The sequence below is a fragment of the Nicotiana tabacum genome, chromosome 7, assembly GCF_000715075.1.
Source record: "Nicotiana tabacum cultivar K326 chromosome 7, ASM71507v2, whole genome shotgun sequence".
NCBI lineage: Eukaryota > Viridiplantae > Streptophyta > Magnoliopsida > Solanales > Solanaceae > Nicotiana > Nicotiana tabacum.
In genome coordinates, this window is record NC_134086.1 from 174,046,119 (window position 1) to 174,118,207 (window position 72,089).

Genomic DNA, 72,089 nt, shown 5'->3' on the forward strand with positions numbered 1-72,089 from the left:
TTCAACATAGAAACACCTTCCATTGCATTGACTTGGCGCGGGTTTTGGACTTGTTGCAATTGCGCCTTTGCCAATTGATTCATAGTTGTTGTAAGCTCGGCGATGGCTTGGCCATAATCATGCAATTCCTTGTGCAAATGGATGACCGTGGGGTCACCTTGGGGCACATTTTCTCGGCTTTGCCATGCCGAAGAGGTGTCGGCCATTTCATCAAGTACATCACATGCCTCTTGGTAAGAAAGTTTCATAAAGTTCCCTCCGGCCAATTGGTTCACAATGCATTGATTCGTGGTGTTGATGCCCCGATAAAAGGTTTGTTGAATCATAGCCTCGGTCATGTCGTTATTAGGGCACTCTTTCACCATTATTCTATATCTTTCCCATATCTCGTGCAAAGGTTCTGTTGGCTCTTGCTTGAAAGCTAGAATTTCATCCCGTAGAGCTGCCATATGACTTGGAGAAAAGAACTTGGAAATAAATTTGTCCACCAATTCATCCCATGTTGTAATAGAATGACTGGGGAGCCTTTCTAACCAATCCAATGCTTCACCCTGAAGAGAGAAAGGGAAAAGCCTCAATCTCAACGCATCCTCGGACACATTTGTCTGCTTGCTACCCCAGTATGTATCCACAAACCCCTTCAAGTGCTTGTAGGCGTTTTGATCGGAGGCACCCATGAAATACCCTCTTTGCTCGAGCAAGGTCAACATAACATTTGTGATTTGAAAGTTCCCCGTCCGGATTCGGGGAGGAATAATAGCACTGGCGTATCCTGGATTTGGTAAAACTCTGGGAGCCACTCTCGGCGGTGCCGGAGGAGGGTCTGGAATATTGTTGTTCTCATTTGCATTTACATTGGCATTTCTGCCTCTCCGTGGAACTTGAGGTAAGACCTCATCTTGTTCTAGATCCTCTACCTCCTCCCCCGCTATCACATTGCCGAGAGGGTCATTTTCATTAAGAGCCATTGTACCTAATAGTGATCGACACAAACAAAATTAGTAAACAAGAAGGAAAGAGAAGTAAAACACAAAACTAACTAAACACATAGTCAACACCGTAAGCTCCCCGGAAACGATGCCAAAAAGTGATCGCTACCGACTCGACACTACACTATGATAGGAAGAGCGGGTCGCAATAGTATTTACCCGAATAGAGGTCCGGGATCAAATTTCCACAGGGAGCTAGTAGTGGAGTTGTATTTTTTGTCTAGCCTACAGTTGAGGTTGTGCTTCTAATGTCACTTCAAACATTTTTTGAGTTTTTGTATTTATAACCACTATTATAAAACTAAGGATTAAAGCTAAATTATGCTAGAAGAATATTGCTAAGTTGTAATTAATGGGAAGAAGAGCACTAGGGTCGTAACATCACCTAGGTGGCTAATTGACGAGTAGATGTTACTAAGGATAGATTGACATATTTGGGGATTATGCTGAAACCATTTCACAATTGCACCCACTCTCACACCTCTCAGTAGAGGGAGTGGTTTTGCCCAATTGACTCTGTCGAGACCAATTGGATAGGCCAATGAGACCAAGCAACTAGGGTTCAAGTAGGGTGATTACTCTCTCGAGATTTAACCCGTTAATTGGGACTACCATTTCTCATGGGTCCATCACAATTTCTTGTTGAGTCAATTTTGGGGACATAGACTCTCTTTCTCAAGAAGAGTTAAACCCACTAAGCTTGAATCAGCGTTTGCAACCACCAATTCTTGAATAAAAACATAAAATCAATCCAAATAGAAAATACCCAATATCAATCTAACCCTAGATAGTAACTCCCATCACTCACACTAGGGTTGAGCCACAACCTTAACTAATGGGTTTAGCTACATATAAATTAAAGAAGAAACTGAAGAAATGGATGAAGAACTAAACATATTAATTAATTACTAAGAAAAAAACTACAATAATCTATTGTTAATGGAAAGCAAAATATGCCAAAAATGGCTACAACACCAAGCGCAGCTTTCGTCTCAAGTTCCCAGATAAAAACCGATACCTAATAATAGTAAAATATTCTATTTATACTAGGCTAGAAATACTGGACAAAAAATACCCCTGTAGGGTCAGTGCGGGCCGCACAAAACGTACCACGGCTGCACTGGCTCTTGGACTTCAACTGTTTGATAACTTGAACCGGGGGACGCAGACAGCTTGGAAGTGTACCGCGGCCGTGATGGCAACTGGCGCGGTCCGCGCAGTCGTGACCGCGGACCGCATGATCAAAAGTGCCCTTCTATGAACCTTATGAATGCGGACCGCACAAAGCAGGAGTACGGCCGCGAAGCTTCACCATGGACCGCAAAAATCCTACCGCGGCCGCGTGACTTTAAGCCTGAATATGTCATGTCTCTGAAACTCCTAGTGCGGTCGCGGTCACTGTTACACGGTTCGCACTAGGCCCTTTCTTCTTCAATTCTCTTGGTCTTTGATACTTGAGCAGGTTTCACTCCTTTTTGAGCTGATCATTGACATTTTGTCACTTTGTCGATCAAACCTGCAATCAAGCACAACTTGTGAGCATTTTGGGACTATTTTGTATCAATTTATACTCAAAGCATAGGCGAGTAGGGCATAAACACGTAAAAATCCTAAGTTATCACCAACTATGCCTGAATCTGCACACAGGGTGCAAGGAGTAAAGTGAGTACTTCAACTCAGTGAGTAACAAATGTAAATAATGACTGAAAGTAAGAAAATACGTAGAGTACAAGGCATTCTATAATGTAGTCAAATCATTTAAAAGTAGTAAACCAGTGAAAAGTAGAGAAAAATCTTTTTTCAACAACTAAACAGGTAATTGACAAACAATTAAGATAAAGTAAACAATTAGAAGTTCGCCCCTCGGGCACAATATCAATAATTTTTGCCCCTCGGGCTCAATCTCATATCACAATGGGTACCCGCGCTCACTGGGGGTGTGCAGACTCCTGGAGGGGCCCCTTATGGCCCAAGCGCAATAACAAGCCATCTCGTGGAATCAAATCTAGGTCCTCGGCTTCATATCAATCAAGCCAACTCGTGGCGTACATACCTTAGGCCCTCGGCCTCAAATCAGTATTTGTTCCCTCGGCCTTACTCAATCAAAATAATCATCACAAGCCCATCGGGCAGCAGTAAAATAGTGTTTCTCAGCCCAAACATCATTTAAAATATCATTTAAGTCTCAAAACTGAGTAAAAATGGCTGAGTAGTAAAACAGTGGAAAATAACATGACTGAGTTCAAGTAATAAGTCAAAAACAGTGAGGAAATATCAATAAATAGCCCCGAAAGGTTCAAATAGTTGGCACTAGGCCCAAATATGGCATTCAGCCCAAATAATGATGATAGCAAATAGTTATCAATCAAATACATGGTAAAATCCTCAATCGGGATGGACCAAGTCACAATCCCCAATAGTGCACGACCCCACGCTCGTCATCAAGCATGTGCCTCACCTCAATATAGCACTACGATGTGCAATCCGGGGTTTCAAACCCTCAGAACATCATTTACAATCATTACTCACCTCGAACCGGCTAAATCTCTAGCTCACGACGGCTTTTCCCCTCGAATCGGCCTCCACGAGCGTCGAATCTATCCAAAATCAGAACGAGGACGTGAAAATATGCTAAGGGAACGAAGCTCAAGCGAAAACAACCAAAATGCTACACAAATCCTGAAATTACCAAAACCCGACCCCCAATCCCACTTCTCGAAACTCAGAAATTTTTACATCAATAGATTCCTTATCTCCCCACGAGTTCATACATATCAAAAGTTCTCAAATCCGACCTTAAATGGTCCTTCAAATCCCACATCAAAATTCCAATATCTCAAGCCCTAGTTCTTCAATTTTAGGCTTAGCTTTCATGATTTTCTATGTGGAATTCACATAATAATCCAAGAATCTTACCTCCCAACAATTTCCCTTGAATCCCTCTTCAATCTATGCGAATGCAGCATGACCATCGCGAACGCGATGCTTACTCAACCTTAACCTTTGCGAACGCGCTCACTATTCTGCGAATGCGATAAACACTAGACCTCGAACGTATCTGACCCAAATTCCTCTACGCGACCGCGAAGGCCTTCTCGCAAACGCGATGCACCACTTCCCAGCCCTCCGCGAACGCGAAGCCCTTCTCGCGAACGCGAAGGAATAATTCCTTTCCTTCTTCAACTAACTCTTCGGGAACGCGAGGCTCCACTCGCGAACACGAAGGGTAAAATCCCTGCAACAGCTGAACAAAATTTCTGCAATTTTCTAAACTCCAAAATGATCCGAATGACCACCCAAAACTCACCCGAGGCCTCCAGGACCTCAACAAAAGGCACCAACATATCGTAAAACCTTATTCAAACTTGTTCCAATCATCAAAACACCTCAAACAACATCAAATCACCCAAAACATATCAGATTCAAGCCTAAGTTTCTAAAATTTTCCGAAATACACTTTTGATAAAAAACCCAACCAAACCACGCCCGAATGACCTAAAATTTTACACACACATCCCAAATGACACAATAAAGCTATTGCAACTCTCGGAATTCCATTCCAAACCCTCTCGCCTATCAACCGGAAATTGCCAAAATATCAACTTCGCCAATTCAAGCCTAATTCTACTCTGAACCTCCAAAACCCATTCTGATCACGCTCCTAAGTCATAAATCACCTCTCGAAGCTAACCAAACCATCGGAACTCCTATTCGAGCTCTCTAACCCACAAGTCAACATCTAGTTGACTTTTCTAACTTAAGCATTCTTAAAAGAGACTAAGTGTCTTAAACTTCACCAAACTCATTTCGGACTCGATCCGACCAACGCGATACCACAAAACATGGGTAACGAAGAATAAAGAATTAGAAATGGGGGAAATGGAGCGGTAACTCATGAGATGACTGGCCGGGTTGTCACATCCTCCCCAACTTAAACAGACATTCGCCCTCGAACGAGTCAAGAAACTTACCTGAAGCCTCAAACAGGTAAGGATATCTACTCCGCATCTCCTGCTCGGTCTCCCAGGTAGCCTCCTCCATGGGCCAACCTATCCACTGCACTTTCACTGAAGTTATATCCTTTGACCCCAACTTCTGAACCTGACGACCCAAAATAGCTACTGGCTCCACATCATAGGTCAAATCATCATCCAACTGAATCGTGCTGAAATACAGAACATGGGATGGATCCCCAATATACTTTCAGAGCATGGAAACATGAAATACCGGATGCACACTCGACAAGCTGGGTGGCAAATCAAGCTCATAAGCCACCTTCCCAATCCTCCGAAGCACCTCAAAAGGACCAATGAACTGATGACTCAATTTCCCTTTCTTTCCAAATCTCATAAAACCCTTCATGGGTGAAACCTTCAATAGAAACTTCTCGCCAACCATGTAGGACACATCTCGAACCTTCCTATCAGCATAACTCTTTTGCCTCGACTGCACTATACGAAGCCTCTCCTGAATCACCTTCACCTTCTCCAAAGCATCTTGCACCAAATCAGTCCCCAATAGCCTAGCCTCGTCGGGTTTGAACCAACCAACTAGAGATCTACACCACCTCCCATACAAAGCCTTATATGGAGCCATCTGAATACTCGACTGGTAGCTGTTATTATAAGAAAACTCTATAAGTAGTAGAAACTCATCCCATGATCCTCCGAAATCAATGACACAAGCACGCAACATGTCCTCCAATATCTAAATAGTACGCTCGGACTGCCCGTCCATATGAGGATGAAAAGCTGTGCTCAACTCGACCTGAGTACCCAACTCTCTCTGCATGACCCTCCAAAATTGCAAAGTAAACTGAGTACCTCTATCCGAAATGATGGAAATCGGAACACCATGCAAATGAACAATCTCTCGAATATAAATCCCTGCCAACTGCTCTGAAGAATAGGTAGTACACACAGGAATGAAGTGCGCGGACTTGGTCAACCGATCCACAATCAACCAAATAGCATCAAACTTCTTCAAAGTCCGTGGAAGTCCAACAACAAAGTCCATAGTGATCCTCTCCCACTTCCACTCAGGAATATCCATCTGCTGAAGCAAGCCACTCGGTCTCTAAAGCTCATATTTCACCTGCTGACAATTGAGACACCGGGCTACAAATCCCACAATATCTTTCTTCACTCTTGTCCACCAATAGCGTTGCCTCAAATCCCGTTACATCTTCACGACACCTGGATAAATGGAATACTGCTATCTATGGGCCTCCTCCAGAATCAACTCCCGAAGCCCATCCATATTGGGCACACAAATTCGGCCCTACATCCTCAACACCCAATCATCACCAATGGTCATATCTATGGCATCATCATGCTGAACTTTTTCCTTAAGGACTAGCAAATGTAGATCATCATACTGGCGCTCTCTGATGCGATTATATAGGAAGACCGAGAAACCACACAAGATAATACCCGACTGGGCTCCGAAATATCCAACCTCACAAACCGATTGGCCAAGGCCTGAACATCAACTGTAAGAGGTCTCTCCCCAACTGGAATATATGCCAAACTCCCCATACTCACTGCCTTTCAGCTCAAAGCATCAACCACCACATTGTCCTTTCCTGAATGATACAATATAGTGATATCATAATCCTTAAGCAACTCCAACCATCTTCGCTGCCTCAAATTAAGATCCTTTTGCTTGAACAAATGCTGAAGACTACGATGATCTGTGAACACCTCACAAGATACGCCATACAAGTAATACCTCCAAATCTTCAATGCATGAACTATGGCAGCCAACTCCAAATCATGAGCGGGGTAGTTCTTCTTATGGGGCTTCAACTGACGAGAAGCATAAGCAATAACTCTACCCTCCTACATCAACACACAACCAATCCCAACTCTCGAAGCATCACAATACACAGTATATAAACTTGAAGCTGATGACAAAACCAACACTGGAGCTATGGTCAAAGCTGTCTTGAGCTTCTAAAAGCTTTCCTCACACTCGTCCGAACATATAAATGAAGCACCCTTCTGAGTCAACTTGGTCAAGGGCGATGCGATAGACGAGAATCCTTGAACAAACCGGCGATAATAGCCTGCCAAACCAAGAAAGTTACGAATCTCTATGGCTGAGGACGGTCTAGGCCAACTCTGAACCGCCTCTATCTTCTTTAGATCAACCTGAATACCCTCGCTGGACACCACGTGCCCCAACAAAGCCATTGAACTGAGCCAAAACTCACACTTGGAGAATTTTGCATAAAGCTTATCCTTCCTCAATCTCTGCAATACAAGTCTCAAATGCTCTGTGTGCTCCTCCTGACTACACAAATACACCAGGATATCATCAATGAATACTATGACAAACGAATCGAGTTAAGGCTAGAACACACTGTTCATCAAATGCATGAATGCTGTCAGGGCATTGGTCAGCCCAAAAGACATCACCAAGAACTCATAATGACCATATCAGGTCCTGAAAGCCGTCTTAAGGATATTCGAATCCCTGATCTTTAACTAGTGATAACCTAAACGGAGATCAATCTTGGAGAACACCCTCGCTCCCTGAAGCTGGTCGAATAGATCATCAATGTGAGGCAAGTGATACTTGTTCTTAATTTTTACCTTATTCAATTGCCTATAATCAATGCAAATTCTCATTGTGCCATCCTTCTTCTTCACAAACAGAACCGGCGCACCCCAAGGTGACACACTAGGCCGAATGAACCCCTTATCTATGAGTTTCTGAAGCTGCTCCTTTAACTTCTTCAACTCTGTTGGTGCCATACGATATGGCGGAATAGAAATGGGCTGAGTGCCCGGCACCAGGTCAATACCAAAATCAATATCCCTTTCCGGTGACATGCCCGGCAGGTCTGCAGGAAACATATCAGGAAAATACCTCACAATTGGAACAAAATCAATACCGGGAGTCTCAGCTCCGACATCCCTCACAAACGCTAGATATGAAAGACAACCCTTCCCAACCATACGTTGGGCTTTCAAGAAAGAGATCTCTACTAGGAACATAATCAGTCATACCTCGCCACTCGATCCGTGGCACACCCGTCATAGCCAATATGATTGTCTTAGTATGACAGTCCAGAATAGCACGATACGGAGATAACCAATCCATGCCCAAAATAACATCAAACTCCACCATGCTTAATAATAACAGGTCCACTCGGGTCTCCAGACCCCCCAATAGTCACCATACACGACCGGTACACACGGTCTACAATAACATTATCACCCACCGGGGTAGATACATGAACATGTAAAGCAAGAAACTCACAAGGCATACCTAAATAACGAGCAAAGTATGATGAAACATAAGAAAAGGTGAACCGGGATCAAATAATACAGAAGCATCTCTGTGGAAGACTGAAACAATACCTGTGATAACAGCATCTGAAGCAATAACATCGGGTCTGCTTAGGAGTGCATAGAAACGGGCCTGACTACCGCCTGATCGACCTCCCTCTCTGGGGCGACCCCTGGCTAACTAACCTCCACCTCTAGCTAGCTAAACGGGTGGTGGTGAAGAAACTGGCGCTGAAGCCGATGACTGACCCCTCTGCTGGGACGAACTAGCAACACGACGAGGACACTGCCTCCACATGTGGCCAATATCACCACACTCATAACAACTCCCAGGTGCTGGAGAAGGGGACTGAAGGGAACCCCTCGCATTAGAGTGACTAGTAGATGCACTCGGCATAGAAGTGCCCTGAGCTGATAGAGCACGGGATGAACTCTGAGCTGGAAGGGCGCTGAGTGATGACTAGCCCTGCTGAGATCCCTGATAACCATGACTTGAAGATGCCCCACGATAACCTGGGCAAGCTGGCTGAGCAGACCTGAATGAACAGCCTCTGTAGTGCTGAAACTAGCCCCTCGAAGGAGCACCACTATAGTTGCCAAATCCTCGAGACCTCTTGGCCTCCATCTCCTCTCACTCCTGACAGCGAACCGGCTCAATCTCACGGGCGATATCAACCACCTCCTCGAACGTAGCACTAGATACCCTCTCCCTAGATATAAGAATACAGAGTTGATAAGTAAGACCACCAACAAATCTCCTGATCCTCTCTCGATCTATTAGAACCAACCAGATGGCATGACGAGCCAACTCAGAAAACCTCAACTCATACAATGACACGGTCATCTCCCCCTGACGCAACCACTCAAACTATTTACGCAGCTCCTCTCTGCGAGACTATGACACATACTTCTCCAAGAAGAGAACGGAGAACTGTTGCCAGGAAAGGGATACTCCACCAACAATCCTACACCTCTCAAAATCCTCCCACAAGTGAAAGCAGCTCCTAAAAACTGATAGGTGGTAAAAGCGACCCCGCTGGTCTCCAGAATACCAGCAGTATGAATCATCCTCTAACACTTATCCAAAAAGCCTTGGGCATCCTCACCCTTTGCACCATTGAAGGCCGAAGGTTGCAATCTACTAAATCTTTCCAACCTACGCTGCTCATCCTCTGGTATGATAGGAACCACATAGTCCCGAGCAGCTGCAACCGGCTGGGCTGGATGTACCCCCGGTGTCTAAAGTCCCTGCACGACCTGCTCAGGTGTGCGAGCGGCGGGAGTCTGATTGCCTCCCCTGGCCTGTGAAGTAGCTGCAGCTGTAGTGGCTGACACTATCTGAGCCAAGATAGTGCAAACTGATAAGATCTGTGCCAAGGCCTCCTGAAGACCCGGAATCACGATGGACACAGATAGTGCCTAAACTGGTGCTGTTGGAGCATCCATAGCTGGAGCCTGATCCTGAGCTGGGGAAATTGGTGGATCTATAGGTGCTGCCCTCGCTGCTCTACCTCTGCCATGACCACGACCGCGTCCTCTGCCTCTGGTGGCCTCAGATGGTGGCACTGGTGGTCATCCACCCCGTCCGGTAGCGCGTGTCCTCACCATCTGTGAGAGAATAGGGTATCAGAAGTTTAGTACTCGGATCAACAAGTTTGCACGATAAGAATTTCAAGAATATGAAGTTTTTCTTAAAGGTTCTACAACCTCTCGAGGATAAATATAAATGTCTCTGTACCGATCCACGAGACTCTACTAAACCTGCTCATGACTCACGAGACCTATGTAACCTAGGCTCTAATACCAACTTGTCACGACCCTAACCCCAAACCCGATCGTGATGGCACCTCTCGTGAAGACAAGTACAACTAGTTAAACTGAATTCACTTTTTAAAATAGACAATCAACATGAAAGTAGTCTAAGCATGAGTTAATAACACTAAATAGCGGAAAATATGGATAAAGGTGCGGAAAATACAACCCGATACAACCCTAACCGGGGTGTCACAAGTCATGAGCGTCTATAGACCATAATACAAATCTGCTAAATCCATAAACTAGTACAAATGTTTGAAGGGAAATAGAAAGGATAAAAGAGTAGAGACACGGGGCTGCGGACGTCAACAACTACCTCCTAGTCTCTGAATGCTCGTCTGAACTGGAGAGATCAACACTCGGGAGCGGTACCAGCTACGCCTGAATCTGCACACAGGGTGCAGGGAGTAAAAAAAGTACTCCAACACAGTGAGTAACAAATATAAATAATGACTAAAAGTAATAAAACACGTAGAGTACAAGGCATTCTATAATGAAGGAGTCAAATCATTTAAAAGCAGTAAACCAGTGAAAAGTAGAGAAAAATCATTTTTCAACAAATAAACAGGTAATTGACAGACAATTAAGATAAAGTAAATAATTAGAAGTTCGCCCCTCGGGCACAGTATCAATAATTTCCGCCCCTCGGGCTCAATCTCACATCACAATGGGTACCCGCGCTCACTAGGGGTGTGCAGACTCCTGGAGGGGCCCCCTACGGCCCAAGCGCAATAACAAGTCATCTCGTGGCATCAAATCTAGGCCCTCGGCCTCATATCAATCAAGCCACCTCGTGGCGTACATACCTCAGGCCCTCAGCCTCAAATCAGAATCTGTGTTTCCTCACAATATAGGTCCTCGGCCTAACTCAATCAAAATAATCATCACAAGCCCCTCGGGCAGCAATAAAATAATGTTTCTCACCCCAAACATCATTTAAAATATCATTTAAGTCTCAAAACTGAGTAAAAATGGCTGAGTGGTAAAACAATGGAAAATAACATGACTGAGTTCAAGTAATAAGTCAAAAACAGTGAAAAAATATCAATAAATAGCCCCGAAGGGTTCAAATAGTTGGCACTAGGCCCAAATATGGCATTCAACCCAAATAATGATGCAAATAGTTTTCAATCAAATACGTGGTAAAATCCTCAATCAGGATGAACCAAGTCACAATCCCCAATAGTGCACGACCCCACGCTCGTCATCAAACGTGTGTCTCACCTCAATATAGCACTACGATGTGCAATCGGGGGTTTCAAACCCTCAGAACATAATTTACAATCATTATTCACCTCGAACCGACTAAATCTCTAGCTCGCGATGCCTTTGCCCCTTAAATCGGACTCCACACGCATCGAATCTATCCAAAATCAGAACGAAGACGTGAAAATATGCTAAGGGAACAAAGCCCAAGTGAAAACAATCAAAATGCTACACAAATCCCAAAATTACCAAAACCCGACCCCCGAGCCCATTTCTCGAAACTCAGAAATTTTTACATCAATAGATTCCTTATCTCCCCATGAGTTCATACATATTAAAAGTTCTTAAATCCGACCCCAAATGGTCCTTCAAATCCCAAATCAAAAGTCCAATTTCTCAAGCCCTAGTTCTTCAATTTTAGGCTTAGCTTTCATGATTTTCTGTGTGGAATTCACATAATAATCGAGTTTTTAGTCCAAGAATCTTCCCTCCCAAATATTCCCCTTGAATCCCTCTTCAATCTCCTTAAAAAATCTACCAAAATGGCCAACTATAGAGGAAATGAGCTCCAAAATCACGGACAAGACGAGTTAAAAATATTCTGCCCAGGCCTTAATTTCCTTCTTCGCGAATGCGGTCAAACCCTCGCGTTCGCGAAGCACAAACTCACTTTGACCAACTTTTCCTCTATGCGAACGCGACATGACCATCGCGAATGCGATGCTTCCTCAACCTTAACCTTCGCAAACGCGCTCACTATTTCGCGAACGCGATGAACACTTGACCTCGAACCCATCTGACCCAAATTCCTCTACGCGATCGCGAAGGCCTTCTCCTGAACGCGATGCACCACTTCCCAGCCCTCCGAGAACGCGAAGCCCTTCTCGCGAACGCGAAGGCTTAATTCCTTAACTTCGTCAACTGCCCCTTCGTGAACGCAAGGCTCCACTCGCAAATGAGAAGGGTAAAATCCCTGCAACCGCTAAACAGATTTTCTACAATTTTCTAAACTCCAAAATGATCCGAATGACCACCCGAAACTCACCCGAGGCCCTTGGGACCTCAACCAAAGACACCAACATATCCTAAAACATTATTCAAACTTGTTCCAATCATCAAAACACCTCATACAACTTCAAATCACCCAAAACACATCAGATTCAAGCCTAAGTTTCTAAAATCTTCCTAAATACGCTTTTGATCAAAACCCCAACCAAACCACATCTGAATGACCTAAAATTTTACACACACATCAAAAATTACACAATGAAGCTATTGCAACTCTCAGAATTCCATTCTGACCCCTATATCAAAATCTCGCCTATCAATCGGAAATCGCCAAAATATCAACTTCGCCAATTCAAGCCTAATTCTACTTCGAACCTCCAAAACACATTCCGATCATGCTCCTAAGTCATAAATCACCTCCCGAAGCTAATTGAACTATCAAAACTCCTATCCGAGCCCTCTAACCCATAAGTCAACATCCAATTGACTTTTTCAATTTAAGCCTTCTTAAAAGAGACTAAGTGTCTCAAACTTCACCAAACTCATTCCGGACTAGATCCGACCAACCCGATACCACAAAAATACGGATAATAAAGTATAAAGAAGAAGAAATAGTGGAAACAGAGCGGTAACTCATGAGATGACTGGCCGGATCATCACAATCTCCTCAAAATAGCTCCCTAAATTCAGCCATCCCAAGTGAAAAATGAAAGAAAATCCTGTCTTAAATCCAAATTTGCCTAGAAAATCTCGCTTATGCGGTTCCATGGTCGCTTCTGCCACAGCCACTTCTGGGGTATAAAGCTCGTACCTACGATAACCCAACCCAAGTCACCAACCGCATCTGCGGTCCCTGTAGCGCTTCTGCGCTCACGCTTTGGCATTGCCTCATCCGTAGGTGCGGTTCTGCTTCTGCGGCAAAATGACTGCTTATATGGTCCCAGCACTACCCAACCAAAATCCGCTTCTGGGCTTGCCTGGCCTCTTCTGCGGCCCTTTTTCCATAGATGCGATTGCATGAGTACTCAGGCCCTTCAACAATACAACAAGGTTCCAAAATGATCCACGCCTCGTCTGAAACACATCTGGGGCCCCATTCGAACTTACCAACAAGTTCCAAAATATGATACGAACGTAGTTGAATCCTTAAATCACGTCAAATAACATCAAAATTACCAATCGACGATCGAAACCTTTCTTTAAGCTTTCAAACTTTTAAACTTCGTCGAACGCGTCCGAATTATTTAAACATCCTGGAATGACACCAAACTTTACGTGCAAGTCATAAATCATAGTATGAACATATTCCAAAGGCTCAGAATCCCAAACGAAAATCAATAACACCAAAGTCCACTTCAAGTCAAACTATGGAATTTCTAAAACTTTCAAAATGTAACCTTTCTACAATAAGCGCCGAAATGCTTACGGGCGACCCGATACTCAACCCAAACATACGCCCAAGTCCGAAATCATCATATGAACCTGTTAGAACCTTCAAATCCAATTCTGAGATCGTTTACTCAAAAGTTAAACCTTAGTCAACTCCTCCAACTTAAAGTTTTCGAATCGAAAATTTTCATCCGAACCAACCCGAACTTCCCAAAATTCAATTCTAACAACACGTACAAGTCATGATACATGAAGTGAAGTTACTCAAGGACTCAAACCGCTGAACGACATGCTAGATCCTATAAGAAATTTAAAATCCCTCTCAACCAAATGATTTCACTCATTCTGTCCTCCATTGACGTATATTCTGCTTCAGTAGATGACCATGAAACCTTGGTTTGTTTCTTGGATTTCCATGCTACGTACAGGTGATGTCCCTAACATTAGAAACTATCCTGAAACAGAATGACAAGTCATTGGACAGCTTGCCCAATTTGTGTTGCAATATGCCTTTAACTGCAAACTATTATTGCTTGGCAACAATACTCCTTGTCCAGGATTGGCCTTTAAATATCTAAGCATCCGAATAACATGTACCTAATGACTTTATTTTGGATTCTACATGAATTGGCTCAAAATATGGACAATGTAAGTAATTTCCCGCCTGGTAATGGTTAGGTATAATAATCTCCCAACTAACCTCCTATATTGAGATTGATCGAGGAGGGGTTAACTTCCTTCTTCTGATAGTTGGTGATGTTGCTCCATGGGAGTAGGACTTGGCCTAGCCTCTGATAATCTAGCTTCTTTAAGTATGTCATACTTTCTTTGATTTAGAAACAATCCTTTTGGTGACCTTGCAACCTCAATTTCCAAGAAATATTTTAGCTTCTCAAGATGTCGGTCGACCCTCGACAGTGTACACACCACTCTGGATCGGGTCGTACGACCTCGGCATAATCGTGTGTGTTAATACTAAGAGTTTCATTATATATTTTATATTATTTCATTGAGACCTGGTATTTATGAGGTATTACTTATCCGTTTGAGACTACATTTGATATTTCTGATCTGATGGGATAACATATGACCTTCGAAAGATTTATATTGCCAAAAGAAATGTTGGAGGATTATGTTAGTTACTGTGTTACCTCATTATTACTGTTGTGCTTTATATCTATTTATGATTTATCATCCTGATTTATTGGACCACTAGTAAGTGTCGATGTCGACCCCTCGTCATTACTTCTCCGGGGTTAGAATAGATACTTATTAGGTATGCGTTGATTTACATCCTCATGTTGCACTTCTACACTAAATGTGTAGGATTTTACAATTTGGTGGTCATCTCGGCGCGTAGGGTCAGCTGCTGAGTAGACTTTATGGTGACCTGCATTCCAGGCTACATATCGCAGCCCATAGAGTCTCCATCATACTATTTATTTTATCTTGTCTTATTTACATTCCAGACAGATGTTGTATTATTATTATACTCTTTCGTAAATGCCCATGAACTTGTGACACGTGGTCTTGGGATATTCTAGTTGATACTTACGGATTTTTCTATTATTATCACCTTTTATTTTTATGCATTACTAATTATATATGTACCCATGATTTCAAAAGTGTAAATTTCCTTACTTAATAAAGTTTATGATTTTGAAAGTAATAAAATAAATAATTAATATGTTAGTTCATTGTTGGCTTGCCTAATGGCAATGTTGGGTGCCATCACGGCCTATAGTGAGTTTTAAATCGTGACAATCTACATCAAAGGATAGAGCTCCTCAAGACCTACCTATTGATGTCAATTCCACCCCGAAACTCCGGCGACCGCCCCGAACGCTCGTTTAATATACCCCTATTCTTGTTTCCTTTGTCTTTTTTTTTCTAATTGTATTGTAGTTATTTTAGGTCCAGAATAATTTTTGATTTTATTATTATTATTATTATTATTATTATTATTAGTTGTGTTTAATCTGTGTTAGCTTAGTCGTTCGTAGTTACTAATTACTGATATTTAGTTATTCATTAACCTTGAAATAGCTATTCGCTTAGACATGATAGTTGATAGTAAAAGTTTCTAAGTTCTTAATGAACTTATTTATATTGTATTTGAGTATTTGACTTTTGTGTTGATAAAAGCTGAAATTAAAGAAGGAATAGTACAAGTTTGGTTGTTTTTACTGTTCAAAGACTTTTGGAGTACAAAACTCCAAAAAGTCTGTCATTGTTTGGTGAAAATACTATCTTTTGGACAGATTTTGAACCAAAAGTCTGTCTTTTGAATAGTTAGAGAAGACTTTAGTGAAAATACTATCTTTTGGACAGATTTTGAACCAAAAATCTATCTTTTGAACAGTTAGGCAGACTTTTGGTGAATGAATGTCTTGCTTCTTCTCCTATAAAAGACACACACTCTATCACACTTTAAAAAAATCAAGGAAAAAAGAGATTCTATACATCTTTTACACTCTTAAATAAAACACATACCATTAAGAAAAATCAACAGTTGAATACTAATAGAAAGCTGAAAATTATGTGATTGGTTAGTGTTTCTTAGCGTGCAAAACCTTCGAGAAAAATAGAAAGACCCCTTTGGCAATTTGTGAAGTTGTGTAGCTACTAGTTTTAAGCATCCTTGTTGGTTTTTTTGGGTTGTTTCTGGTGACGTTTCTGTTCATTTCACTGTTGTATTTTGTTTTTACAATTATACGTTAACCTTGTATTCTTCATATTAATGATGATGTGAACTCTTTTCTGAACTATTGGAGCATGACTACATTTGAAGTTGCCTAAAAATGAATGTTGCATTTGTTTAAGGATGTAAATCTGTTAAAGTTAGTTGAAATATCATGCTTTCCATTACATTTATAGTTGAGGGTATTTTCCAGTGTATCTGGTTGAGGATTTATGTGATGACCCGACCAGTCGTCACATGAGTTACAGTTCTGTTTTCTCTATTTTTGCTTCTTTATGCTTCGTTATCTGTGTTTTGTAGTATTGAGTTGGTCGGATCGAGTCCGAAAGGAGTTTGGTGAAGTTTGAGACACTTAGTCTCTTTTAAGGAAGTTTGAGTTGGAAAAAGTCAACCGAATGTTGACTTATGTGTTAGAGGGATCAGATGTGAGTTTTGATGGTTCGGTTAGCTTTGGTAGGTGATTTATGATTTAGGAGTGTGATCGGAATGGGTTTTGGAGGTTCAGAATAGAATTAGGCTTGAATTGGCGAAGTTGATATTTTGGCGATATCCGGTTGTTAGGCGAGATTTTGATATAGGGGTCAGAATAGAATTTCGAGAGTTGTAGTAGCTTCGTTGTGTCGTTTGGGATGTGTGTGAACAATTTTAGGTCATTCGGCCGTGGTTTTGTTGGGTTTTTGATCAAAAGCGGATTTTGGAAGATTTTAGAAACTTAGGCTTGAATCTGATATGTTTTGGGTGATTTGATGTTGTTTGAAGTGTTTTGAGGATTAGAACAAGTTTGAATAAGGTATTGGGTTATGTTTGTGCTTTTGGTTGAGGTCCCGGGGGTCTCGAGATGATTTCAGGTGGTTAACGGAGAAGTTGAAAGGTTATTGCAACTGCTAAGAATTTGCTGCTTCTGGTATTTTCACACCTGCGGTTGGGGGACCACAAGTGCGGTGCCGCACGTGCGGAAGGGGAGGCGTAGATGCAGATGGAGAGTTAGAGTGAGGAACCACAGATGCGGTAGAGGGACCGCACCTGCGGAGTCGCAGATGCGGCGAGTGGACCGTAGATGCGACCTTTGGTCCGTTAAGTGATTTTCGCAGAAGCGGAGGGTAGACCACAAATGCGGTACTGAAGAAGTGGATTTTTGACCATAGATGCGGGTATCCCTGGGCAGAATGTATATAAGTCTTCCTTCGCGATATTTGAAGGTTTTCACCATTTTTGACTTCGACTTGAGAGCTTTTGGACGATTTGGAAGAGGGTTTTCAAGGGAACTTCATTAAGGTAAGGATTTCGGACCTAAAACACATTTCTATGGTAGTATTTAATGGATTAAGGCTGAAATTTAAGAAATTAAAGGGCTAAAAATGGAGGTTTAAGGCTTGAGTTTAAGAAGCCTTTAAATGAGGATTTGAGGGGTGATTTGGACTCCGATTTTTATATTCTTGATATGTATGAACTCGTAGGAGACGAGGAATCTAGTGATGTAAAAATTTCTGAATTCCGAGACGTGGGCTCGGGAGTCAGGTTTTGGTAATTTCGGGATTTGTGCCATTTATTGATTGTTTTTGCTTGGACTTTGTTCCCTTAGCATATTTTGACGTCTTCATTCTGATTTTGGATAGATTCGACGCGCCTGGAGGCCTATTCAAGGGGCAAAGGCGTCGCGAGCTAGAGATTTAGCCGGTTCGAGGTGAGTAATGATTGGAAATGATGTTCTGAGGGTTTGAAACCCCGGATTGCACATTGTAGTGCTATATTGAGGTGAGTCACACGCTTGATGACGAGCGTGGAGTCATGCATAATTGGGGATTGTGACTTGGTCCGTCCCGATTGATAATTTTACCGCGTATTTAATTGAAAACTATTTTCTATCATCATTATTTGGGTTGAATGCCATACTTGGGCTCAGTGCCAACTATTTGAACCCTTCGGGGCTATTTATTGATTTTTTCTCACTGTTTTGACTTATTACTTGAACTCAGTCATGTTAATTTCTACTATTTTACTACTCAACCATGTTTACTCAGTTTTAAGACTTAAATGATAATTTAAATGATGTTTGGGCTGAGAAACACTGTTTTACTATTGTCCAAGGGGCTTGTGAGTATTTTTGACTGAGTAAGGCTGAGGGCCTATGTTGTGAGGAAACACTGATACTGATTGGATGCTGAGGGCCTGAGATATGTACACCACAAGGTGGCTTGATTGATATGAGGCCGAGGGCCTAGTTTGATGCCACGAGATGGCTTGTTATTGCACTTGGGCCGTAAGGGGCCCTCCAGGAGTCTGCACACCCTCAGTGAGCGCGGGTACCCATTGTGATGTTAGATTGAGCCCGAGGGGCGAAAATTATTGATATTGCGCCCGTGGGGCGAACGTCTAATTGTTTACTTTATCTTAATTATCTGTTTATTACCTGTTTATCTGTTGAAAAAGGATTTTTCTCTACTTTTCACTGGTTTACTGCTTTTAAATGATTTGACTGCTTCATTATTGAATGCCTTGTACTCTACGTGTTTTCTTACTTTCAGTCATTATTTACCTTTGTTACTCACTGAGTTGGAGTACTCACTTTACTCTCTACACCCTGTGTGCAGATTCAGACGTAGCTGGTTCCACTCTTGAGTGTTGATTCCTCCAGTTCCAAGCGGGTTTTTCGGAGATTACAAGGTAGCTGTTGACGTCCACAACCCCGTGTCTCTACTACTCTATCATTTCTGTTCCTTTTCAAATATTTGTAGCAGTTTATGACTTTAGCAGACTTGTATTATGGCTTATAGATGCTCGTGAATTGTGACACCCCGTTTAGGGCTGTGTCGGGTGGCATTCCACATTATAATCGACATTTTATTCTATTTAGTATTATTAAATCATGTTTAGACTATTTTTATGTTGATTAACTACTTTTAAAAATGAATTGGATTTAACTGGCTGGCCTTGTCTTCATGAGAGGCGCCATCACGACCGGGTTCGGGGTTAGGGTCGTGACAAGTTGGTATTAGAGCCTAGGTTACATAGGTCTCACGAGTCATGAGCAGCTTTAGTAGAGTCTCGCGGATCGGTACGGAGATGTATATATTTATCCTCGAGAGGCTACATAACCTTTAGGAAAAACTTCATATTCTTGAAATTCTTGTCGTGCGGACTTGTTGATGCGAGTACTAAAGTTCTGTTACTCTATTCGCTCACAAATGGTGAGGACACGCGCTATTGGACAGGATGGACAACCACCAGTGCTACCAGCTGAGGCCACCAGAGGCCGAGGACGTGGTCGTGGCAGAGGTAGAGCAGCGAGGGAAGCACTTGTAGATCCACCAGCTACCCTAGCTCAAGATCAGGCTCTACCTATGGATGCTCCAGCAGCACCAGTTCAGGCACCAGCTATGCCCATCGTGATTTCGCGTCTTCAGGAGGCCTTGGCACAGATCTTATCAGTTTGCACTGGTCTGGCTCAGCCGGTGTTAGCCACTATAGTCGCAGCTACTTCACATGCCAGAGGAGGCAACCAAACTCCCGCCGCTCGCACACCTGAGCAGGTAGTGCAGGGACTTCAAACGTCGGGGGCGCATCCAGCCCAGCCGCTTGCAGCTGCTCATGACTATGTGGTTCCTGTCATACCGGAGGATGAGCAACATAGGGTAGAGAGATTTGGTAGATTGCAGCCTCCGACCTTCAGTGGCGCAGAGGGCGAGGATGCCCAGGGCTTTTTGGATAAATGTTAGAGAATGCTTTGTACTGCCGGTATTCTTGAGACCATCAGGGTCTCTTTTACCACCTATCAGTTTTTAGGAGCTGCTTTCACTTGTGAGAGGATTTTGAGAGGCGTAGGCCTGTTGGTGCGGTACCCCTTTCCTAGCAGCAGATCTCCGTTCTCTTCCTAGAGAAATATGTGTCGCAGTCCCGCAGAGAGGAGCTGCGTAGGAAGTTTGAGTGGTTGCGATAGGGGGATATGACTGTGTCACAGTATGAGTTGAGGTTTTCTGACTTGGCTCGTCATGCCATCTGGTTGGTTCCAACAGATCAAGAGAGGATCAAGAGATTTGTTGATCGTCTTACTTATCAGCTCCGTATTCTTATGACAAGGGAGAAGGTATCTAGTGCTACGTTCGAGGAGGTGGTCCTGTGAGATTAAGTCGGTTCGTCGTTAGGAGCAAGAGAAGAGGGAGGCCAAAAGGCCTCGAGGATCTGGCAGCTATAGTGGTGCTCCTTTGAGGGGCCAATTTCAGCAAGGCAGAGGCCGTCCATTCAGGTCTGCGCAGCCAACTTGCTCCGGTTATCATGGGGCATCTTCGAGTCATAGTTATCAGGGATCTCAGCAGGGCCAGTCATCACTCAGCGCCTTTCCAGCTCAGAGTTCATCCCGTGCTCCATCGGTCCAGGGTTCTTCTATGCCGAGTGCATCTTCCAGTCACTCCGGTGCGAGGGGTTCCCTTTAGTCCCCTTCTCTAGCACTTGGGAGTTGTTATGAGTGTGGCGAGATGGGCCACATATGGAGACAATGTCCTCATCGTATTGCTAGTTCATCCCAGCAGAGGGGCCAGTCATCGGCTTTATCGCTAGTATCTTCATCACCACCCGCTCAGCCAGCTAGGGGTGGAAGTCAGTCAGCCAGGAGTCTCCCGATAGGGGAGGTCGATCAGGGGGTAGTCAGGCCCGTTTCTATGCACTCCGAGCCCAGTGCTATGGCTTCAGATGTTGTTATTACAGGTATTGTTTCAGTCTACCACAGAGATGCCTGTGTATTATTTGATCCCGGTTCCACCTTTTCTTATTTGTTATCATACTTTGCTCGTTATTTGGGTATGCCCCCGTGAGTTTTTTGCTTTACCTGTTCATGTATCTACCACGGTGGGCGATACTGTTGCTGTAGACCATGTGTACCGGTCGTGTGTGGTGACTATTGGGGGTCTGGAGACCCGAGTGAATCTGTTTCTATTGAGCATGGTGGATTTTGATGTCATTTTGGGCATGAATTGGTTATCTCTGTGTCGTTCTATTCTGGACTGTCATGCTAAGATAGTCATATTGGCTATGTCGGGTGTACCATAGATCGAGTGGCGAGGTGTGACTGATTATGTTCCTAGTAGAGTGATCTCTTTCTTGAAGGCCCAATGTATGGTTGGGAAGAGTTATCTTTCATATCTAGCGTTTGTGATGGATGTCAGAGCTGAGACTCCCAGTATTGATTCTGTTCCAGTTGTGAGGGATTTTCCCGATGTGTTTCCTGCAGGCCTGCGGGGCATGCCACCGGACATGGACATTGATTTTGGTATTGACTTGGTGCCGGGCACTCAACCCATTTCTATTTTGCCGTATCGTATGGCACCAACGTAGTTGAAGGAATTGAAGGAGCAACTTTAGGAACTCCTAGATAAGGGGTTCATTCAGCCTAGTGTGTCACCTTGGGGTGTGCCAGTTCTGTTTGTAAAGAAGAAGGATGGCACAATGAGGATGTGCATTGATTATAGGCAATTGAACAAGGTAACAATTAAGAACAAGTATCCTTTTCCTCGCATTGATGATTTATTCGACTAACTTCAGGGAGCGAGAGTGTTCTCCAAGATTGATCTCCGTTTGGGTTATCACCAGTTAAAAATCAGGGATTCGGATATTCTTAAGATGGCTTTTAGGACCCGATATGGTCATTATGAGTTCTTGGTGATGTCTTTTGGGCTGACCAATACCCTAACAGCATTCACGCATTTAATGAACATCGTGTTCTGGACTTATCTAGATTCATTTGTCATAGTCTTCATTGATGATATTCTGGTGTATTCGCATAGTCAGGAGGAGCACGCAGAACATTTGAGAGTTGTGTTGCAGAGATTGAGGGAGGAGAAGCTATATGCAAAATTCTCCAAGTGTGGGTTTTGGCTTAGTTCAGTGGCTTTCTTGGGGCATGTGGTGTCCAGCGAGGGTATTCAGGTTGATCCGAAGAAGATAAAGGCGGTTCAGAGTTGGCCCAAACCGTCCTCAGCCACAGAGATTCGCAGCTTTCTTGGTTTGACAAGCTATTATCGCCGGTTTGTTTAGGGATTCTCGTCTATCGCATCGACCTCAACCAAGTTGACTCAGAAGGGTGTTTCATTTGTATGGTCGAACGAGTGTGAGGAGAGCTTTCAGAAGCTCAAGACAACTTTGACCACAGCTCCAGTATTGGTTTTGTCATCTACTTCAGGTTCCTATACAGTGTATTGTGATGCTTCAAGAGTTGGGATTGGTTGTGTGTTGATGTATGAGAGTAGAGTTATTGCTTATGCTTCTCGTCAGTTGAAGCCCCATGAGAAGAATTACCCCGTTCATGATTTGGAGTTGGCTGCCATAGTTCACACATTGAAGATTTGAAGGCATTACTTGTATGGCGTATCTTGTGAGGTGTTCACTGATCATCGCAGTCTTCAGCATTTGTTCAAGCAAAAGGATCTTAATTTGAGGCAGCGGAGATGGATAGAGTTGCTTAAGGAGTATGACATCAATATATTATACCATCCGGGAAAGGCCAATGTGGTGGCCCATGCTTTGAGCCGAAAGGCAGTGAATATGGGGAGTTTGGCATATATTCCAGTTGGGGAGAGACCTCTTGCAGTTGATGTTCAGGCCTTGGCCAATCGGTTCATGAGGTTGGACAGTTTGGAGCCCATTCGGGTATTGGCTTGTGTGGTTTCTCGGTCTTCCTTATATAATCGCATCAGAGAATGCCAGTTTGATGATCCGCATTTGCTTGTCCTTAGGGACAGAGTTTAGCATGATGATGCTAGAGATGTGACCATTGGTGATGATGGAGTGTTGAAGATCCAGTGTCGAATTTGTGTGCCCAACGTGGATGGGCTTCGGGAGTTGATTCTGGAGGAGGCCCATATCTCATGATATTCCATTCATCCGGGTGTCGCAAAGATGTATCAGGACTTGAGGCAGCACTATTGGTGGAGAAGAATGAAGAAAGATATTGTGGGATTTGTAGCTCGGTGTCTCAACTGTCAAGTGTGCATCCGGTATTTCATGTTTCTATGCTCAGAAAGTATATTGGGGATCTGTCTCATGTTTTGGATTTCAGCACGGTTCAGTTGGATGATGATTTGACCTTTGATATGGAGCCAGTAGCTATTTTGGGTCGTCAGGTTCAGAAGTTGAGGTCAAAGGATATAGATTCAGTGAAGGTGTAGTATAGAGGTTGGTCCGTGGAGGAGTCTACCTGGGAGACCGAGCGGGAGATGCAGAGCAGATATTCTCACCTGTTTGAGGCTTCAGGTATGTTTCTTGATTCATTCAAGGACGAACGTTTGTTTAAGTTGGGGAGGATGTGACGACCCAGCCAGTCATCTCATGAGTTACCGCTCTGTTTCCCTCATTTTTGCTTCTTTATGTTTCATTGTCCGTGTTTTGTGGTATCGGGTTGATCGGATCGAGTCCGAAAGAAGTTTGGTGAAGTTTGAGACACTTAGTCTCTTTTAAGGAAGTTTGAGTTGGAAAAAGTCAACTGAATGTTGACTTATATGTTAGAGGGCTCGGATGTGAGTTTCGATGGTTCAGTTAGATTTGGGAGGTAATTTATGACTTAGGAGTGTAATCGGAATGGGTTTTGGAGGTTCGGAATAGAATTAGGCTTGAATTGGCAAAGTTGATATTTTGGCGATTTCCGGTTGTTAGGTGAAATTTTGATATAGCGGTCAGAATAGAATTCCGAGAGTTGTAGTAGCTTTGTTGTGTCGTTTGGGATGTGTGTGCACAATTTTAGGTCATTCGGGCGTGGTTTTGTTGGGTTTTTGATCAAAAGCGGATTTTGGAAGATTTTAGAAACTTAGGCTTGAATCTGATATGTTTTGGGTGATTTGATGTTGTTTGAAGTGTTTTGAGGATTAGAACAAGTTTCAATAAGGTATTGGGTTATGTTTGTGCTTTTGGTTGAGGTCCCGGGGGTCTCGGGATGATTTCAGGTGGTTAACGGAGAAGTTGAAAGGTTATTGCAACTGCTAAGAATTTGCTGCTTCTGGTATTTTCGCACCTGCGGTTGGGGGACCACAGGTGCGGCGCCGCACGTGCGGAAGGGGAGGCGCAGATGCGGATGGAGAGGTAGAGTCAGGAACTGCAGATTCGGTAGAGGGACCACACCTGCGGAGTCGCATATGCGGTGAGTGGACCGCAGATGCGGCCTTTGGTCCGTTAAGTGATTTCCGCAGAAGCGGAGGGTAGACCACAAATGCGGTACTGCAGAATCACCTTTTTGACCGCAGATGCGGGTATCCCTTGGCAGAATGTATATAAGTCTTCCTTCGCGATTTTTGAAGGTTTTCACCATTTTTGACTTCGGCTTGAGAGCTTTTGGACGGTTTGGAAGAGGGTTTTCAAGGGAACTTCGTTAAGGTAAGGATTTCGGATCTAAAACACATTTCTATGGTAGTATTTCATGGATTAAGGCTAAAATGTAAGAAATTAAAAGGGCTAAAAATGGAGGTTTAGGGCTTGAGTTTAAGAGACCTTTAAATAAGGATTTGAGGGGTGATATGGACTCCGATTTTTTATATTCTTGATATATATGCACTCGTGGGGAGACGAGGAATCTAGTGATGTAAAATTTTCCGAATTCCGAGACGTGGGCCCAGGGGTCGGATTTTGGTAATTTCGGGATTTGTGCCCTTTATTGATTGTTTTCGCTTGGGCTTTGATCCCTTATCGTATTTTGATGTCCTCATTCTGATTTTGGATATATTCGACGTGCGTGGAGGCCGATTCGAGGGGCAAAGGTGTCGCGAGCTAGAGATTTAGCCGGTTCGAGGTGAGTAATGATTGTAAATGATGTTTTGAAGGTTTGAAACCCCGGATTGCACATCGTAGTACTATATTGAGGTGAGGCACATGCTTGATGATGAGCGTGGAGTCGTGCACAATTGGGGATTGTGAATTGATCCGTCCCGATTAATGATTTTACCGCGTATTTGATTGAAAACTATTTGTTATCATCATTATTTGGGCTGAATGCCATATTTGGGCCCAGTGCCAACTATTTGAACCCTTCGGGGCTATTTATTGATTTTTCCTCACTGTTTTGACTTATTACTTGAACTCAGTCATGTTAATTTCCACTGTTTTACTACTCAGCCATGTTTACTTAGTTTTAAGACTTAAATGATATTTTAAATGATGTTTAGGCTGAGAAACACTGTCTTACTATTGCCCGAAGGGCTTGTGAGTAGTTTTGACTGAGTAAGGCCGAGGGCCTATGTTGTGAGGAAATACTGATACTGATTGAAGGCTGAGGGCCTGAGATATGTATGCCACGAGGTGGCTTAATTGATATGAGGTCGAGGGCCTAGTTTGATGCCACTAGATGGCTTGTTATTGCGCTTGGGTCGTAAGGGGCCCCTCCAGGAGCCTGTACACTCCCAGTGAGCACGAGTACCCATTGTGATGTGAGATTGAGCTCGAGGGGCGGAAATTATTGATATTGTGCCCGAGGGGTGAACGTCTATTTGTTTACTTTATCTTAACTGTTTGTTTATTACCTGTTTATCTGTTGAACTTCATTATAGAATGCCGTGTACTCTACATGTTTTCTTACTTTCAGTCATTATTTACCTTTATTACTCACTGAGTTGGAGTACTCACTTTACTCCCTGCACCCTATGTGCAGATTCAGGCGTAGCTGGTTCCGCTCCTGAATGCTGATTCCTCCAGTTCCAGGCAGGCTTTTTCGGAGATTATGAGGTAGTTGTTGACGTCCGCTGCCCCGTGTCTCTACTCCTCTATCATTTATGTTCCTTTTCAAACATTTGTAGTAGTTTATGACTTTAGCAGACTTGTATTATGGCTTATAGATGCTCGTGACTTGTGACACCCCGGTTAGGGCTGTGTCGGGTGGCATTCCGCATTATTATCGATATTTTCCGCTGTTTAGTATTACTAAATCATGTTTAGACTATTTTTATGTTGATTAACTGCTTTAAAAATGAATTGGATTTAACTGGCTGACCTTGTTTTCATGAGAGGCGCCAACCGGGTTCGGGGTTAGGGTCGTGACAATTTGAAGTTACAAATATTTCATGTTTAGTCCGATAAAGATTTTTTTTATAATTATTAATAAGGCATGGATTCGAAATATATAAACTTAAGATTTTTGCTTCTTGTATGTGACGTTGAGTTGACGGAAGAGGAGTTACTATTTGCAAAAAAAAGGGGGGTTTAGTTGATGCATGTGAGAGGTTTTAAAGGTTTGGTTTACCAAATGCAACTCATTTTTATTTAAGTTATTAACTTGAGTTTAAAGTGGCTATTTTGTAAAGTGGCTGCACCTGTCATTATGCTATGTTAAAAAGAGGGCTATGGCTGTAAATAAAGAGGCCAGATCTTCAGCATAGTAACAGGTTGTTACTGCAGATATGGGGTTTAAATAGGTTGTTGGGTCTTTGAACCTTTGCCTCAAAATGAGCCCAATGGTGGGCTAAATGATTTCTCTTCCTGATCAAGCCCAATGCTATAATAAATTCCAGTAGCCCAATAACTATAAAATCCATAAGCCGGCCTATTTCTCCTTTAATAAGAAGTTGGCCCACTTCTTTAAAATAGATAGAGTTGGTCCAATATTTATTTGCATAATTTTCTCAACAATGAGGATAGAAAATAATAATAATAATAAGATTTTTGTTATTACTAATTAATTAACTTGTTTCCTTAGTAAATAATTTAAATGTTAGGTAATTAATAGGCGCGCTTTAACTTCACGAACTCACTTGCGTAGCGTGATATTTAACATAAATTAATTCAATAATCTCACACATTATCTACTAGCTTTAATTTATTTTTAATTTAATCAATACCTTATTATAATCGCAGATTCGCTTGCATTGCGCCGTAGTTGACTTTTTTTTTTAAATTTCAAAAATTAATTTCCTCGAATGTAGTGATTTTCTCCAAAAGTAATAGTGCGCTAATAATCCTTAGTCATGACTATGGATTCGCCTCCGTAGCGCTGTTATGACAAAAATTAATAAATTTCGTCTCGATCACGCATTTGCTTGCGTAGTATGGTTACGACTTCTTATTATTCTAAAATATCCTTTAATAATTCCAAATAATCAAGCAATAAAAGAGGATATATAAAACATGAAAATCAATAAATCACAGTTTGTCCAAAATTAATTCAAGCCAAGTTGTATTAAATAAAGCGATCATGCTAGAACTACCGGACTCGGAAAATGCCTTACACACCTTCTCCCCGGTCAATAGAATTTCTTACTCGAATTTTATTTTTGCGGACCAATAATAATAGAGTTAAACCTTCCTTTGACTAGGGATTCAAAAAAAGGTGACTTGGAACACCAAAAAATCAATCCCAGGTGGCGATTCTGTAAATAAAATAATTCCCACTCAAATTTGTCACTTCAAATGAAAAAAGTCTTTTAACCCACAACAATCTATAACATACATATCTTTTGGGGATAAAAAAGGGATGTGAGAACCACTACGTTAGCTAACCAGTACGGGTACTTAACTTCCCGGATGGATTCTAGTTTCAGAAGTTTGGATACTTTATCCTTGATGAATGCATGTTTGATCTCAGAGTGTGGGATCCTCTTCTACTTAACCGGGTGGAACATTGGGTCCAAACTCAACTTATAAGTGGATACCTCCATTGGAATTCCTGCCATGTCAAGATGCGACCAAGCGAAACAATTTATGTCAGCTTTAAGAAAATCAATAAGTTTTTTCCTGACCTCGGGGGTTAACCTCGTGCCCAGGTATACCTTTTGATACGGCATGTGTTGGATTAATATGACTTGCTCCAACTCTTCGATCATCGATTTGGTGGTGTCAGTGTTATCAAGAGCTATGAACGATATCAGAACTCCGTAATCATCCTCATCGTCTACTCCTTATTCCTCCGATTCGGCCAAGGCCGGTATCAATGATTGCTATTTAATTTCTTCCTCTTCGAACGGATCCGCGTTCCTTGATGTGGAAACTACGGGCACCGGGATTAACTCGTCGACTGCGAACATCTCCTTTATGCCGGCTACTCTCCGGAGACAACCTTGACTCCTCATGGTATAGGGAATTTCAATGCCTGGTGCAAGGTCGAGGGTACTGCCCTCATGTTGTGAACCCACGACCTTCTGAATAAAGTGTTATACCTCATGTCCCCTTCGATCACGTAGAATTTTGTCTCTTGGATTGTCCTGGCGGTGTTTACTGGCAGGGTTATCTCCCCTTTAGTGGTTTCGCATGCCATGTTAAATTCGTTCAACACCCAGACTACAGGCACTATTTGGTCCTGTAACTCTTATTGCTCTACGGCCCTCGATTTGATGATGTTGGCCGAGATATCTGGATAAATCAACACATGTTTAACTCGAGATTTATTGATAAGTACGGATATTACCAATGCATCATTGTGAGGTTGCACAATGCCCTCGGCATCCTCGTCACTGAATGAAATGGTTCCGTCAGGGACATAATCTCAGGTGCATTTTTCCCTTGTGATAGATACTTTAGTGCGCTCTATCATTGGACTTTAGGGGACATCGACCCCCATGATGATCATGTTGATGACGTGATGAGGCTCTTCTTGTTCGTCCTGTTTGTTGTCGTCCTTGTTCCTAGAGTGGTTTTTTGGCTCGATCACTCAAAAATTTGGAGGTGCCCGTTGTTGAACAACCGGGCAAATTCTTCTCTCAATTATCGACAATCCTCGGTCCTGTGACCATTAGTGTCGTGATACTTACACATCAAGTTAGGATCTCTTTGGGTAGGGTCGGACTACAATGGTCTGGGCCACTTGGTCTCTTTGATGCACCCGATGGCTGACACGATGCTGGTAGCATCAATGTTGAAGTTATACTCTGATAATCTTTGTGCTTCCCAATCCTCGAACGGCCTGTCGAAAGCATTTTTACTCATCAGACCTTGTCTACTAGGTCCTCGATCGCTTATCTTCTTGTTTCTTATAGGGTGACGCCCGGACCTATTTCCCCCTTCAGTCCGCATTGTATGGTTGGTATCAATCCCGGACTGGTCTTGGCTCATGATCAACGACTCTCTTAGACCTTTCATCGACCATGATGGGGTAAACAGACCCATAAGGAGCTCCGAGTTGGTCGTCCTCGATCCTGATCTTTAACTGGTATCTGTTGTGGGTGTCGGCCTAGGTCACCACCAGGTACTCTATCCGATTTTGTTTTAACTGTTAAGAGGCCAAAGAACTTCGGGGATTAAGCCCCCGAGTGAATGTCTGGACGACCCAATCATCTACAATCAAATGGAGGTCCATCCGTTCCATATGGAACCTTGACACGAACTCCCGGAGCATCTCGTTGTCTCTTTGTTTAACCTTGAAAAGGTCTTACTTTTTGGTATCGACCTTAATGGCCCCGACATGGGCTTTTACGAAAGCATCTGCAAGCATAGCAAAAGATTCAATGGAATTTGGGGGTAAGTTGTGATACAATATCATTTCTCCTTTGGACAAAGTCTTCCCAAACTTCTTCAGCAACACCGACTTGATTTCATCGTCTTCCAAGTCGTTCCCCTTGAATGTGCACGTATAGGAGGTCACATACTCATTTGGATCCTTGGGGATATCATGCATACGAAACCTCTTCGGGATTGACTTCGGTGCCGCGCTGGGAGGAAAAAGCTTCTGGATAAATTTCTTAGAATCCAACCCCTTCAATAACGGGGGTGCTCTCGAGATTTGATCGACTCTGGAATTTTTTGTTTTCACTTTCTTGTCATTAGACTCAATTTTATTCTCACCTGACTTCACCCGCTTCGTTAATACTTCAAGCATTTTCATCATCTCGGGGTTGACCGAAGGCTCGGTTTCACCCGGTCTCTCGGTGATTTGTTCGTTTCTTCGGGTGCTTTCCCGGGATTGTTCGGGCTCGACCCTACCGGGGGCATAGCCTTGATTCTATAACTGCACTATTTCCGCCTGTTGAGCCTGCAATATTTCAAAGATTAACCGCATGCTTACCCCATCATCTTCGTCTTCGGCGCTTCTCGAGTTATTTGTCGGGGTCCTCGCGAACACTGTTTTCGGGATTAATTGGCAAATTAACGTTGATGGCCACTAGGGGTGGGAATTTGGTATTTCGGTTCGGTATTTAAGAATTTAGGTTCGGTATTTTGGTATTCGGTTTATCAATTGTATATACCAAACACCGTACCATAATATTTTGGTACGGTTCGGTATTTCTTATTTTGGTTCGGTACTATTTCGGTACGGTTTCGGTTTAAACCAAATCTTCACGGTCTCCCCCTCCAATCTCCATTAACTAGCAAAATCTGGCGCCAACAGGGGAAGAGAACAAACAAAAAGAAAGAAAGCAACAGAAAGTTCGTCGTTGCTCTCTGTTACTTGTCAACATTTGTCTTCCCTTTTAATTATTTTCCTGTTCCCAGCATTGTATTGTTTACAGATTATATTGAGGGGATTCACTCATTCTGAAGATTCTTCAATCGACGAGATTTGCACTAGTGATCCGTCAAACCGACTTCAATTTGTTATAGACATTTGATAAACTCTTGAGTAACGTATTTGCAGTATAACAAAGTGAATCTCTATTTGGCTAAAGGCACTACCGTTTTGTTAGACTAGATATCCTTATTGATAGTGTTGGGAAGAAAACTAACGTGTGTCATTGGTTCTTTGTTAGAAAAAGAAAAAAAAACAAATTAAAAAGGGCATGCAAAACTTTAGTCAGGGATGGGTCACTTATATTTATCTTAGGAGATAAGAGGACGAAGTATAAAACTTGATGGTAAAAACTAGAGAGCAGGGGCAACAAATCACCAAAACGTATTAAATTATTTCGGTTTTTCGGTATAACCGAAATACCGAAATATCAATAATCCAATGTCGTGTACCATACCGAATTACTGAAATACCGAAATTTCTGTACCGAAAAATCCGAAACTGAAATACCAAATTAATTCGGTTCGGTTCGGAATTCGATTTTTCGGATTTTATGCCCACCCCTAATGGCCACCTGCGAGTTAGCATCGATCGGATCGACAACTGGGACACCGTTGGGATTAGAAGGAGGCATCTCGTTGCCAGGCACAAAATTATTATTTTCGTTATGACCAGACTTATTTTCAACGTTCAAGTGAGCAGACTGAGAGTTCGAAATTTTTGGGCTAACCTGAAATTAAGATTTAAAGAAAAAGCATAAAGTAGGGTGTGTTATGGAGATTTGTATCAAAACACCACTATTATCCTTAGTTCCACGGTGGCGCCATATTGTTTACCCTTAAATCGGATAACAATTAAATTTTTATACGATTTTAAGGATACGTGGATTGATTTAACACAAATAATCAAGAATACTAGATAAACGAGTTAAAGACAAAATAAACAATCAAACCAGTTGTAATGTTATGCCTAGCCCGAACCTAGGTTGAACAGTAATTTTGCCCTCGATTGGACCTTTGGTTCGAGCCCAGTTGTACACGAAGAACATATCAATTAAATAAGAACATTTGCAGTAACTAGAAAGCAAAAAATAAATTTATATTACTTTGATTGGCATGTTCTAATGTGTCTTACAAAAGAAAAACTTTCCCTTTATATAGTAGGGGTGTTTCATCCCTAGTACAAGTCTAAAAAAGCTAAAAATCTTCCTTTCTCGTTAATTACTGATCCGTAACCGATATTGAGCGAGATCTGCATCGTGATATCTGGTTAGGTACGAATATCACGTCCCTTTACCCGTCATGTGTAGCCGTTTACCGTTTTTTCCGAGGTTTTAGAACTCGTTCTGGGTCTGGGGAGCTTCGCTTTATCATGCCCGATGATGAACACATCATTCACATTTCGATACGAAGGGCTCCCAACCTCGATTCCAATCTTGTGCATCCATGACCTTCTTTTGTTTTCTTCACGGGGAAATCGGGGTATGCATTATCCTCGATTTTACCCGCATACAAAATCAAAATAGCTTTTAATAAATATATATTAAACCTTGAAATTTTTTGCGAAATTTTTGGCTCCGCCATAATTATCATGAGTAGGAAAGAAATTTTTTGAGATAATGATTGTAAGAGCAGGGTCGCTCCAACTGAACAAGATGTCCTGCCTTTTTTATGTAATCGATTGTCACATTTTCTCCCAACTTCCTGCACTCATTATTGTAACCAAAATTAGATATTCGATAAATTTGATCAATAAAAGCATTAATTTTGAATTCCAAAATTGCTCTGCAGCTAGGAACTTACTGTTTCATGTTATCAGACACTGCCGTATTAAAAATTTTGTCGTCGTCTCCACATAAAAGGTAAATCCTCTGCGTGAAAGAGTAAACAAAGTTATTAGTAAACTATTACCCTAGTTTTGGAAGTTTGTATAGACTCAAAGAATACTATTATCAATATCTAGTTTACTTCTTTTTTATCGTTTTTTTCCTTTAAAGTCTTTCAAGATCCCTTTACTAAGTAATTGGCTAAAAACTGATTCTTTATTTACTCGGTATGAGATTGACTTATGATTTGTGGGTAATTTACCAACATTCAAGAAGTTTTGTTAATAATGTGCTCTAAGAATCCAAAATTGGAGAGAGAAAATGAATAATGGAATGACTTGAGGTCAATAAAAAAATATGAGAACCACGAAAGATCAATATTCAAATATTAAATAGACAAATAAATTAAAGAACTTAGGTGATTTCTTCTCAATCTGGTCATTGTGTGCGTAACAAAAACAAGACGAAGAGAAGGTTGGAATTACCTGGGAGTAGTTAGGGGTAATAATAGCGTCTTTGTCACTGACTACTAAAGCTTCAAGAAGTTCGGCTTTCTCCTTTCTATTGGTAAACATAACCTGCTTTTACAGCATTTTGTTATTAAAATCATGGTATAAAAATGCAAATTTAATTTATAAATACTGCTAATTAATATAAAGAATTTGTACACAAGAAATTTATATACACTCTCCCAAGAGAAATATCAAAAGATATATAGTAACACTACATCGACGGTAAAAACTTACATGCACCAAGTGTTTACACCAACTCGTATCACATTTTTTCGTCCTCCTTTCGTTTTCTATTCCTTATTATAATAGTCGTTCTTACATGTTGATGAGACGCAAAATTATTCCATTCAGTTATTTTTATGGTTTGTTTGGTTCATGTATCTTTAACGATAAATCAGATTAAGAGATGTAGTTAGTACTTTATACACCAAATAAAGTTATTTGTCCACGTTTGACATTTTTTTTACATCCAGTTTTGACTTGACTCTTGAATTTTAATCTTTTAGGGCTGCTTTTACCACTTCCCCTCGTTTAAATTTATTTGTTCACATATGACTTGATATAATTTATGGACATAACGGTTGAGATTAAAAAATAGAGTGGCTCAATAATTATTGAGAGAGTCACTGTTTGATTTCTCTGTCCCAGCCGTAAAAGCAGGTGCCTGAAATCTCTTATGGCATTGAAAATGAAGAAAACATTTCATCTTAGAGAGTTGAAAAAAATACAGAACCATAGGAAAAATGCACTGATTAATTTAAAAAATTATATTATAGTCAATTAAAAAAGAGAACAGTACCTACATGCATGTCATTGACCATCAGACAGAATCACGTAGCTTACCATAATTTTTACAATCATTTAGCTCATTTTTTGAGATGTATATAATTAAGTAATTAAAAGTGTGTTATTTATCAACTTAATTTTTTAAACGAGTAGGTCACCTTATTCCACATGGTATCAACACACAAAGAGATTTTAGATTTAAGTCTCAATAAATTTCACGTGAATTTTTAGATGAGATGGCATAATTATCAGTATATAGAAGCTGAGTTGTCAGTTAAAAAGGAACGTACCTCAAGAAAATCACTGAAGAAAAATTCAGGAAACCATGGGAACTTATGACTACCAATAGATAGCAATACTTTGAGACCAGAGATGGTTTTGGGCAAAAGAAAATCAGGCCAATTTGTGAACCCAATATTCTTCAACGAAGCATTGCTAATATACTCAGTCAACTCAATAACCGTACTTGACATAATCATAGACTCAACCATGTGAGGATACAATTGAGCCAACTTGAACGCAACCATTCCTCCATAACTAAATCCAACCAGAGAGAACTTTTCCACTCCAAGCTTCATCATTCCCTTTGCTAAACATTCTGCCTACGGCAACAACATATTCAGTGTAATCTCATAAGTGGGGTCTGGGGTGGTTAGAGTGTATGCAGACCTTACGCCTGCCTTTATAAAGACAAAGAGACTGTTTCCGAAAGACTCTCGGCTCATGAAGGGGGAGGGGAGGGACAATAACAAGCAAACCGATCTGACAACTAAAGTAAAATACAAAACTAACAAAAGGTAATGCATTCAAAAAACCGAAACACAAGAAGACAACAAGTAGTAACAGAAGACTAGGGGTACGGGGAAAGAAAACAAAAGTAGAAAAAAAAAAAAGGAAGGCACCAAGTGGTGTGTCAAAGCTACTGCTACAAACAAGGATAACACTCGACCACCTAACCCTCGACCTTTATTCTCAATCTCCATACCTTCCTATCCATGGTCATATCTTTAGTGAGCTGGAGCAACGCCATATTTGTCTAATCACCCTCCCCATACTTTTTCGGCCTGCCTCTACCTCTCCGTTCGCCCTCCCACGTCAGCTTCTCACACCTCCTCGCCTGAGCATCAGTATATCTCCTCTTCACATGTCCTAACTATCTAAGTCTTCCTTCCGACATCTTGTCCTCCACAAGGGCCACACACCTTGTTCCGAATAACAACATTTCTACTTTTATCTTACCTAGTATACCACTAAACATTTTGCCTACTTTCACGTATTTGTTCCATGAAAAAGAAAATTAGAAATCGATCCTGCAATTTAACTTTCGGATGAGGTGATCACGCGAATTTAGTACCTGAAAACTCGTTGACCTTTCAGGACGATCAGTGAAGGAATCTCCAAAGAAAAGTAGGTCAGGAACGTAGATAGCAAAATCAGCACCTGAAATTCTTAAGGAAAGCACTTGTAAAAGCCAAGTCATAATTCCATTGGAAACAAATCCATGAACAAATACAACAGCAGGCTTAGGTTTATAATTTGGTAATTTATTGTTTGGGTTATGGCAATGAATGGTTTCAGTTGGAACCCAAAAATGCATGATAGTTCCTGGTTCTATTTCCACCATTTGGGATGTCATTCCCATAGCTTTCAATACCATATGAATTATTGGCTTTATCACTGCAAATACATTTCCCATTTTCTCAAACTCTTAATTTCTCCCTTTGTTCTAGAGGAATTATTATTAAGATGATAGCTGTGAGTTTTATGGTCAATTAGTCGTACACACGACAACATATATACTACTGTAATACTGTACAGGCTAGGCTGGCTAGAGATGATATTGTCCACGTATTCTTGGCGGCAAGCTGACAAAGGCTTATCTTTTTATGCTCCATTAAATTAAATTTATTATTTCTATAGAATAGACTAGAATCATATTAATTATAACCCATTCTTCACCAGGGTTGACCTACTTTTTTCAAATTAAATTTATTATTCTATTATATACGGAGATCCTTCATCAGATTTCTACGTAAAAGAGGGACAACAGATGATGATGTGGCACCTCTTAGAAACTAGAATTACTATTTATCTTTTTTTAAAATTTCTGTCATTTTTCTTTATTAAGTAATCTATTTAAAAATTGAAAAGTCACTTTTAAAAGTTATCTTAATCGAAAAAGACACTTTTAATAATCATCTTAATTATGCCTCATCCATTATTCCACAGCAAAGGCCCATTTTTTTTTGTTGCAACCTTGCTCTTTTCCTATTCCTTCTTCCTTTTGCTAGATGAAATTCTATCTCTCTTCGTCTTCTTTTTCCAAAATTCCCCAGGTAAATCCTTTTTTTTTGTTTTGAGATTAATTAGTTCTGTTTCATGTTTCGTTGATGTTTATTATGGTTGGTCAATTATTAGTTAGAATCGTGAACACTTCAATGCTAACTGCCTCTAACTTGATAATTGATATGATCTTTATCATTGATGAACTTATCTGATATAAGGCATTTTGGAGTGGTTAGCATTTACGAAATCAATTGCAGTAATTTATTGAATGTTAGGAAATCAATTGCAGGCAGAGAATGAGGCGTTTTCGGTGTTTCTTCATTTCAGAAAGGATGAAGCAGACAGAGGCCAGAGGGTTAGTCATTGCTGAAAATATTTAGTAACTATTATAGGGCAGGGGGTCATGGTTGGGTTTGGATTGGTTTTTCCCTAAAAAGAAATCAAACCAAGTAAGTCGGTTTTTCAAATATTAGAACCAAACCAAACCAATTAAGTCGGTTTTTTCTTGATTCAGTTTATGTCGGTTTTTCGGTTATTTGTCGGTTTTTTCGGTTATTTGTCGGTTTTTTCTTAAATATAAGATATACACTACCAAACACATATTTCGGCGACCACATTTTCAATTTAACACTATCAAATCAATTGCCCTTTGAGAAATCTATTATTTACCAAGATATATTGATGATAATTGAATCAAATAGTGATGATAAATTTAAGGACTCAATTAAAAATATATTATGTTTAACACGAAATAGATTCTTACACATAACAAAAGAAAACTACCAATCAAACTAGAATGTAAAGGTAAAGACGTGTACTAAAAGTGCAAACGATTAACATTTACTATATAATTTTTGAAACTTTGTATAAAAGTATACATATATATAGGTGTAATAAATAAATTTAAAATAGCTACTCCTATATTTGGTTTGGTTCGTTTTTTTTTATTAAAACCAAAATCAAACCAAATTTGATCGGTTTTTAAATTTCAAAACCAAAACTAAACCAAACCAAAAAGTATCTTTTTTTTGGTCGGTTTGGTTTGGTTTTCGGTTTGGTTCGGGTTTTCGGATTTTTATGAACACCCCTATTATAGGGTATATATAATGATATTGTTCTGACTTCTCACTAATTTGTAAATAATTTTCCGTGAGGGTTCGCTTTTCGGTCAGTTCTATTATTTGGTATCAGATAATTTTCATTTTACTTTTTTTCTTTTATTTTTTCATTTACTTCAATTTAAAATGCCTAATCCAAGATTAATATTCCATGTCAATAAAAAGAGGATAAAACTCTTCGACTCACGTTAAACCATTCTTACTCTTCATCCTTTATCCCTCTCCAGTCTTCACTCACTTTTAGACTCTCAAACTAACCCTAAACCCAAGTTGAGAATTAAACCAAGAGGAATAATTAATTTTACAAATACCAATATTTTTAATATTTTTCCACCGTGCTTTATGGCTAAATCATTTGGGAAATGCATCTCCTTTCGATTGAAGCATTGGTGACGTATTTTTTTTTTATAACTTTGAATTTTTTTGTTACCATTATAAAGTAGGGAGATAAGTCCGCTTACATGTCACCTCTCATTGCCCAGGAATCTCGATTTTCTACATTTTCCTTTTCTCCAGATTTTTCCTTTTAACTGCTTTAACAAAAATTCAAAAGTTGCCTTTTATAATAATCTTAATAATTGTGGATTTTCCTCTAATTACTTTCACACGTCGCTTCACTTCCTCTTCCGTTACGACACCTCTCTTCAATTGTTTCTTCTTCTTCTTTCGCCAGTTAAATATCTATCTCTTCCTTTGTTCTCCCCGTCGGCCAACGTAAATCTCCTCTAGCTTTCAATTGCTTGATTCCTCCTTTAATTTGATGTATTTATGCAGATATTTTATTTAATTACGTATGTTGTAAATTTTGATTGATTTTGAATTTTTGTATCGGGCTAACGTTTATTTGTATTATATTAATTAGCTTTGCTTCATTTGTTAGTATTTATGGGTTGGGTTCGAATAATGGTGCTCTGGAAGAACCAAACTTAGTTCTTCTATTAACCTATGAGATATGCTCAAGTGAGAATAAATAGGAATTGGGGGTTTCAACTTATGAAGGCAAAAAATTGATAGATTATAATCTTAGTTTAATCTCTTTTGTTGGTATTCTAATTACAACAACAACAACAACAACAACAATAACAACAATAACAACGGCCCAGTATAATCCCACAAGTGGGGATTTGCTGGTATTTTGATTGTTGTTTCAAATTTATTTTGAACAGTAAAGATCTCTTCGGATAAAGTATGGAGAAGTTGAAGAAAACTGGAATTGTAAACTCGAGAACAGCTGTTACACATATGTTTTTTCACCGAAATATTTTCTTTTTATTATTGTGATGTTGTGCTTTTAGTCATTGTGCCACTGAGATTTTTCCAAGGAAATTTTTCGTACTTCTTGTGATGTGTGTTTTTCTTATCTGAATGCTTTTTTTCCCCTTTCAGAGTAAGTTTACATATTTTTGATATGTTGTCGTTCAATTTGTGAGACTTTGAGTTTTCATCTAACAATTTCTGTATAAATAATGACAGATAAGGTATTATTTTAACTATTTGTTAAAACTTCTTGACTGCTGCTTGAGTTTTGGTTGGAATTTAGGCATATGCAAGTACTACTCTCTTTCAAATCATATTCTAACTAATGTATTGCAATGAACCTTCTGCCGATAATGTCTTAGGTGTATTCAGAGGCGGATCAAGGATTTGAATTCTATGGGTTCATACTCATTATATTGTTAAAGTTATGTGTTTATATATGCTATTTGTTCCTATTTTAGATAATTTTTATATATAAATTTATGCTCCGGGTCGAAAGTATTGGGTTCAGATGAAACCGGTACCGCTACGCTGGATCTGCCCCCGGGTGTATCTGCTCCAATGCTTAGTGCATCTCCATTACTGTTTTTTAAGGTCATAATTTTTCTTCCATGACAACTTATCTTAGAGCTATGAGATAACACTCAGACTAAACATGTTTCAACAACTTTATCCACCATATGAGTCTTTTACAAATAGAATCAGATATATCTGCCGGATCAATTCTATAAATCCTTCTTGGAATGCAATTTACAAGTCTGGTCACGGGAACAGTTTGAAAGTCTAAAAAAGCACTTTCATTCTGGAATACCTTTTGGTAAAAGTACTAACAATTCAAGATTAGTACTTTTTCCTTTAATCAATTGACCCTCGATCCATTTGAAGTTAAATCTTTCTTGATTTTCTAAAACTGATTAACTTGGTTAAGGCATTCGAGTTTGCTAATGGACTACTAAATGTTATGTTACCAAGAAATGAACTCTCAAATAAGAATTATGCTAATTAATGAGAATATCAAGTAGAGCTGTTTCTGCCTTTCAAGGAAAATTATAGTTGTATTTGTATTGCAAATGTTAACTGAAATTTACTTTCTTAGCTCAATAACTATTGAAAGCATATCAAATTGTGGACATTGATCGGTGAGGAGGATATATGATTTTTTGTCGGTTGAGAGTTATTGTTGTTGTTGAATTAAAGCCAAACAAGGTGCACAACTGAAATGTGAAGGAGAAGGAAATGGTGGGTGGTTGAGGCAGAATTCCTCGAAGTATTCAATAGTGCAATACCTATGTTTTAAATTCTTATTTTCTTAAGTTGTTATTGTAATCATAAACTTTAATTCATACCAGGATCTTGAACATGATAATCTTACATATAATCGTTATAGAAAACATACCTGAAGCGGAATCCATTATCGTGAAGCGGAAGCGTTGATTGAAATAGGTTTCTCGCCCCTTGCCCTAACTTTACGTTACCGCCGACTTTAGTGATGGAAGAAAGAAAATAAAAAAAATACGGTAACCCTAATGGGTGGAGAGAGGACCAATTTATAGAGGTTCTCACTTAATCTGGTTCGTCCATCAAGTAACCAATCGGACGGATGAGATTTGATAATTAATTAAATATTAATTATGGGCCTTAACCTATTGGGCCACATATGCATAGGAAAAATAACTTACATTCTCCTACTTGGCCCAATAATCACATAATATTAATATTTAATATAGGAACATTAGTTGCACATAAACAAATCTCTTCTATAATGTCCATCATAAATACCATAATACGATAAACTACTAAATGTGAGTTATGGCGGTTATATATAATTCATCTAAATACTCCCTTCCATATACTACAACATTAGCAACTCATCGTATCAAGTCCATAAGCTATAAAATATTATGGTCCACAATAATATCTCATTCAGACTAATCCTGTAATATCTCAAAACAATAATGTGTACACCATTATGAGAAACAGGAGATCATTAATGTATATCAGAAACATATAAATGAGCTCAGAGTGTCAAAACATCATAAATACATCAATCATAAATACAGCCAAGACTCATTCTATGTACATGTTCTTTAAATATCTTCGGCTGTAAACCTTTCGTCAACGAATCTGCAATCATGAGATCAGTTTTAATATGCTCAAGTGATACTCTTTGTTTCTGAACTTCCTCCTTGATGGTAAAGTACTTTAATTCCATATGTTTGGAACCTTTGGAGTACTTATCGTTCTTGGAGAAGAATACTACTGCAGAATTATCACAGTAAATTTTCAGCGGCTTGGTAATGGTGTCGACAACCCCAAGTCCTGAAATAAAGTTTCGCAGCCATAATGCATGAATTGTGGCTTCAAAACATGCCACAAATTCTGCTTCCATCGTGGATGTAGCAATGACAGACTGTTTGGTACTCTTCCACGATATTGCTCCTTCAGCTAATTGGAACAAATAACCAAACGTGGATTTTCTAGTGTCAATACATCCAACGAAATCTGAATCCGAGTATCCAATAACTTCCAAATGCTTGGATCTCCTATACATGAGCATGTAATCCTTCGTTCCTTTCAGGTACCTCAAAACTTTCTTTGCAGCTTTCCAGTGATCAATTCCTGGGTTACTCTGATATCTTCCTAACATTCCGACCGCAAAACTAATATCCGGTCTTGTGCAAGTCTGAGCATACATCAGACTACCAACAATTGAAGAGTAAGGAATTGATTCCATTTTCTTTCATTCTACATCATTCTTAGGGCATTGCATACGACTAAATTTGTCCCCTTTTTGAATTGGAACAATTCCTGCTGAACAATTGTTCATATTAAATCTCTCAAGAATTCTTTCGATATAGCCTTTCTGAGATAATCCCAATAATCCTTGTGATCTATCACGGAATATTTCTATCCTATCACATAGGATGCCTCACCCATATCTTTCATTTCAAAATTCTTAGAGTGAAAATCTTTAGTCTCACGCAATATACCTAAATCATTAGTAGCAACTAGAATATCATCAACATATAGGACTAAAAATATAAACTTGCTCCCACTGATCTTTTGGTATATACACCGATCAACGGTATTTTCCACAAATCCAAAAGATGTTATGGTATCATTAAACTTTATATACCATTGTCGTGAGGCTTGTTTAAGTCCATATATTGACTTCTTCAGTTTACACACCATTTGACCTTTTCCTTTAGTTTCGAAACCCTCTGGTTGGTCCATATAAACTTCTTCCTCGAGGTCTCCACTAAGAAAGGCAGTTTTCACATCCATTTGGTGTAACTCTAAATCATAATGAGCCACCAAAACCATAATAATTCTTAAGGAGTCTTTCTTTGAGACCGGCGAAAAGGTCTCCTTATAATCAATGCCTCCTTTCTGAGTATAACCCTTGACAACAAGTCTAGCTTTGTATCTCTCAATATTACCATTTGAATCGCGCTTGGTCTTAAAGACCCATCTACACCTGATTCTTTTAGAACTTTCTGGCAATTCAACAAGATTCCAGACTTTATTGTATTCCATGAATTTTAACTCTTCCTTCATGGCATCAATCTATTTATCAGACTCATTACTTTCTATGGCTTGTGAAAATGAAACCGGATCCTTATTAAGACCAATGTCAAAATCTAACTCTTGCAAATAAACCACATAATCATCTGAAATAGTCAATTTTCTAACTCTTTGAGATTTTCTTAATGGCATTTCTTGTGGTTCATTTGTGTCAGATATTTGTGAGTTAGTTTCTTCATGAAGTGTTTCATCCAAATGTTGCTCGGTGTTGTCAAAGTGTTCTTCAACAACTGGAACAATATTTGGTATTTGTGTGGAAGTAGGCACATTCGTGGGTAATAGAATATTGACCCTCACCTCTTTTATTTCCACACTTTGCTTTTCAACACTCCCACTAACTTCACCATTCTCAATAAATCTTGCATTACCGGTTTCAACAATTCTCGAACTATGGTTTGGACAGTAAAACACATACCCTTTAGATTTCTCTGGGTAACCTATAAAGTAACCACTTACCGTTCGAGAATCTAATTTCTTTTCTTGTGGATTATAAACTCTAGCTTCCGCTGGGCAACCCCAAACATGCAGGTGCCTTAAACTAGGTTTCCTTCCTGTCCACAGTTCAAAAGGGGTCTTTGGAACTGCCTTACTAGGAACCCTGTTTAATAAATATACAACGGTTTTAAGAGCATACATCCACAATGATTTGGGTGATGAGGAATTACTTATCATGCTCCTAACCATATCCATAAGTGTTCGATTGCGCCTTTCTGCAACACCATTTTGTTGAGGTGTTCCTGGCATAGTATATTGTGCACATATGCCACGTTCCTCGAGGAACTTTGCAAATGGACCGGGACATTGTCCTGATTCATTATATTTTCCATAATATTCACCACCTCTATCTAACCTAATGATTTTCACCTTTTTATCTAATTGTCTTTCAACCTCATTAACAAACACTTTGAGAGAATCTGTTGCTTGAGATTTTTCTTTCAGCAAATAGATGTATCCATAACGTTAAAAATCATCGATAAAAGTGATAAAATATTTCTCTCCACCAAAAGATGGAACATCAAAGGGTCCACAAATATCGGTGTGTATAATTTCAAGAAGCTGGGTGCTTCTTGTGGCACCTTTCTTACTATGCTTGGTTTGCTTTCCCTTAATGCAATCCAAACATATAGTAAGATCAGTAAAATTTAGATTCGGAAGAATCTCATTTTTTACTAATCTTTCTTTGGATATATGACCCAAACGTCTATGCCACAAGTAAGCAGAAATTTCATCTAGTGAACTACGTTTGATTCCAACATTATGTTGAACAGTAAGAAGGGATTCAGAAAAACAAATATCGAGTTTCAATTTATATAAACCATCACTGAGAAAACAAGAACCATAAAAAATAGCATTCTTATATAAATTGAAACATCCATTTCCAAACTTTAAATCAAATCCAGAAACATCAAGTCTTGAAAGAGAAATCAAATTCCTAGAAACTGAAGGTACATAAAGAGTCTGTAATAGATCAAGGTGACGTCCAGTCTCCATGATCAAACGATAAGTCCCTATGCCTTCAATTGGATCCTTCATACGATTTCCCATGAACAAGAAATCCTTATTTGGATTTGTAGTTTGGATCGTAAGGAATCCCTGCAACGTAGTAGATACATGAGCAGTTGCACCAGAATCAAGCCACCAAGTATTATTAGGAACTTCTACTAAATTTGATTGGAAACATACAAAAACACTAATTGTACCTTTCTTTTCGAACCAAGCTTTACGTTTCAGGCAATCTTTCTGATAGTGTCCTTCCTTATTACAGAAACGACACGTATCTGCCTTATGTTCCTTGTTAGCATCCTGTTGAGCTTTATCAGGTGCTTTCTTCTTCTTGAACTTGTTGGCCTTCACCTTAAGTCCTTTACCAGCTCCTTGAACCATGAGGTTAATTGAATGAGTCCCTTGTTTCTTAAGTCTTGACTCCTCCTGAGTAAGCATACTGGACAATTCACTAACATTCCACTTATCCTTAATAGTATTATAGTTAATTTGAAAAGGTCCATACTCAGGAGGTAACGAGTTCAGAATAAACTGAACCAAGAAGGAGTCATCCACTTTCATCCCCAAGGTCTGAAGTCTTACTGCAATGTTAGTCATCTCGATGATATGGTTTTGCATACTACGCGACCCATCAAACTTCATGGTCGTGAGTTCAGCTATTAGTGTACCAGCGAGAGACTTATCTGCAGAACGAAAACGTTCTTCCACAAACGTCAGGTATTCCCTGGCACTTTCTGTTTGTGGAATAGTACTCTTAATGTTGTTGGCAATATTCATTCGCATAAACATAAGGCTTAGCCTGTTAGAGCGTTCCCATGCTTTGTGGAAAGACTTCTCATCCGCACTGCTCGAATCAGTAATGGCAGCGGGCTTATCATTCAGCAGAGCCAAGTCAAGATCCATTACACCTAAGTGGAACTGGACTTGTTCATGCCATTCAGAGAAGTTCAATCCGTTGAACACAGTAACAGACGAAGCAAGCGAATGAAAGGGAATAGCTGCAAAATAGATAATACATACTCACAAATCAATATGGATTCAACAAAACAGTTAAAGCATATCACAATTCTCCTTTGGGTAGATACTACGACACACTATCATAATTTAAATGCCATTCAGTCTTAATAGGTAATTAAATATTTTTAACCAAATATATATGTCATCTTTGGACAGACAATATATATTTGACTAAGAATATTAATTTACCTCATCATATTCATTATTCATAGAATAATTGATGCAACTTTGGGTAAATCCTTAAGTTCTAGCAATAGTGAAAATTAATTTATCCACTGTTTTTAAATTATAGGCATTTCATTAATTTTATGGATAAACTATAATTTTATGTATGCATATTTTCATAAACAAACTAGTTTGGTCACTTTGGTGACTAACAAACTATATAACATAAGTGCACATACAAAATAGAGATCATAAGATTTTATGCATGTGAATACTTTAAACAACCAAGTTTGATCACTTTGGTGATAAACAAACTATACAAACATTAATCACAAACATAAAATAAATTACAACATAATAGCTTCAAAATATATAGGACAAGATACGGATAACATTCATACACATAACTCACGTCATAAAATATGTGATTAACGGGTTCAATATTGTCAACATTGAATTCTTTATGTCAACCAATTTAAACACTAAAAGTTTCTAGCAGAATCCTTATGGTTAATCTTAAGGAATTATTATTCTTGAAGTCATAATCTAAACTTCAACATAGACAATTTTTTTTTAATTTCTAAATGCTCACAAGTATATCAGACAATAACTTAAGTTTATAAAATATGCCAGAAACTACAAAAATATTTTGTTCTTTCCTTTCGGTGCCGCCTTCAAGGCTTTTTACATTATGCCAAATTTGTTTAAGGAAAGGGAAAATAGAATAGATCAATATTATACAGTCTCGTTGAAAAACTTTTCTCAACAAAAACCACGGCGTACGAGTAAACGAAGATTATCTGTTCAAACTATCCAGGCTCTGATACCACATGTAATTATAAACTTTAATTCATACCAGGATCTTGAACATGATAATCTTACATATAATCGTTATAGAAAACATACCTGAAGCGGAATCCATTATCGTGAAGCGGAAGCGTTGGTTGAAATCGGTTTCTCGCCTCTTGCCCTAGCTTTACGTTACCGCCGACTTTAGTGATGGAAGAAAAAAAATAAAAAAAATACGGTAACCCTAATGGGTGGGGAGAGGACCAATTTATAGAGGTTCTCACTTAATCTGGTTCGTCCATCAAGTAATTAATCGGACGGATGAAATTTGATAATTAATTAAATATTAATTATGGGCCTTAACCTATTGGGCCACATATGCATAGGAAAAATAACTTACAGTTATTTGTAGTATTTTTGTTTCTTAAATGGGAGTAGTATAATATTATAAGTACTCTAATTTTTTATACTTTTTTCTTATTTAATATAAAGTGTATGAGTAAGAGTATTTCTTCAAAACCTCTGTTGATGTTATTTGCTTCAAAAGATACTTGTATTAGTTTCCTGCTGCTAAAGCCAAATAGTAAAATCACAAAGAGATGATTGATTAGTGTAAATTGATTCTTTATAAGAAATAGTAGATATATTTTAATTTTTTTTTCTTATTCGCGCGGGTTAATTAACTAGTTATTAATAAAAAAAGGACTTGGACAGATACGAACATATCCATGAAACTCGCACAAACTTGTAACAAATTGAAAAGTTTAAAATTAAAGAATTTTTGAATTGTTTTTATGAAATGAAACTGATTTAGCTAGAATCTGCCGGAGGATGATCCAAGATTTGAATTTATGAGTTTTAAAACTAAAAAGATAACTTAATTATGGATAAATTATTCATATATGTTCAGAAAATATTTTAACACAAGTATAAAATAATGGCAAAAACTAATAATTTCTGTAAACTCTTAGCTAGAACTCTAGCTTGGCTAAGGGGAGAAGAAATATCATATAACATTACATATCCCATCAAATGATGGTAGATAAGTACTGAAGAACTACGCTTGAACCCTCTCACAAAGAGATTTTATTCGTATCTTAACACATAATTAAAGAGTAAAACGATTACAAAAGAATAACTATTCCTCTCAACCAAGTCTTCGAAGATCTTCTGTATGACTTCTCTCTCTATCTATATATATATATATATATATATATATATATATATATAATATTGTGTTCGATAAAAGAGAAATTTGAAGTCTTCGCTGATAGCTGGATTTTTAATGTTCAAACTATTTAAATACTGACAATATTATTAGTATTATACTATTTAGAATTATCACCATAGGTAAATTAATCTATGCGGTCTACTTTTATGAATGCCCTATGTGGAATGTGCCAAATCCGAAATCCGTATTTAAAATTCGAAATGTGTGATCACGCCCAACTATGCCTTATAAAAAGGACAATGCGGTCGTTGCAAATATAATCCGGCTTACAAGTCCGGAGTCGAATCTCACAGAGAACTAAGGCTTAGCTATAACTGTTCACTATCACCAAGACTACAATCTTGAACAGTTCCTAACTTATAGATATTTAGATTCTTGTGTTTAACTAATTGATTAACAAATTAAAATAATAAATTAACAACTAAAGATACTAAGAGTTAGAGACAAGATAAAGGAGGTCTAGAGTAATGATTTCTCCAATTGTCGGAATCCTTCCCGCTATGTCTTCTATAATTTTGCCTAAGTATTCTCTACCGATCATGAGCACTCTTATTACCGTAAATCTCTCCCGAGTAATCACGACAATTTACTAGGCGCACTCTCCCGAGCTACGCTAGCTGGCTTTTGATACAGCTCACTTCAGATCGCACCCAAGGCTTCGTTATCCCTAATCCCGCCTTTAAACCCTCGGTTATTGATCCCTCATATACTCTGGGAGTGGTGTTGTTCAACAATTACCTAAATATGCACTCTCTCCCGAGTTATGCATACTAAATAGGCACAGCTAATTGAGAGCTCTTCAATTAACTACAATAAGAATGTAGTTGAACAAATAGAGATTATACTACGGCTCAATTATATAAAAACATAACAAGAATTTATCCTACAAAAGGTTCTATCAAAACTCTAGATAACAAATTAGCTATTCATAATAGTATGTAAAACTACAATACTAAAAGTCATAACCAACAATGAAAAATAGGAAGAGGAAAGAAAAAACTTGTAGAAGAATTCCCAAACCTTGCTCCTATTGTGTCTCTCCTCCTTAGGTCCAACCTATGTCAAAAATATGTCCCAATTTTTTTTCTTGGCCGGCTTCCTTGGTTTAATATAGGGTTTAGGGCTTAAAATCCCGTGTTTTGCACTTTGGTCCCTGAAATTTACGCATCCTGCCGCGGTTCCACCGCGGTCGCGCCGGAACCGCGACCAAACACCCTCTCAGATTCTTTAGTTGTCCGCGACTGTCCTCTGCCGCGGTTCTACCGCGGTCGCGGTTTTTGACCCTGTTCCATTTGGAATTTGGAAAAACGTAAAACGTGACAGTTGTAGCCCTTTGAGTTAGCTTTCCAACCATATATTGTGGAGCCCAAATGGAGTTCTGATTAAAACGTTATGTCTAGTTTACTAGATAGTGCGCAATATACCCCTTCGAGTTTTCGTTTTGTTGTTTTATCATCCGTTGATCCCCGAACGCGATCCCGGCTTAATTCCTTGAGCTATTACTCAGACTTCAAAGCTTCAAACCACTTAAATTCATTCTATAACATCTATATAGCTTGGAATCACACCTACAAGGCATAAAATACACAATTAGTGCAAAACACTAGCGATTAAAGCGCAAACTCAACTAAAGTGCAGTAAATTAGAGGGTAATAATTGACTAAAATACGTAATTATCGCCTATCATCAACACCCCATACTTAAATCATTGCTCATCCTCGAGCAATCAAACTACACTTTTTTTTATAGACACGACCTTTTTAAATAATTCTCCTAACTCATCACATCAAAAGTATTTAAAATAGACTAAGCACAAAAGCGTAACATCTTCACCTCAAGATTTGACTCATAAGTACCACACATTATTCACAATTCACCTACTTACTCTAACATAGAGGTCACTGACATTACCTTTCCTTCATGAATCAAGTGCCCTCACACAACAAAAGAGAGTAGTTCCACACAATAAAATTTAAGAACACTTAGGAACTCAAGATAGAAAGAATTTACTCACTCTCAGAAATAACATTCATATGCCACAAAAGATGCACCATAAGCTTGCCCGTAATATACTACTCTACTAATGAAGCTCATTCAATCTAGGATCAATTAGGACTTTATTTGGTTGTAATGTAGGCTACGGGACAGGTAGGATACATTTAGATATAAGAGTAACTACAACTCCCTTAGCACTTTAATACATATACTTTAACATTCAAACCCCATACTTATGTCAAGCCAAACTCCACCTTCACATCAATATACATCAACTCCCAAATTATTTAAGCACAATTATATCAAGAGTCACCACTATCAAAGAATATATTTTTTTTCACAGCAATGCAACTATTTTTTTTCTTTTCTTTTCTTTGTTAATTCAAGTGGCTCTTTCTCTTTCAAATCAGTGCACCTTTCTCCTTATTTCATTGGTTCCACTCAAAAGCCAAACCAACCACCTCACACTTTAACTTTTACAAAGTTCCTAACAATTCAAGTGCTCATGAGAGGTTACAATGGTTCAAATAGATGGTTAATTCAAACAAATGGGTAAGGCTTGTAATGTGGTTACCAAAGAAATAAGATTATAGGCTCAAAGGGGTTAACTACGATACATAACAATTAGGTGGGTAAAATATACATATCTGACTCAACAAAGAAATGCCTATATCACTTCCTAGACAGAATAAAACTACTATTTCGCTTTGCAAACACATGGGGCAAGTTCTAGACATCAAATGCAATGCACAGAATACAACAAACCTCTCACAGACATGGCACATAACTCACTCGGGATTGGATTCACGGACACTCTAGGCAAAGCAGTTAAGCAATTTTAAGAATATACAATTTAAGGTACTTATACAAGAGTCAAACACTGAGCTTAAGCGTCACAACCAAAGTACTCACTATTCTCAAGGCATAACAAAGTCAAGAGATATTGCTTCAATTCAAAACACAACACAATGGCTCCTACTCCAAAAAAAAAACTAACTACACCCGGTTCAAATAAAACCCTTGGAAAAGAACCGTGGTTTAAAGAAAAACCAAGGGGTAATTATTACACTACCTAACAAAAGAAAATCTTTTTGTACTTTTTCTTTAGACTTAAATCCCTCAAGAAAATTGTCTAATAGATCCATCGTCGGGAAAAGTCCAATCTTTTCTATTTTAAATAAAATTGTTCAACTAAACTAACACAACTAAAATAGCATAGAAAGTCCCCCAGACAATCTCCTCACCCCACACTTAAAATTGTGCATTGTCCCCAATGCACACCATAACTAATAAAAAGGGTAAAAGAGACTCCCTGGTAGGCCAAAGGCCGAAGCACTAACAGCTCATGGGATACTCAGACTTCTCCCAAGCTTGATCCTTCGTGCGGGTACCTCACACTTAGTTCCAACCATTTGGTTTGTTATTATATCCTTCCAATACCTTTTCTTTCCATGCTCCTAGAAAATAAAAAATTGACACTACAAAAATAATACAATTAAAAAAAATTAATACAAAAAATAAAAGAAAGCAGTAAAGCTGGGTTGCCTCCCAACAAGCGCTTGATTTAACGTCGTGGCACGACGTGAATCACTTTCTGCCTCCACTTCGAACTTATGAATCGCACCCCAAGTTTTGCTTCAAGCTTATGATTATGCTCTTGGGGCGGTACAAATTCTTGCGAGCTAAAAATTAGACAGAGTCTTATGTACTTTTTGGCTCTTGACCGAGGAGTGTCACCTTGCCTAGACGGCCTTGAGAATTTCAAAATATAAGGCCCATCTACCTCTTCCTTGGACTCCTTTTTATGCTCGTAAAGATCCATTCCCATTTCACCGTCTGAACATAATGTAGAGAAGTGTTTGGAATGAGGTCCAACACGCTCCAATACATGAACTTCAAGATTTTCGACCTCCTCAACACCCAAAACACTAGAGTCAACTAAATTTGTATCTTCAACGTCCCTGGTTGACTCTAGTATTACTTCTTCAACATCGGCATCCTCAAATTCTAGATGGTTAGAGTGTTAGGGTTTTACTTTAGACCCCTCCATTGGCACCTCAATTTCTGTCTCTAATGAAAACTGTTCTTGGCTACTATCCATAATATTAACATATTGAGCATTAAAAGCTTCAACTAATTGACTCACTTGAGCCTCTAATTTGTGAATAGTTTCATCTTGCCTTTCTACCTGCAGCTGTATTTTACTTTGTTGTTCTATAATGCACTTTAACATATCTTTGATCTTCTTTAGGTCAGCTTCCCTAGGTTCTTTGTTCCTGTTATCCTCACAAGAAAACGTAAAATCATCATAATAAGGGGTTGGGGGAAGCCAAGAAATATAAGCACAACCATGAAAGTGACCATCTTGATCACCACACATATCACACATATTCCACACATAAGATTGAGTTGGTGCACATAACTCGCTCTCGGGAATACTTTGATAATTTTGCCAAGGGTGGTTTTCATCACAATATGCATAAGTAGGATTAAAAGTAGAATTACCAACATCAAAACTTTCATAAGTCCATGATGCCATGTTTTTTTTAAATCAACAAGTAAAAAAAAAATATCAAATACAAAAAAACAAAAAAGTTCAAACTTGAAACCTAACAATAAGTACACCTACAGCTACACCGTTAGTTCCCCGACAACGGCGCCAAAATTTGATCATGCCCAACTATGCCTTATAAAAAGGACAATGCGGTCGTTGCAAATATAATCCGGCTTACAAGTCCGGAGTCGAATCCCACAGAGAACTAAGGCTTAGCTACAACTGTTCACTATCACCAAGACTACAAGCTTGAACAGTTCCTAACTTATAGATATTTAGATTCTTGTGTTTAACTAATTGATTAACAAATTAAAATAATAAATTAACAACTAAAGATATTAAGAGTTGGAGACAAGATTAAGGAGGTCTAGATTAATGATTTCTCCAATTGTCGGAATCCTTCCCGCTATGTCTTCTATAATTTTGCCTAAGTATTCTCTACCGATCATGAGTTATTACCGTAAATCTCTCCCGAGTAATCATGACAATTTACTAGACGCACTCTCCCGAGCTACGCTAGCTGACTTTTGATATAGCTCACTTCATATCGCACCCAAGGCTTCGTTATCCCTAATCCCGCCTTTAAACCCTCGGTTATTGATCCCTCATATACTCTGGGAGTGGTGTTGTTCAACAATTACCTAAATATGCACTCTCTCCTGAGTTATACATACTAAATAGGCACAACTAATTGAGAGCTCTTCAATTAACTACAATAAGAACGTAGTTGAACAAATAGAGATTATACTACGGCTCAATTATATAAAAACATAACAAGAATTTATCCTACAAAAGGTTCTATCAAAACTCTAGATAACAAATTAGCTATTCATAATAGTATGTAAAACTACAATACTAAAAGTCATAACCAACAATGAAAAATAGGAAGAGGAAAGAAAAAACTTGTAGAAGAATTCCCAAACCTTGCTCCTATTGTGTCTCTCCTCCTTAGGTCCAACCTATGTCAAAAATATGTCCCAATTTTTTTTCTTGGCCGGCTTCCTTGGTTTAATATAGGGTTTAGGGCTTAAAATCCCGTGTTTTGCACTTTGGTCCCTGAAATTTACGCATCCTTTCGCGGTTCCACCGCGGTCGCGCCGGAACCGCGGCCAAACACCCTCTCAGATTCTTTAGTTGTCCGCGACTGCCCTCTGCCGCGGTTCTGCCGCGGTCGCGGTTTTTGACCCTGTTCCATTTGAAATTTGGAAAAACGTAAAACATGACAATTGTAGCCCTTTGAGTTAGATTTCCAACCATATATTGTGGAGCCCAAATGGAGTTCTGAGTAAAACGTTATGTCTAGTTTACTAGACAGTGCGCAATATGCTTCTTCGAGTTTTCGTTTTGTTGTTTTATCATCCGTTGATCCCCGAACGCGATCCCGGCTTAATTCCTTGAGCTATTACTCAGACTTCAAAGCTCCAAACCACTTAAATTCATTCCATAATATCTATATAGCTCGGAATCACACCTGCAAGGCATAAAACACACAATTAGTGCAAAACACTAGCGATTAAAGCGCAAACTCAACTAAAGTACAGTAAATTAGAGTGTAATAATTGACAAAAATACGTAATTATCGCCTATCATCAATGTGCTAAATCCAATCCGATTCGACCGATGCACATCCCTAGAACAAACTAATAACATATCTTTAAAAAGCCAACACAAATTATGGTGATCTAGCTGAACAGATATTGAATTACAAGAAAATACAAATAACTTCACAACAACAACAACAACAACAACAACACAGTATAATCCCACTTAGTGAGGTCTGAGGAGGGTAGTATGTACGCATACCTTACCCCTACCCTAGGATAGAGAGACTGTTTCCAAATAGACCCCCGGCATCCTTCCCTCCAAGAACTTCCCACCTTACTCTTGGGGAGACTCGAACTCACAACCTCTCGGTTGGAAGTGGGGGTTGCTTACCATCAGTGAAACCCCTCTTGTCTAACAAATAACTTCACACCATAATAAAAAATGGCCCATATTTTTATGTTTTACCCCACCTAGCCCATGTTGTACATATTGGCCCATAACATATAGAGCTTGCAACAGATTGTTAAAATGCCATACATGAGGTCTTATGGCAGCTACTCAAATACTGCATTTATAAAAATTATAAACCAAAAACAGCCAGTAAAATCAAGATTGCAGGCTTTGTTCAGGGGAACGGGGCTTCCCCAGAAAATTACATACACTCTTTATATAAGCCAAAATCCCTTTTGATTTTGAATGCCCTTTAGGCCCCCAAATTTTGAGGAATAATATATTTATTATTTTTTCCACTTAGATAATAATGAAGAAAAAACATGGAATCTTTATTAAAAGAGAAAAAACATTTTTTTTAATAGAAGAAGTATCTTAGAATTTTAAATTAAATTACTCAAATTTTCATATTAGTACATAAGATTTTTCGCATCAATAATACATTGGTATTATATGGCTAATATCTTATTAATATAAATTAACCTTTACTATAATAATATTATTATTAATATGTGTAAACGGAAAAAAGGCAACATTAAATTTTTGTATATTTGTGCTCAATTAAAAATTTGATCAAACACATCAACTTTTTAAAATGAACTTTTTTTTCTAAAAAAAAAAAAACTTTGAACTCTCGAAAACTTGACAAAACATTATAAATTTACATACTAGGTTGACTAGTTCGTTCCAAAAATGACATTATTACCAATTTAACATTTATGTTTCTATTTTGCTTTACAAACACGTATGCTACATAAATGAGATTAATGGTCCTTTGGGCGACTATTGCGATATGGGAGCAATACATACTTATGTCTTTGGCAAGAATTTATGCAAGAGTACCCAATTGTAGATTCAATTTTGCTGGAGCCGCGAGAGGCCGTGCTGGGGTAGGGGCCGAGGACGTCCACGTGATGCAGCCAGAGCACCCGCACAAGCTGTTACAAAGGAGCCACCAGTAGCTCCAGTTGGAGCGCAGACACCTAAGACGCCTGTTACTGCACCGGCTCTTCGGGAGATGCTCACCCAGTTTCTGAGCATGTTCTGTACTTTAGCTCAGGCAAGGTTGATCCCACTTGCTCCTGCCAGACTCAGGCCCGAGGAGGAGCACGGACTCCTGCCGCCCGCACCTCAGAGTAGCGGGTTCAGGTCGACTAGGTTTCAGAGGTCATACCAGTGCAACCAGTAGCCCCAAGCGTTTCTGTTATCCCAACCGGCATCAAGATTAAAGAGGATTCGATGATCATTCAAGATTGCCGCACGCTTCACATTTGGTTGGCGCATCAAACGAAGTCGTATATTCTTCTTAATCTTCTCAATCTTTGAAGAAAGCTTGCTCAATATAAATCAGAAACAATAGTCAGCTATTACTTGAAATGCCAGTGGTGAATTTGACGACGGTGAATGAATCTTTTCTTGAATTGAGTCTTGATTTGACGGTTGGGGAATAATGACAGGTGGGTTTCACGGTGGTGAAGGAATCTTCTTTTGAATTGAATCTTGATTTCACGGCTGGGAAATTAACGCCACCTGAGAGGAAGTAAATTCAATATAATAATAATAAAATGAGAGAAAGTAAGTTATTAAAAAATATATATAATAGAAACAAGTCCAATATATTAAAAGAGGGGCTGTGTGCATTATCGTTAAGCCAAGTGGCATATTGAAAAAAAGCCACTTGATATTTTTAGGACAAAATTTGAATAGATTCTATACAAATCTAATAAGGATTAAGACAAAGATTTTAATCCAGATTTTTTAAACTACACTTTTATATATATAAAAAAAGGTTGTGAAAAATTAAACTCAAACAAGCTAATGAAAAACAACATGACAATATAATAATATTAGGTAAATAATATATTAGCAAAAATAAGAAACAAATAGAGAAAAAGAAAAAAACTAAAAATTTCATCAAGAAAAAAGAAGGATAAAAATTATTTTAATTTGAGATGAGATTTTTTTAGTATGATAAAAAAGGTCATGCCTTGGGAAATATTCAAACAAGCTAATAAAAAACAATACGACAATAAAATAATATTAGGTAAATAAGATATTAGCAAAAATAAGAAACAAATAGAGAAAAAAAAAGTAAAAATTTCATCATAAAGAAAAAAAGAAGGATAAAATTATTTTAAGTTGAAAGTGAGATTTTCTAAGTATGATAAAAAAAATCATGTTGTGAATAAAGTTGGATAATTGAAGTCTAATATATAAAATAAAGGTTAAGAAACATTGAATAATAAAAATTAATTAGAGATAATATGAGGATATTTATAATAATAATTCGATTAGAAAAAATATACAATGCTTAAAAATATTAATACCAAATTTAAATAATTGGATTAACTAAGATTGGATTTCAGAGTAAACGACATCGGAATCGGGATCTGAAGGTTCCAGTAGGTTCGTATGAGGATTTCGGACTTGGGTGTATGCCCGAATCGGGTTTTGGATGACCTGAGAGCATTTTGGCGCCTATTGTGGAAGTTAGCATTTTGGAAGAAATTTCATAAGTTTGGGTTGAAATGCATTTCAGTGTTATCGATGTCCGTTTGGGATTCCGAGTATGGGAATAACTCTGTATGGTGATTTGAGAGTTGGGAGCGCGATCGGAAGTGAATTCGGAGGTCCGTGGGTCATTTTGGAGTCATTTGGCTAAAGATAGAAATTTGAAGGTTTTTGAGAAGTTTGACCAGAAGTGAACTTTTTGGTATCGGGGTCAGAATCCGATTTTGGAAGTTGGAGTTGATCCATAACGTCAAATATGACTTGTTTGCAAAATTTGGAGTCAATCGGACGTGATTTGACAGGTTTAAACATCGAGAGTAGAAGTTTGAAGTTCTAAAGTTCATAAAGCTTGGATTAGAGCTCGATTCGTGGTTTTAGCATTGTTTGATATGATTTGAGGCCTCGAGCAAGTCCGTAATGTATTTTGGGACTGGTTGGTATGATTGGTTGGGGGTCCCGAGAGCCTCGAGTGGATTCCGGGTGGTTAACAGATCGAAAATGGGATTTTTGAAAGGGCTGAAGTTGCTGGTTGCTGATATAACCGCACCTGCGAAATTTGGGCTGCAGAAGCGGCCAGAAGAGCCGCAGATGCGGTTTTGTCCAGAAGTGAAGAGACCGCAGATGCGGCCATGGAGCCGCAGAAGCAGGACCGCACTTGCGATGGATAAGGCGCAAAAGCGGAAAAAGGGGAGCCTGGAGGAAACCGCAGAAGCGATAGAGTGACTCGCACCTGCGGAACCGCAGAAGCGGTCAAGGGACCGCAGGTGCGGAAATGCTGGAGGCAGTGAGGCTCTTTTAAATCGGGGGTTGGGTTCATTTCAACACCATTTTCTTCCATTAGAGCCGATTTTGGAGCATCTTTGAGGTGCCATTTTCACCACCAAGCATGAGGTTAGTGATTTATGCTAGTTTTGAGTTAAATACATGATTATATGCGGATTTGGACATGGAAATTTGTAGAAAACTTGGGGTTTGAGGGAAAACATAGAAAATTGATATTCTTGGATTTTGACCACGACTTTGGGTATGAAATTAAGAGAAAATCATATATTTGAGTTTGGGAGTTCATGGGTAAACTTTATCTTCGAAAAATTTCGGAATTCGGGCACGTGGGACCGAGGGCAATTTTGTCAACTTTTCGATCGGGTTAGGAATTGTTATAAATTAGATTGTAATGAGTAATGGAACATATATTAATGGATTTGTATAATCATTGGCTAGTTTTGGAGCATTGTGCATCGATTTGAGTCTTCGGAGGAGCGTGGAGTGCCGGTTATGGATCTTCGGAGCGAGGTGAGTCTTCTTTCTAACCTTGTAAGAGGGAATTGTCCCCATAGGTAAAATAATTGGTTATGTGCTCCTATTTGTGGGGGCTACGTACGCACGAGGTGACGAGAGTCCGTACGTAGCTACTATTATGCTATTGTCCGGGTAGTCTAGGACCTAAAAGCATGTTATACTTGGAATATCTGTAACCTTATTGACAGTTGATTTCTTAAATCCTAACGAATTGGTAAATGGATTTCTAAAAAGAATTAAGCTTCATTTTTCTAAATTGTTAAAAGAGAATTGGTTTTCTTTGGATAATTGTCTCCTAATGACTTCTTGATTGATTTTCTGTGCGTGTTTAAATTCAGGAATGGGACGAACGCCTCAGCAGATTAAATAGATGCATCTATGGCTCGCGCCATTCGACCCTTTGGCAGTGCACAATTTAAATATTTTTGGATCGAGATGTACGACATCGGCATGATTTGCACATGCTTGTATTGCTTGCCTTGAAACTTATTGAAGTTGTTATTTCCTCTTCCCGGTTTGAGAATATTTGTATAAACGATGAAAAGGAATTTCGAAATTTTCTATAAAATAAAGAATTGCTTACTTGCTTCATTCCATTGAATTATAATCATGTTTATAAAGATCACTGATTTACTATATTATCGAGATAACATTGTTGGACCACTAGTAAGTGTCGAAATCGAGCTCTCGTCTCTACTTCTTCGAGATTAGACGGGATACTCATTAGGTACACGTTGTTTTCGTACTCATACTACACTTCTGTGCATTTTTGTTGCACATGTATTTGCATCTCTAGTGGCCTAGTGGGCGTAGCAGCATGGTTGACACGGAGACTTAGGCGAGCTGCACTTCCCGAGACGACCCGCGGCCAGTAGAGTCTCTTCCAGATTATTGCATTTACTTTCTGTCTAATTTGTATTCCGGACGGTTGTTGTATTATATTGCTTCCTAGAATTAGCTCATGCACTTGTGACACCGGGTTCCGGGATGATTATGGGGTATTTTGTATTAACTGCTTGGCATTCATATTCGAATTGAAACGATTATCTTTTACTGATAAAGTTGAAGGAAAAATCATAGTTTTCAAAATTTTTAAAACGAGAATTTAATTAAGTATTTTGGTTGGCTTGCCGGACAGCGGTGTCTGGCACCATCACGACCCTTAGTGGATTTTGGGTCATGACAATATGGTATTAGAGCACTAGGTTCCCTTAGGTCTCACGAGTCATGAGCAAGTCTAATAGAGTCTCGCGGATCGGTACGGAGGTGTCTGTACTTATCTTCGGGAGGCTACAGGGCTGTTAGGAGTACTTCCCTTCTTGATCCCTCATCGTGCGATTTGATTCCTTTGAGGCTTATGCCTTTGTTTCTTTCCTACTCAATCTTATGCGACGCAAAGCGCTTGTTATAAATCGAGAATTGAAGAATCATAATGGTACTACAGATGTTGTGCGGGATGTTCTCCCGATATAGTTGGTTGGGCTATTGTCGTCGCCTTGCGGACGGATTTTTCTATTGTTTTGGCTCGGTAGTTGTGCTTCTAAGAGCTTGGAGGCTATGCACATGTTGTAGTGATGCTCACGATTGGTTATCGCACATTGTTGACTTGATGGTAGGGTACTTGCCTATGTATCGAGGCGGTGAATGATTTGAAAGGAAGTCTACTCAGTGCACGATTCAGAGATCTATATTTTATTTCCGGCGGAGGAAAATCAATTGGCCTATGAATGTGCAGATTTGGATTGAGGAGGTAACGAGACTTGCTATTTTCGAGCGTGGTAGAATTTTCATCTGTGATGTAGTGTCATCGTCCTCGATTGTATCTTTTAAGTTCGCCGGTGTTATGGTCTTCTGCGATTCGCCTTTGGGGTAATATATTGTAAAATAATATTGGAGAAACGACTGTTAGAGATCGCGGGGTGCGGTGGTTCATATAGAATCGGTGTTTCTAATGTTGACGGCTTGAGAAAGATAATCTTCAGAAAGGTTTAAAGTTAGTAGCGATTATGGGTTCAAGTTCTACGAAGATAGATTTTATTTAAGGCAACAACTAAGCAGCAAAGGATGAGGAAAGACATGTGGGAAGTGTCAGGCGGTGGCTAAAATTTCTAGAAGCCAAGTATAAAAAGCAAAGGTCGAGTAGTCGATTAAAGGGGTGGGTTCCGCCAAAGTGGGAGAGTGGTGGAGTTGCATATGTGCTCGGTGGTAGGATGATCACGCACCTTGAGGAGAGTTTGGAATGATTTGGTAATTCTAGGGATTGGTGATTGGGGCCTACGGATTTAATTTGAAGCATGTGATATTATGCAGCAGGAGATTTGATATAACGGAAAGGAGCCGCTTGACATGAAGAAGGATACAACATAACTTTGAATTGGAAGAATGTTGCCGCACATCTTATTGATGTCCACGGGGGGAGAATAGACTTGTGTAGCTAGAGAGTGAGCTCGGACTCAGGATGGGTTATTTATGTCGTAGTGATTGTACCCCGTGCAGCAGCGTTGGAAGATGTCGAAAAGTGATTTCCACATGTGGGTTATCTCCAGTAAGCAGATCGGCGGTCGCAGGGTTGGTGAAGCTTCTGCGAAGAATTATATTGGTTATACAGCAAAGAGATCGGTCGTGCGAATGTGGTTGATGATTCAGAGTATAAAAAGGGGGTTCTACAGAAAGATTCCGAGAATTTGGGCGATTGATTGCGCAAGGTTATGTCAATAAGAGATAAAGAATCCTGGTGAATTCCAGAGTTATGTAATGGTGGCTTCAATCTAAGTGGGAGAGTCCCACCGCCTATGATGGGTTGCATGGTTAACTACTTGCGAGGTTTCTGGTTAGTAGCATATTGATAGGTTATTTCAACTATGGGAAGAGAAAGTAAGTGGTAATTTGAGCAAAGAAATTTTTAAAGGTGTGTGATGATTGGCCTATTGGCTCATGTTCAGACTTACGGAAGGATTCAGGATTTATGCCTTGTATAGATGCGGGTTTCAAGGGAAATGATTCTGCCGGGGGCTTCGCCGTGAGAGTATTCATGTGCTAGAAGGTTCGTAAAGTTGATTATATTCAAGGGCAAGTCAGAGCGGACGGCTCTCAACAACGGTCCTAGTGAATTCAAAAGTTAAAGTATGATACCTAATGATTTCGAGCCTATAAGTACGGTTAAGAATCAAGCTTTTGTAGCAGCTTATGAGAAGAGTCCTAGAATGTTCTATGATGTTTTAACTCGCAGTGTATCATTTGGGAGGAAAATGAGAAGAGACTCCGGATTCGTAGAGGGATTATCAGAATGGGCATACTGGTTGAGGATGCGAATGTGCGCACAAGGGAGGTATGAAACGGTTCGTGGGATTGGAGAAAGCGTGGTCTTGTGATTCAAGGTCACTCGGGATGAGTGCGGATGGGGTGTGTGATATGTTGAATGGAGTTATTATTATTTCTAAGGCGATCAAGGATAAATTAGAAGTAGATGGATTGATTAGCCATAATTGAATTGGCATATTGGTGGTAGTGATCAGTTCCTGCAGGGGGACCAAGTTATGCAAGCGATTTGTGACGGTACGTGTGAGGTCGGTTGGCCGTCGTAATTGATGTTATTCAGGAGTATTCTTCAGTTATGGCCTATTATGTGTAGGCGGATCCCTGAAGGACTATGGTGTCTTAGACCACTACTTAAAGATTTGCATATTCTACGGTTATGAGAATTCACTTGTGTGTTGCTATGATTCTCCTAAAATGAGTTAAATGAAAATTTTCTATATGATGAAGTATCAATCTATTAGTGGTTCCGGAGTTATGTCGAAAATCGTGTTCTATCATATATTGGCATGATGGGTGAAGTGAGTGGTAGGGAATTTGGAGTGAGGATCAAGGTTGCAGTTCGGTGTTGACAAGGATGTATTCTTGATCGCTTTTCAACATTAGTGCGGCCGGTGGTTTGGATGTACAAACCTGTTATTTGTTATGGTAGGTTGTGGGAGCGTGTCCCACAGGAAGATTGTATAAGGGTGGCATGTAGTCACTTGATTGATTAAAGATTTAAACCAAGTATGAAGATCATGGTAATATCACTAATTTGAGAATTTATGTCCTGAGGGCACTCGACTTATTATGTTGTGGACCGTGGAGGATTGCCCCGGTTATGATGGTTGTTATTGTGTGTTACGAGAAAAGGGGAGTTAGTATGGGCCTTTGAAAGATTATTGGCCTAGTTTGGTACGATCAGAATCGACTTGAGATCGGTGGATGGATTTAAATGTGAATATGTACTCTATATCAGGCCAGATGTGTTCATTTCAACAACGCGCTCCTTATGGAAGAGTAGTCGGGGATTTATTTTGTCGTCGCTATTTCATGTAATCGTGTATTTCACCGTGCGAGTTGTGAGACGGCCTGGTGAATTTATTATGTGTTGATATTCCGCATAGAGATGATGTTATATGATCAGGATGGCTCATAAGATTCAAATCATATATCGCACCTCAGTTGTGCTTGAGTTTTGTAGCTTATGGCGCTATATGTCTCCCCAGGGATGGTAATATGCACTTAGCGTGTTGGTGACTGATATTCGGTATCTTATTATAATGAGCAATTTAGCTCGATGTATACCTCCTTATGTGAATTCTATGTGTGGATCGGGTGGCACACCGCCATAGGTATGTTATTTGGATCAGGTTGCACGCCGCAACAGTGTGATGTTGAGTACAGTTCCTTATATCTGTTTTTATATGTTTTGTTTCCTATTTTTCTGAAGAAAACTCATGTTAGCTGTGTGTCCATGTCGCATGTATGATTCGTGAGCGGGGTAATTGGATTTCCTTTTCAGAGTTCGTTTTCCTTTTGTATCGCATTCGAATTGGTAACCTATTGGCACATTGTGGCATCATATGAGACTTTTGATCATGTCCGGAATGGCTTATTGCCTGATCAGTTCGTACTGGGTGAGACGAGATCATTGGATTTAGGATCAGTGCAATCTGATAATATGAAGTATATTAAGGAGCTAAGAGCATTATTTGGTTCAGAATGAGGTGATGGTTCTTGTCAGGAGTATGGACCCAATGATTTATTGATTCAGCATTTGGGTTACGAATTTCTACACATCTCTTTCATCGTGGCGGTATTGTAAGAGTTAGAGCAAGACCTATGTATGTCATGAGGTGCAATGGGAGCATCAGAGTCATGGAATTTTGACTAAATTGATCAGAGAATGTTATTGTGGTCCTATGAGTAAAATGGTGCAAGGTGTGAATTCAGCTAAGGTATGCAGTCGTGTTTTGGTGCTGCGCGTAGTTATTGATTCGGTGAGCGTACGTTAGAACATGCATGGCAGGGAATTCTAGATGTTGGAATTGGACTCTAAGGCTTATTTGCTTGAATAAAAGGGAATATCTTTAGAATTGATCGAGCTAATGTGCTCAACTGGGTTGTAGTAGTACGGGTAAATGCACGAGGTGTTAAATAGTGATTTTGGGCAACCCCCAACATAGTTCTTAGCACGTTCGAGGACGAACGTATGTTTAAGTTGGAGAGAATGTAAGACCTGACCGGTCGTTTTGAGCTCTGCCACATCGTTCAGTGGTTTAAGGCCATGAGCAGCATCACTTCAGGTATTATGACTTGTGCGCATAGTCAGAATTGCATTTCGGGTAGTTCGGAGTTGATTTGGAAAGAGAATTCTCATTTCGGAAGCTTTAAGTTGAAAGAATTAACTAAAATTGGATTTTAGAGTAAACAACCTCAGAATCGGGATGTGAAGGTTCCAGTAGGTTCGTATGAGGATTTCGGACTTGGGTGTATGCCCGAATCGGGTTTTGGATGAATCGAGAGAGTTTTGGCGCCTATTGTGGAAGTTAGCATTTTGGAAGAAATTTCATAAGTTTGGGTTGAAGTGTATTTCAGTGTTATCGATGTCCATTTGGTATTTTGAGTCTAGGAATAAATCTGTATGGTGATTCGGGAGTTGGGAGCACGATCGGAAGTGAATTCGGAGGTCCGTGGGTCATTTTGGAGTCATTTGACTAAAGATAGAAATTTGAAGGTTTTTGAGAAGTTTGACCGAAAGTGGACTTTTTGGTATCAGGGTTGGAATTTGATTTTGGAAGTTGGAGTAGGTCCGTAACGTCAAATATGACTTGTGTGCAAAATTTGGGGTCAATCGGACGTGATTTGACAGGTTTAAACATCGAGAGTAGAAGTTTGAAGTTATAAAGTTCTTAAATCTTGGATTGGAGGTCGATTCATGGTTTTAGTGTTGTTTGCTATGATTTGAGGCCTCGAGTAAGTCTGTAATGTGTTTTGGGACTGGTTGGTATGATTGGTTGGGGTCCCCAGGGCCTCAGGTGTATTCCGGGTGGTTAACAGATCGAAAATGGGATTTTTGAAAGGGCTGGAGTTGCTGGTTGCTGATTTGGGCCGCATAAGCGGCCAGAAGAGCAGCAGATGCTGTTTTGGCCAGAAGTGAAGAGACCGTAGATGCGGTCATGGAGCCGCAGAAGCGGGACCGCACCTACGGTGGACGAGGCGCAGAAGCGGAAAAAGGGGAGCCTAGAGGAAACCGCAGAAGCGGTAGAGTGACTCGCACCTGCGGAACTGTAGAAGCGGTCAAGGGACCGCAGGTGCAGAATGCTGGAGGTAGTGAGGCTCTTTTAAATTGGGGGTTAGGTTCATTTCAACCCCATTTTCTTCCATTGGAGCCGATTTTGGAGCAACTTTGACGTGCCATTTTCACCACCAAGCGTGAGGTAAATGATTTATGCTACTTTTGAGTTAAATACATGATTATAAGCGGATTTGGATATGGAAATTTGTAGAAAACTTGGGGTTTGAGGGAAAACCTAGAAAATTGATATTCTTGGATTTTGACCACGACTTTGGGTATGAAATTAAGAGAAAATCATATATTTGAGTTCGGGAGTTCATGGGTAAACTTTATCTTCGAAAAATTTCGGAATCTGGGCACGTGGGCCCGAGGGCAATTTTGTCAACTTTTCGATCGGGGTTAGGAATTGTTATAAATTGGATTGTAATGAGTAATGGAACATATATTAATGGATTTGTATAATCATTTGCTAGTTTTGGAGTATTGTGCATCGATTTGAGTCTTCGGAGGAGCGTGGAGTGCCGGTTATGGATCTTCGGAGCGATGTGAGTCTCCTTTCTAACCTTGTAAGAGGGAATTGTCCCCATAGGTAAAATAATTGGTTATGTGCTCCTATTTGTGGGGGATACATACGTACGAGGTGATAAGAGTCTGTACGTAGTTACTATTATGCTATTGTCCGGGTAGTCTAGGACCCAAAAGCATGCTATACTTGAAATATATGTAACCTTATTGACAATTGATTGCTTAAATCCTAACGAATTGGTAAATGGATTTCTAAAAGATAATTAAGCTTCATTTTTCTAAATTGTTAAAAGAGAACTGTTGTTTTTGGATAATTGTCTTCTGATGACTTCTTGATTGATTGTTTGTGCGTGTTTAAATTCTGGAACGGGCCGAACGCCTCGGCAGATTAAATAGATGCATCTATGGTTCGCGCCATTCGACCCTCTGGCAGTGCACAGTTTAAATATTATTGGATCGGGCCGTACAACCTCTGCATGATTTGCGCATGCTTGTATTGCTTGCCTTGAAACTTATTGAAGTTGTTATTGCCTCTTCCCGGTTTGAGAATATTTGTATAAATGATGAAAAGGAATTTCGAAATTTTCTATAAAAGAAAGAATTTCTTACTTGCTTCATTCCATTGAATTATAATCATGTTTATAAAGATCACTGATTTACTATATTATCGAGATAACAATATTGGACCACTAGTAAGTGTCGAAGTCGAGCTCTCGTCTCTACTTCTTCGAGATTAGACGGGATACTCAATGGGTACACATTGTTTTCGTACTCATACTACACTTCTGTGCATTTTTGTTGCACATGTATTTGCATCTCTAGTGGCCTAGTGGGCGTAGCAGCATGGTTGACACGGAGACTTAGGCGAGCTGCACTTTCCGAGACGACCCGCGGCCAGTAGAGTCTCTTCCAGATTATTGCATTTACTTTCTGTCTAATTTGTATTCCGGACGGTTGTTGTATTTTATTGCTTCCTAGAATTAGCTCATGCACTTGTGACACCGGGTTCTGGGATGATTATGGGGTATTTTGTATTAACTGCTTGATATTCATATTCGATTTAAAACGATTATCTTTTACTAGTAAAGTGTAAGGAAAAATCATAGTTTTCAAAAATTTTAAAACGAGAATTTAATTATGTATTTTGGTTGGCTTTCCTGACAGCGGTGTCCGGCGCCATCACGACCCTTAGTGGATTTTGGGTCGTGACAATATTGGAAATGAAAGTGAAAGACCGTTTGAATTTGAGAAGAGTATGTTCTTAACATTATGATGATAATGCTTAAACTATGGATAGTATGACAAAATTAAAGTCTTACCAGATCGAGAAAAATAAAAAATTAATAAAAATTATAATTAAAAAATGTAAAATAAATGTCTCAACAACAACAACAACAGCCCAATATAATCCCAGAAGTGGGGTCTGGGGAGGGTAATATGTACACAGACCTTACCCCTACCCCGAGGGGCAGAGAGGCTGTTTCCAGGAGACCCTCTGCTCAACACAGCGACAAGAGACGGTATATTAGTACTATCAATAGACTCATAATAAAATAACATAGCATAACATAAAATAAAAATACCAGCAATATAAGAAATATAGGAAGTACGAAAAAGATGGAAGATATAATAATATCCAGCAGATAAAGCCCTGCATCAGTAGCTGACTAGTGGCATCCTAAGACTAACTCCTAACTGGCTAGTCTCACTCTAGTGCGTTGTAGAAATACTCACAACTTCCCCTTAGCCTACAACCTTAATGCTCGACCTCCACAATTCCCTGTCAAGGGCCATGTCCTCAGTAATCCTAAGTCGCGTCATGTCTTGCCTGATCACCTCTCCCCAATACTTCTTAGGTCTCCCTCTACCTCTCCTCATGCCTACCACAGCCAGTCGTTCACACCTCCTCACCGGTGCCTCAGTGCTCCTCCTCTGAATATGCTTGAACCATCTGAGTCTTGCTTCCCGCATCTTATCCTCCATGGGGGCCACGCCCACCTTCTCTCGAATATCTTCATTCCTAATCTTATCCATCCTTGTATGCCCGCACATCCACCTCAACATCCTCATCTCTGCTACTTTCATCTTCTGGATGTGTGAGTTCTTAACCGGCCAACACTCGGTCCCATACAACATGGCAGGCCTAACCACTACTCTATAAAACTTACCTTTTAGTAACGTTGGCACTTTCTTGTCACACAGGACTCCCGACGCTAACCTCCACTTCATCCACCCCACCCCTATACGGTGTGTGACATCCTCGTTGATCTCCCCAATCCCTGAATAACTGACCCAAGGTACTTGAAACTACTCCTCTTAAGAGTAAAATAAATGTCTCATGCAGGTAATTTTACTAATGCAAAAGCAATTACGATAAGAAAACTCAATAGAGTTGGAATATAATAATCAATGTACTTATATATTAATATTTTGTTCATAAGCAAAATATTAATATAAGAAGCTAATTAAATTTTTATAGTAGGGAAGAGAATATAAAAAGAGAAAAAATGATAGTGTGAGGATACTATATTTTGAATTAATTTTAACATAAATAAATTAAATAATTAGATAATACTCAAAAATATTATTGATAGATTTAAATGATGAAATATTTTGACCAAAAAATTATAGTATCATTTTTTGGTGCACGAATAGTATAACTTGTAAAGTTATTGTTGCAATTGATATAACTCTATACCAATTTGAAACATCTAATGGAAGTTTTATGATTTTTATCTACTAATGATAAAATATAACATTTGATTACATTAATCTGATTTAATTAATATGTACTAAGGTAATATATGTAGATACATATAAGTAAGAATATAATATCGATACTTATACCATATATCCAAGTAAAAGCAATAAGATTTCATAAAACAAAAAAGGATAAATATTTATGAAGAAAAGAATAAATAAATATTTACAAAAATATAAGTCATTTGCAAATAATAATGTGAACAAATAGTGTAAGATTTGACTTTCGTTACTAAAATGAGTATCATTAGAAGACTTACAAATCGAGTTACTAATCTAAGATTTTATCAGAAAATATGCTGAACAAAAGTGATCACTCCATCTAAGTCAGGATACCTTCTAATTCAATCGAAGATAATTGTCTATGTTTTTTAATTATGAAAAGCCATGACAAATTATTTTCTCATATGGGACTATTTCTAAGTAAATATGTATTTACAGAAGAACCACTTTATGATCTTCATTATGAGTTACAAGTAGGAAAAAATTGAAGATTGTAATAATGATATCGTTGAACAAATAACAAATGAAGCTCGAAAAATAGTAAATAAAGTATTTTTACATTCATTTAATTACAATGTATTCTTATATGTTTTGAATCATATTATATTTTTAAATTGTTTGTAGCACAAACTATACAATTATTCCACCCGTCTCAATTTATTAGAAACTTTTTTTTAGTCAGTCCAAAAATGAATGTCACCTTTTCTAACTTAAAAATAATTTATTTGTAGAATTTCTACTTTACCCTTAATGATTGATCTAAAGGTACATTATTTATGATTTATTTTAGAATACAAGTTTTACAAGTCTTCTTTTTTTTCCCCCTTAAACTTCATGCTAAGTCAAACACTGCCATACAAATTGGAAAGGAGAGAGTATGATAAATGAGTTTCATCCAAGAGTTATTCAATTATTATATAATTTGTTTAATTTAACTACATAGAATTTTTATTATAAAGGTACTTTCATTGAGATAAGACGATAATTATGATTTTGTTAAAATGTATGATCTAACCTACTAAAACAAATCAGAGCATTTTTGTAACGACTCGGACCCACCTTCGTGAATCGTGATAGCGCCTACTAGTGAAAGCTAGGCAAGCCAATCATTTCAAATACTTACATTTTCCATTTTTTTTCTTTTAACAGTTATGAACTAACATTATATAAACAACAGAATTAAATAAGCGGAAGAACGAAATGTAACAATTTAAATAATAATTCCAACACAGATCCATAACAAAACTACCCAGAACTGGTGTCACAATTTCACAAATTGTCTAAGAATACTACAAATAAGGGTCCGCAAGATAAATACAACGCTATCTCTGAAATACATGAAAGAAACAAAATGGAAAGATAGAAGGAGACGCCAAGGCCTACGGACGCCTGCAGGACTACCTCGGGTCGCCTGATGGACTGAAGGCATCAACGTCAATGTGGTCCAAAAGTTGTAGCACCGGGATCTGCATACAGTGCAGAGTGTAGTATCAGCACAACCGACTCCATGTGTTGGTAAGTGCCTAGCCTAACCTCGGAAAAGTAGTGACGAGGCTAGGACCGGACTACCAAATAAACCTGTGCAGTTAAGTCATATACAACGGAAAACTAAAAGCAGATAATTACTGATAAAGATGGGAGGGAAAACCATGTTGCGGGGAGTATCAGATAACAACAGAATACCAAAAGAGGAATGTAAGGAAACCAAAGTTTAATTGCCAACAAGAATAAGGAAAACAAACATGGTATTCACTTTTCATTTCTTCCTTGTTGCAGGCGTGCAACCCGATCCCATTTCAAATATTACCGTGGTGGCGTGCCACCTGATCTTATTTCATATATCATTGTGGCGGCGTTCCACCCGATCACATTTCATATATCTTGTTGTAGGCATGCAACCTGATCCCATTTCATATATCTTGTTGCAGGCGTGCACCCAGATCCCATTTCAAATATCACCGTGGCGACATGCCACCTGCTCACATTTCATATATTACCGTGGCACCGTGCCACCCGCTCCCATTTACATTTCAACATCAATCATAAAAGAATTACGGCAAGGGAACACGAGTATAACAATAACATCCCGGCAATGGAGCAATATCATAAACAATAATATCCCGGCAAGGAAGACAATATCATAAACAATAATATCTTGGCACGGGAGACAATATCATAAACAAAAACATCGCAACAAGGGAACCAACAATGATAATCAACATATTAAGCATGAACAAATCATAACAGAGTCACAACAATTAATATACGAGACTCACGGGCATGCTTGACACCGACGTATAGATACTCGTCACCATGCCTATCCGTCGTACTCCACAATTAACACATAGCAAATAAGACACAACTCCTAATCCCTCAAGCTAACGTTAGACTAAACACTTACCTCGATGCCACGAACACAATTTAAGCCTCAACTACCGCTTTACCTCTTGTTTCCACCACCAATTCGCTTGCATCTAGCCACAATTTACTTAACGATATCAGTAAATGCTAAATGAATCAATTCTAGTGCATGAAAATAGGTTTTCCAATGATTTTCCCAAAAAGTCAAAAATTGACCCGGACCCACATGGTCAAAACCTGAGGTTCAAACTAAAACCCGATTACCCATTCACCCACGAACCCAAATATATAATTTATTTTGAAATTGGACCTCAAATCGAGGTCCAAATCCCCAAAATTTGGAAACCCTAAGTTTTACACAAAACACCAAATTTCCCCCATGAAACCCCTTGATTTTGAGTTGAAATCATGTAAAAAGATGTTATATATTAAAGAAAATGAGTTAGAAATGACTTACAATTGATTTGGAGAAGAACTTTTCCTTAAAAAATCGCCCAAGAGAGTTTAGGTTTTGAGAAAGTTTGAAAAATGAAGAATTTTCGGCTAAGTTATGATTTAGCAGGTCGCAAATGTCTCAATCTTTAACAATCAAGTGACTAACATGTAAAATTTATACGAATCTCCCTGTGGATACACTCCCATGACCTTCCGCACCAGGTAACAAGTCTACACATCCATACCACCGGCCATACTAATGTTGTAAGGCAATCAAGAATCCGGAGTCAGTACATAAAGCCTCTTACACAATGACACTGATATCAGGTGACGCTAAAGTTAATGGCAACTTACCCTAACCATCTGAATCCTTTTCTGCTCGTCCGAACTTATGACATTCTTTTCAACACCAAACTACAACCTTGATCCTCACTTCCAATTCCCAGGCTACTCACTGCACCTAATCATGCCAATACGTAAGAGTACAAAAAATTCATCATAACTCCTGATCCACTAATAGAATAAACACTCCATCGTATAGAAACCTTTCGCTTAACTCATTTAAGATGAACCATTGCAACACGGGACTGAATTCCCATAACCGCAGAAATACAATCCTCAAGTAGTGGTCTAAACCACCATAACTCTTCCGGGATACATCTATACATAATAGGACATAATACTCAAATGCCTCAAAATAAATCAAATTACGGCGGTCGTCAAGCCTCGCACATAACGCCACAAATCACCTGCATGACTTAACATGCTGAAGGGACTGATTATTTCCACCATTATGCCGATTCGACCATTGTTAACCGATCCGACTTCCTCTAATTTACTATGGACTTGCCTTAGGAATAATAATAGCCCCATTCAAAACATAACAAACCCATATCCGCACTCATCCCGAGTGACCTTATTTCACGAGACCACGCTATCTCAAAATCTACGAACTATCTCATACCGTCCTTGTGGTGCATGTTCGCATCTTCAACTGGTATACCCATTCTGATAATTCCTCTATGAATCCAAAGTCATTTTATCCCATTCCTCCCATGCTACACTGCAAATCGAAGATAACACATAACACTCCAAGCCCCCTTTTATAATCCGCTGTAAAAGCTCGATACTCAACCATACTATGGACTCGAAATCCTTAGGCACCAAACATTAACTTTTGAATCCACTAAGATCGTTGTTGGGAGTTACCCACTGTTACTTGGTCCCGAATATAATCAACTCCAAGACTCTGCTAGAACATGAACATCCTCTGAAAGAAGCACCTGGCTGAATCACCTTCCTTATGAATCACCTCTACACGAAGCATAAATTTTGAGTCTTCCAAAGCCTAAACATTAATCGATAAGGCCAATTATAGCACATATTCTCAAATCCTTTGCTCAAATTACCACTGATGTTCTCTTTTCCTTAGTCGTAATAACCTACTAATATGCCGATAACTAGAATGTGTGCTATAATTGGGAAGACTCAGCTTGAAGCTACCATTGCATAACTCTGAAACCCAACAAGTACCTTATCCCTCATTGACATGATCTTGCACAATTGACCCACCAAATTCTTGAAATCATCTTGTTAGACATCTCATGAACATTCGGAATCACTAGCCACATTCACATATTCGACCTCTTATCGGATAGCCAGTAGAATTCTTTGTAGAAGCTTCATCAACACCACGTGACTGCTAACCTGCTCACAGGAGATAATCCACCTATGGAAATTCCATACCGACGTGTTCCAATAGTGCTGCACCGAGTACCATTACTGTGAAATCCTTAAACCATCCTTAGCCTGTGCTCATTCACCAACTGTACAAGTTCGTTCACTTCTCATGGACATCAACTAAAGGTGTGACAATACATTATAATCTCAAAGTCATGTTGTATCCTTGTTCATATCACGCAACTTCTTTACGTCGTATCCAACCTTCCTCCATATAGCAGGCAATATTCTAAATTAAGCTAGTAGACCTAGTCACTGACCACCGTAAATCCCAAATCACTTTAAACTTTCCTCAAGGCGTACAACTATCCTACCAAAGAACCCATATGCTACTCTACCACTCTTCTACCTTGGTAAAACACTCTCCTTTAAGCAACTACCCGACTCCCATTTCTTACACCTGGCCTTCTAGAAATTTAACCACCACAAGACACC

The 72,089-nt window shown here is 39.2% G+C and overlaps 3 protein-coding genes across 3 annotated transcripts; all 3 read right to left on the reverse strand.

The window, feature by feature from the left end:
• Window positions 1-31,881: 31,881 nt before the first annotated feature.
• On the reverse strand, window positions 31,882-35,689 carry LOC107775613 (uncharacterized). Its single transcript, XM_016595364.2, has 5 exons — window positions 35,282-35,689; window positions 34,218-34,529; window positions 33,115-33,207; window positions 32,607-32,674; window positions 31,882-32,507 (listed from the first exon to the last, which is right to left on the reverse strand). Exons 1-5 carry the CDS (start codon window positions 35,621-35,623, stop codon window positions 32,393-32,395), a joined length of 930 nt encoding a protein of 309 aa, XP_016450850.1. The 5' UTR covers window positions 35,624-35,689; the 3' UTR covers window positions 31,882-32,392.
• A 4,943-nt stretch (window positions 35,690-40,632) lies between these two features.
• Window positions 40,633-41,322, reverse strand: LOC142162438 (secreted RxLR effector protein 161-like). The gene has a single exon (XM_075218790.1). The coding sequence runs from the start codon at window positions 41,320-41,322 to the stop codon at window positions 40,633-40,635; it is 690 nt and encodes a 229-aa protein (XP_075074891.1).
• An 833-nt stretch (window positions 41,323-42,155) lies between these two features.
• Window positions 42,156-45,780, reverse strand: LOC107775614 (uncharacterized). Its single transcript, XM_075218791.1, has 3 exons — window positions 45,765-45,780; window positions 43,688-44,674; window positions 42,156-43,105 (listed from the first exon to the last, which is right to left on the reverse strand). The coding sequence occupies exons 1-3, from the start codon at window positions 45,778-45,780 to the stop codon at window positions 42,156-42,158; spliced, it is 1,953 nt and encodes a 650-aa protein (XP_075074892.1).
• Window positions 45,781-72,089: the final 26,309 nt, after the last annotated feature.

What these genes read in the sequence shown, in the direction of transcription:
- LOC107775613 (XM_016595364.2), bottom strand. Translation starts at nt 35,623, where the DNA reads ATGGGAAATGTATTTGCAGTGATAAAGCCAATAATTCATATGGTATTG. An exon ending in AAAGGTCAACGAGTTTTCAG is followed by an intron (nt 34,530 to 35,281) that starts GTACTAAATTCG and finishes TTGTTGCCGTAG; the next exon opens with GCAGAATGTTTAGCAAAGGG. An exon ending in TTACCCCTAACTACTCCCAG is followed by an intron (nt 32,675 to 33,114) that starts GTAATTCCAACC and finishes TCTTTCACGCAG; the next exon opens with AGGATTTACCTTTTATGTGG.
- LOC142162438 (XM_075218790.1), bottom strand. Translation starts at nt 41,322, where the DNA reads ATGGAATCAATTCCTTACTCTTCAATTGTTGGTAGTCTGATGTATGCT.
- LOC107775614 (XM_075218791.1), bottom strand. An exon ending in TATGAAGGATCCAATTGAAG is followed by an intron (nt 43,106 to 43,687) that starts GCATAGGGACTT and finishes ATTTGCTGAAAG; the next exon opens with AAAAATCTCAAGCAACAGAT.